Source organism: Thermobia domestica, chromosome 18 (assembly GCF_964235325.1).
Source record: "Thermobia domestica chromosome 18, izTheDome1.hap1.1, whole genome shotgun sequence".
NCBI lineage: Eukaryota > Metazoa > Arthropoda > Insecta > Zygentoma > Lepismatidae > Thermobia > Thermobia domestica.
Genome location: NC_137471.1, coordinates 87,849,131 through 87,921,219, shown reverse-complemented (window position 1 = coordinate 87,921,219; position 72,089 = coordinate 87,849,131). Strand labels below are relative to the sequence as shown.

The 72,089-nt window shown below is 38.4% G+C and overlaps 3 protein-coding genes across 3 annotated transcripts; all 3 read left to right on the top strand.

Moving 5' to 3' along the window:
- The first annotated feature begins 44,651 nt into the window (after positions 1 to 44,651).
- Positions 44,652 to 48,059, top strand: LOC145675154 (uncharacterized). The gene has a single exon (XM_081745525.1). It carries the CDS (start codon positions 44,652 to 44,654, stop codon positions 48,057 to 48,059), a length of 3,408 nt encoding a protein of 1,135 aa, XP_081601651.1.
- Positions 48,060 to 48,196: 137 nt separating this feature from the next.
- Positions 48,197 to 48,682, top strand: LOC145675153 (uncharacterized). Its single transcript, XM_081745524.1, has one exon. It carries the CDS (start codon positions 48,197 to 48,199, stop codon positions 48,680 to 48,682), a length of 486 nt encoding a protein of 161 aa, XP_081601650.1.
- A 62-nt stretch (positions 48,683 to 48,744) lies between these two features.
- On the top strand, positions 48,745 to 49,707 carry LOC145675152 (uncharacterized). The gene has a single exon (XM_081745523.1). The coding sequence runs from the start codon at positions 48,745 to 48,747 to the stop codon at positions 49,705 to 49,707; it is 963 nt and encodes a 320-aa protein (XP_081601649.1).
- The last annotated feature ends 22,382 nt before the right edge of the window (positions 49,708 to 72,089 follow it).

Here is a 72,089-nt window from a genome sequence, read left to right as displayed (position 1 = left end):
GGACATTCCTTAGTGTGTTGCGGGTCACTACACTTTACACACCTGGCTGTGGCGTTGCACGTTGTTTGGGAGTGTCCCGTTCGTTGGCAACGGTAACACTGGAGCAGTTCTGTCCCTCTTTTTTATTTTATTTTTTTTTAAATGCAAAACCCGTAGAAGGGAATACGTTCTCTTGGTAATACAGGGAAACTAAGGGTAAAGTGGAAGGACAAAGAGGTTTTATTTCATTTATTTGATATCTTTATTTATTCATTATATGGGGATCTTTATTCATCAATTGATTAAGAATCGTCAGTCAACGTATGTTCATTATTTGCCATTGTGTATGAATGATGGGATGAAAGATGCAGTGCAAATCAGACGCCACAACACAGTGATATTGGTTAGTTAGACAGATGAAGGGTTACCTTCTTGTGCCGGGGCGACTCGGCACATAATGAGAGACAGTATGATGCCCTTGTTATTGCGAATTAAGGTGCAAAAGATGGATAGATGTTGGGTGATAAATCTGGTGGTTGATATGCTAGTAGAAAGTCGTCTATGTGTTCATCAGGATGTGTAAGAACATACATTGTAATTAAGTGCTGAAGTGGCGTAGGTTGTAGACGAGGTGGAACGTCTTGTTCAGCATCGATACGTATACTACTGCGAAGGATGGGATGGCCTTGCCTCCAACGGGTAGTGATGTACCTGGTACGCAATTTTTCTAAATGAAGAAGGAGATGTGGAAATGGAATACGATCATAGAGTAGCCGGGTAGGACTAGGCAGTTTGATGCGATATGCCAGACGTAATGCATGTCTTTCAATTATCTGGAGAAGGGCGTAGAATTTGTTATTGGCATTAAGCCATGCGATGTGTCCATGGAGTATAGATGGTCGTAAGAAGACTTTGTAAGTATTTAACACCGTATCTTGATGAAGGCCCCATGAAGTGCCGACTAATCTCTTTAGAAGATTTAGTTTATTTTGCGCCAGAGTTATGAGATGTTGAAGGTGTCCACGCCATAAAAGATGGTCATCAAAGATACCCAAATATCTCGCTGTACGTGTGACAGAAATGCGTGTGCCAGCTATAGTTAGATGTAAAAGAGATCTATTTCGTCGAACCCGACTGGTATGTCCAGATGGTATGATGACAAGTTCCTGTGTTTTAGTGGAGTTGATTCGGAGTCGCCAAGTATTACACCAGTCACAGAACTTATTTATTGCCTCTTGAAGTATAAAATTGATATGCTGAATAGATTTCCCACAGGCAAGGTAAGCAGTATCATCTGCAAAGGTAAAGGTGTGGACAGGGTCAGGAGGAACAGGCAAATCTCGAACATATAGTATATATAAGAGTGGCGATAACGCTGACCCTTGGGGTACACCACTAAGTGGGAAAATAGGAAAAGATAAAGATGAATTAATGCAGACATATGCTATGCGATTGGTGAGGTAGTGATAAATTAATCTGATATATACGAATGGTAGTCGTAGAAGATGAAGTTTGTAAAGTAACCCATCGTTCCAAACTGAGTTGAAAGCCTTTTCCTAATCACATAATAATAAACAGGAAGGTAGGATGCTATTGATGTGGTTGATAAGAATAGTGGTAAGTTTGAGTAGACTATCATTGAGACTGTAGTTAGGACGAAAACCAGTTTGGTGTAGAGGAATTTGATTGTGGAAGAAGTGAGTATGTAGACGCCGAACTAAGATACGTTCGAGTATCTTTCCCAGTGTAGACGTAAGTTGTATTGGACGGTAAGACTGCCTTGGTGTTATCTTTATGCGGTTTCAGAAACATTAAGACTTTTGAAGTTTTCCAAGAAGCCGGATAGTCACCAGTTCGAAGTATAAGATTATAAATAGCAGAGAGTAAGAGCAGAACCACCAGTGGAGCCTCTTTTATATGGCGGTAAGTTACACCATCAAACCCAGGAGCTGTATTCTTCTTGTTGGCTAAGACTGCGGTGATCTCCAAAGGTGTAATTGGACTAGTAAGAGGATGATCCAAATCTAAGTCGTGACTAGAACTAATACGAAGATGTGATTGATGAGGATCTGTTACGTTGCTTATTCTAGTGCGTAAACGTTCAGGAGTGTAGGTGATGACTGGTGGCATAAAAATGCTTTGAAGTGATTGAGCAAACACATTAGCCTTCTCTGTATCAGTTTCTACTGAGATCTGGTTGACGATGAGAGGATAAGAGAGAGAAGAGCGTGTTCCACAGAGCCTGTGAAAGGCTTTCCAGAATTTGGTAGGATTATGTTCTTGATCATGGTGGTTAACTGTTTGGACCCACTTACGTCTTTTATAGGCAATGATATAATTATGAACTTGCCGTAAATATTGGCGCTGTAGTTGTAAAAGCCCTGGATCACGTGTGCGAAGATATTCATGGTATGCCTGCCGTGCAAGAGCAACTAGAGTGCGATATTGTGGAGGAAATGCGGGTCGAGTATAATTAGACTTAATCGTGGGTATATGTTGATGGCTACTATGTTGTATAGCAGTAGTAAGTGCATCAAGCGTGTTATGTAAGTCAGAGTGATGTAATGGATTAGGCACGTTAGATAAGGTAGTAGTCAAATCTTCTCGATATTTGTTCCAGTCTGCACGGTCATAACAGAGAGGGGTACGTGGTGGCGTGAACTAATGAAGACAAAGGCAGCGCTGTTAGTGGATGATTTACTGTGCATGAGGTGGATAGATGAGCGGTGAAACTGTGCCAGGATGATAAATGTCGAAAACTTCCGGATCGACGTTCTCGCGGCCGATGTTCAAATGATACAGGGTCATCAGATGTTGTAAAGGTGTCGGATAATAAACAGCAGGGGTATCAAAGTCTCTATCATAGCGGAGAATGTTCAGGAATACTGGATGAGCAGTTTCAATACGTTTCTTAATGTATTTTAAGCGGAGAGCCTCAAGATGGGATAATAGCGGTGGAAAATTAATAGGTCGTAGAGTAGACGGGTTGGGTGGGGGAGCTGGATACGAAAGGCTAAACGAAATGTATGGCGTTCGAGTATTGATAGTTTTCGATAGTACTTAGGAGGAGCTGGCAACCAAGCTGTGTGACCATAAGTTAAGACCGGGCGGATGAAAACTTTGTAAGTGTTTAGGAGGAGATTTGAATGTAGACCCCACGTGGTACTAACTAGTCGTTTCAGTAAGTTAAGTCTGTTTTTGGCTTTCTCGATGACAGTCAGAAGGTGCGGTGTCCAAGTAAGCTTGGAATCGAACACAATGCCTAGATACTTAAGAGTGTTATGGATGGTGACTGGTGAGTTATTAACGTGAAGTCGTAATAAATGAGCATTTCGGTGTACTCGAAATCGACGACCAGATGGTAAGAAGACGATAGCTTGCGTTTTAGTAGCATTGATTGCCAAACACCAAACGTTGCTCCAGTCAACAAAAGTGTCAATTGCCTGTTGAAGGCGTTGTTGGATACCAGTAATAGTCCGTCCGACAGCGAGAAATGCAGTATCGTCAGCGAATTGGAAAAGTTGTATACCAGAAGTGGTTGGTAAGTCGGAGACATATAACAAATACAACAGAGGAGAGAGAGAGAAGATCCTTGAGGAACGCCAGAATTCAGGAATATTGGAAACGACAGAGCATCATTGATCGATAGGTAAGCAAGTCGGGCTGTGAGAAAGGAGTGTATAGTTCGTATGTAAGAGAGAGGAAGTTGGAAAGAGTATAACTTGTATATAGACCCTGGTCCCAAACTTTATCGAATGCTTTTTCAAGATCGAATGTAACCAGACATGATGGTTGACCCAGATTGAATTGATTGTATATAGAGGTACTGAGACGTAACAGGGGCCCAGAATGCTGAAATTGGGGCGAAATCCAGCTTGATGCAATGGTAGAAGAGCGTTAGTCTGTAAGTGATCGTGGAGACGACGCAGTAATATACGTTCAAATATTTTGCTGAACGTGGACGTCAGTTGTATAGGTCGATAAGAGGTAACGTCAGAGGGTGGTTTATTAGGTTTAGGAAAGATTAATACGTTTGAGTACTTCCAAGTGATGGGGAAAAACCAGTACGGAGTATAAATGTATAAATAAAGCTTAGGATGGTGAAGAGAACAGGAGGAGCGTTTTTAATGAGGGTATAGGTAAGCCTATGAAAGTCTGGTGCTGTATTTCGTTTCTTAAGGAGAGTAGACTGGATGTCTGGCGGTTGGATGGGTACTGTGGAGGCATTATTTAGTTCCAGAGCGCGATTATGATGTGGTTGCAAATGTGTTAAGTTAGGATCAGAAAACCGATCGATTTCTGTAAGTAAACGTTGTGGAGTATGCCAGCCAGGTAAGGGAGTAAATTTATTTTGGAAGTGTGCGGCAAAGGTATTGGCCTTGTCCTGATCAGAAGAGAGTGCTTCTTGGCTTACAACTAGTGGGTATGGTGTCCTTTGAAATTTGCGAACGAGTCTATTGAAGTGTCGCCAATATTTGGTAGGATGGGATGTTTCGTTTACTTTATTACAAGTTCTGGTCCAGTGAAGGCGTTTGTATGCGATTATGTAGTTATGAGTGATGCGAAGATATTGTCTATGGAGGCGAAGTGCTTCTAAATTACGGCTGCGGTTGTATTCTCTGTAGGCACGTCGAGCTGCAGTTATGAGAGAATGGTATCGTGGAGGAAGTTTCGGTTTGTGCGGGGAAATATATACAGTTGGAATGTGGTGATCAGCAGCCGTATGTAAGGTCTGAGTGAGATGCTGAACGGCAGTGTCTAGGTCATGTTGTGATGTTAGCTCTAAAGTATCAGAAAGTGCTGAGGTGATGGCCGCTTGCTACGCTGGCCAGTTGGCCTGATGATACACATACACTTTTCTCTTCGGTATGGTATGGTGTGGAGAAGTGTTGGTAGCAAGAGACAGCTTGATAGGAGTGTGATCGCTCCCCAAAGAATCCAAAACGTCAATATTGATGTGAGAGTTGAGTGTTGTAGAGGATATAACGATATTAGGTGTGGTATTGCTAGAGGGGCGAGTTGGCCGAGGAAGTACATGGAAGTGGCCGGTCGTATTAAGCGTGAGGAAATTTTAAAATCGATGTTTTTTGTGTTGAGGCCGGCTGTGAAAATTGATGTCTTCCGTAATAATGAATTTACGATAGGTGTCAGAGTGGCATTGAAAAAACTGATATGTTATATCCAGTCTCGGGCTGACATGGATGGTTGCAAAAGCTATAGTATGATTCCTGAGATACAATGTTGTACTCTTATATAACATTGTATTCGGGCAACCGAAAAGCAGGAGGTAGGATAATAGACCGATGGGGAATGCGAGATTGCAAGCCAATAGCTGTACCTCCATGGACGCGAGCGCCCTTCGGTCCATCAAGTCTGTGAAGAACGTATTTAGGAATATAGCAGGGTATATAGGGAGCCAGGAACGTTTCGTTGAGAGCAAAAGCGGTGATGCTTTCCTCCAGAAGAAGTTGTTGAAACAGTACTTGATGCGTGATAAGAGATCGTATGTTCAAAAATAACAAATTGTAAGCCATAATGATGTGGACCAGAAGTATGGAAATAGCACTGATACTACGGAACATGTTCAAACAGCTGTTTCAATTGGTTGAATTTGGAAATGGACTTTGGATCCACTGTATGTGGCGTGTAATGTGAGATTGTAAAGAAGTTTAGTGGAGTGAATGATTTGATTCAAGACGTGCTAGCGCTGAAATGGCAGGATGTTCTGTAAAGTAAGAGTTATGAATCGTAAAAGATCTTCTACTGTGACAGGATGTGTCAGTGAGTTTGCAGGTGGGGTGCTGCCATCAGAAGTTTTGATTGGTGCTACTAATTCTGGCTTAACAGGTGCAGGTGTGGACTTGGCACGGCAGCGATAACTGTATGTAGGGTGCTTTTCAGGGCAAGTGGTGCGTTGAGGAAGTGCCCTTGAATTGGGACAATTTCGGGTCAGATGATTGCAACTACAGTACCCGCATTTGACGGTGTTTGTACAATTATGGGTGTAATGATCGTTGTAAGTTTGGCATTTATCGCATCGTATTGGGAGAGGTGGAGGCGTGCGAGAAGGCTCTACCTTGTACCGACGGCAATATACGTAAGCACCGTGAGCCAAAAGATGATCAATTATTTGCTCCTGGTCGGTCAGAACACGCACAAGGTAGGTAGGGCCACTATTGTTACGAATTCTAATACATTTTTTGATTTCCAGGCCCTCGTATCGCAGCTCATCAAAGATCTCATCGTCAGTGAGTTCGGGTTCAATGCCTCGGATAACTACTGATACAAGTGGTGGACGACGAGGTGGCGGAGGTGTTTTCCGTTGGCTCGGATTGAGAGGTGTCAACACAGCCTGCGGCCCAAAACTTTTATAGATAGCTTTGTTTCTAACATGAATATGGAAGTTAGGGTTAGGAAATTTCAATATGATTCCATCCCTAGTAGGTATGATTTGGTGGACATCAGCGCGCGGAACATACTTGTTGATTTGCATGAAGATGGCGCGTGCAGTCCGGTACTTGGTATCGAAGTTCTTTAGGATGAAATTGTACATGGTTTCTCTGTTAGCTGGCAAAGTAGGAGAGGATGGCGCATTAGCCCAGTCCATCTCGGTATTTCTCGCAGTCACTGAGTCACTGGAACATACTCCATCAGAGCTATAGTGCCTTGGTTTCTTAGCGTTTGATTCCTTGGAGTGCCTAATTGGAGATCGTGAGCGAGATCGAGATTCAGTCTGCTTAGAGGTATCTGCTTTACTAGTCTTCGTACCTGCAGAGTGACCTGTTTTCGTGGCTTACCCTTCGCTCCCGTCTAGAGGGGGGCATGATGATGATTTAAGCTAGCAGAGTATGCTGCTCAGATGAAAATGTTTCGAGGCAATAGTATGAAGGAGGTGCTAGAGGAAGCCCAGTGTGGCTCTCACTTGAGGCAGCAATACGTCCTCGCTGAGATGTCGGTCAGTGCAAGCACTGACCTCCACAAAAGTAGATGAAGAAACGATTAGATGATGGTACACAAAGAATTTTTTTTTACTGTAACAGGGTTAGGGATTTGGTAGGTGGTACTTTATTCATCAATTTGTAATTCCAAAAGAATAAATGTTTTTGCAGTATGTCTCCTAACCCTAGCCATTAGAGGGCTACGCCCTCTCTTTGGCACAGTATTTACGACATTGATGGATTAAATTATGTAGGATGGTCTAAGAGTAGTTTTATAAACAAACAGTACTGAAAAATTACAATAAACAAAATATTAGATAATTGAATAAAGAGAAATGTGCATACAAAAAAGCAACAAACATCTAAATGGTGCAGGTATAAACAGGAAAAAAAACTTTGGTATAGTAACATTGAGTAGTGCTTTTATGAAATAAAGATGATGATGTAAAATAAAATGCAGTGCATACACGCCATAGTCACAAACACAGTGTTAGGTATACGAATGCATGTTAGTTCTTCTGTCTCGGGGCGACTCGAGACTGATGGAAACAAGAGGGCAGCCCAAGGTTAATATTGAAGTCAGACATTATGCTACAATGGAAACAAATGAGGAAGATGATCGGGCATATTATATATATTAAAGATGTCGTGTTCTTCGGCTGTAGGATGTGTGGTTTTTAGATATAACGTGAGAAGAATGTTTAACGCTGAATGTAAATATTTATACGGCGCGTCAGTTTCCGCATCAGCTTGTAGAGTATCAAGAAGTAATGGATGGGAGGCTGATAGGCGGGATAGTATGTATTTCAAACGAAGGTCGGCAATATGTTGAATAAGGTGAGGGAAATTGATATGTTCATATGTCAGGAAGTTCGGATATGGTAACTTTATACGATATGCAAGTCGGATGACATGGCGTTCCAATATCGATAAACGGTCGTAGAACTTTGTTGGAGCATTGCACCAAGCAATGTGACCAAACGTTAAGATAGGCCTAAGGAACATTTTATATGTATTTAGTAGCAATGGGGCGTTTAATCCCCAAGTAGTTCCAGTTAGCCGACGTAGAAGATTGAGCCATATATTAGCCTTTTGTGATTTTTTTCAAGATGAGCCTTCCAGTTGAGTTTTGTGTCGAATACAACCCCGAGATATGTTGTCGTAGATGTTGTTGCAGAGAATGTTCATTAAGCGTGACTTTGAGGTTTCGCGGATTGCGATGAACCTTGGAGCGGCGTTTCGGAGGTAAAAAGACTAACGCTTATGTTTTATCGCTATTGATAGTAAGTTTCCAGGTTTTACACCATTGCATAAATTCACTGAGAGTGGATTGTAATCTCATGCTAATCTGATGCATAGTTTTGCCAAGAGCCAGAAAGGCCGTGTCATCGGCATATTGAAATAAGTACACGTTTTGCATAGGTTTAGGTATATCAGAGGCATACAGTATATATAAGAGTGGACTGAGGGCAGAGCCCTGTGGAACGCCACAATACGGAAAAATGGGATGTGAGATGGCAGATCCTATGTATACATATCCTATTCGATTAATTAAAAATGAATATATGAAACGTAAGTAGCAGATAGGGAGGTTTAGTTTCTGTAATTTTTGTATAAGCCCATAATGCCATACTTTATCGAAAGCCTTTTCAAGGTCCATTAATACAAGGCAAGATGGAAAGGCCTTGTTATATTGGTTTGTTATTAGTGTAGACAGCCGAAGTAACTGGTCGTTAATGGAAAAAGCTGGTCGAAAACCTGCTTGGTGTATGGGCAGTAAGTTATGTTCTTGAATATGTAAATGGAGCCGATGGACAAGAATTTTCTCAAACAGTTTACTGAACACTGTTCTCAGTTGTATAGGGCGATAAGAAGACACAGCGTGCGCTGGTTTATGAGGCTTAAGAAACATGCAACTCTTGGATACCTTCCAATCCATTGGGTAAAAGCCGGTGCGCAAAATGAAGTTGTAGAGAGCAACAAGTAGTGTAAGTAAAGTGAGTGGAGCTTCTTTTAGGAGTCGATAGGAAACTTGATCGATGCCTGGTGCAGTGTTTCGTTTCTTACGAAGTGCGCGTTGAAGTTCTTGAGTACTGATTGGTGCTGTAAGAGGATGGTCGTTGTCTATGACGTGTGAGAGTGATGGTTGAAGAGCTGGGATAGTACACAAATCTGTGCGGTTATGAGAAATATATGACATTGCAGGCATAAAGACCGTTTGTAATTTTGTTGCGAATGCGTTAGCCTTATTTTGGTCGGTAAAAAGAGGGACATCATTGTCCAGCAGCGGGTACGATTGTAATGCTCTATTTTATAAAATGCTATGTTCATATATATATACCATAAAATTTACATGTTTTCTTTCAATTCATTTTCTGCATTGGCATAATCCAAATGTTATTGTATCAATCTTGTATAACGATGTTGAAGTTATTTGGTGCAGTTCTCCTGAAATCCACGAAGAACTGAACCTGTGGCCCAGTTAAACGTCGCCATCTCGACTTGCGGAATCGAGAAGAAAATACGTTCGGTTGGTTCGTGACAAAACATGCAAGATCACACGAAACAGAATATTTACAATGCCATGTAAAAATTGCTGAAAAGAAGACATGACATAATGAATTTATGGACTAAGTTAATAGTAAAATCAACAGAATTATACACACAAATAGTGATGTTTTCCAAAATAATATATTATTGACTTTACCAACATATGCCATTAATCTATTGTTTCACAAATGTTTACACAATAGTGTTCGAATACTCAGATGAACTTCCAAATTTTATATTCTACAGTTCCGTGAATGAGTGTTGTTACAATAATTATTATTGGCCTACAGAATTTAGGTAAGGTTCAGGTAAGTATTATCAATTTCAAGTAGCAGTAGGTTAGGTTTGATTTTAAAAGGGTAAGTTCAGATAGAAAGTAATGAAGTAAGTTCCAGTCGAATTTCAAGTAGACTAAGGTTGACTTCCATAAGGTAAGTATTTAGCATAAATCCAGGTAAGGAATTTCCAAAAGGTAAGTATCCAGTAGGTTTGCAGATAAACATTAAAAGAGTAAATATTAATTCCCAAATAAGTTTGTTAGTATTGATGCTATATATATATATATGTGATTTCTATTTATACTTTTTATCATTCTAATGTATTTTAATTGGCCTTTTGAGCAATTGTTCCATAGTTTGGTTTTCTAAATATCCAGTAAGTTACAGAGCTGGCTGTTTTCTGATCTTTCAGGTTCACAGATGTATTAGACGTGGCAGACGTATCAACAGTAACGAAGTGATCCCGGTACTTGCTAAAATCTTATCCCTATGTCCAAAACATCATTCAATTTGTTTTCTTTTATTTGTATATACTTATATTTTCTTAATTCTTAACACATTTTCTTTATTATTTTATTTTACTTTTACTAACTTTTTATCACGTAGCTTCATTTTATATACATTAATTATCAAATTATTTTTTTTTTTTTAGGGAATCGAAATCAACATTCTAGTACCAGGCATCTTCCTGCTGATGAATTTCTAAAGGATATATTTCCAAACCATTACTACATCTATGAACACATTGCTCCATTACAAGAATATGCAGCCAATTTATGAATAGCCTATATAAATTTAAGTACCATATGCATATTCAATAATGATAGGAAATTTTGAATTGTGAGGCCAATCATTGATTACTAGAATTTTGTCATTATCTTAGTATATAAATCAAGAGTACATATTATCAGGTGGAACATGAAACTTCGGGAAGATTAGCTTCCCGTGCAAAGATTACTTAGCTCATAGCCATTATTAATTTTCCTTTCCACCTTCAAAATAAATAATAATTTTTTAGTAATTTGATAATCAAATTACCTGTTAGCTTCTTCAGAACTATTTTATTATAGTTTTCCACACTTTTATAATATAAACTTCAAGAATAATTTTAAATTATCTTCAGCAAGATTTCCTCTTTTCTTTCAGACGTTCAAAAAAACTTTTCAGATCAAGAAAACAGATAATCATTAATTTAAAACATTTTCTTCTTCTTTTAATCTTTGTTTCTAAAGATGATACGGTCCACAAAACTAATTGCCCACATCTAAATATTTAACACTAAACATAATTAAAATTTTAAATGGAACTTTTTAGAAATTCAAATAAACAAAATTTAACTACAAAACACAAATGAAAAATATATGTAATGCACGGTATAGATTCAAAATACCGGGGCATTACAGTCTCCCTCTCGTCACAAATAAAATTTTACAAAGTAAAATTTTATAGTTTGTCAGCATTCATGATTTTTTCAGTTCAATTATTCTTAATAAGTTCTTACTTTTTTTTCTCATTTAGTGACTTCTTTGACAGTGGATTTATCCGGCGGATAACGACTCAGTATATCAGCTACAAAATTATTCCTTCCACTTATGTGTTCGAAACGTAAATCATACCGTTGTAGTTTCAGGATAATTCGAGTTGTTCGAGAGTCCAAATTCTTCAATGAAAACGCATGAGTTGCGGCATGATTATCACAATGAACGACTGTCGGTCTTCCCAGGATATAATTTGAAAATCTGTCACATAAAAATAGTATTGCTAACAATTCAATCTGAAATATTGACATAGATAACTCGTGTAACTTGAGTCGTCTACTAGCATAAGAGATAACCGTTATATCTTCTGAATTGTTTTGATATTGTGCTAGATATCCTGCCAGGTTCTCCGAACATCCATCACTAAAAATGTGGAATGGCAAGTCGAAATTAGGCATTCCCAATGCTGGTGGTTCACTCGCTAATTTTCTTAATTTGTCAAAGCTTTCGAACATCTCTTCAGTGAACTTAAATGTTACTTCCTTTTTTAGTAGTCGATATAAAGGTGCCGTTATTTCAGAGTAGTTAGGTATGTGGCGATGACGCCAGCCGACAATACCAAGAAACGATTTGAGATGTTTCTTTGTTGTTGGAACAGGAAAACATCTTATGGCCTCGTTAGATTTCGGGTCAACTTTAATCTCATTTCCATTAACCACATGTCCTAAAAATTTAATCTCGTTTTGTACAAATTTGCACTTTTTGAAATTTAATGAGAATTTGGCAGTATCAAAGATTTTCATCACCGTGTTAAGATGTTCAAAGTGACTCTCCATGTTTGGAGAAAAACATAATATATCATCCAAATATACTGTAACGAATGATCGGGTGTTCATACCGAAAAATTTGTTCATCGTAGCCTGGAATATAGATGGAGATGATCGAAGACCCATCGGTAAAACCTTCATACAGAATTGTCTACCTAGGTACACAAAACTGGTACATTCATAGGAATCCGGATGAAGAGCAAGACCATAATATCCGGCAGTACAATCAAACGAGGAGAACACTTTTGCACCCGATAATCTCGACAAAATATCCACAATAGGTTCAACTTGAACTTTTGGGGCTATTACTTTTTTGTTTAGACCTCTTAGGTCTAACACTGGACGGACTCCACCCGACGCCTTTCTCACGCAATGCATGGGATTGCGATAAGGTGAAGGACGTTCTTCTACAATACCATACTTGATCCACTTTCCTAGCTCTTCCTCGAATTCCTTCCTCATTGCCTGAGGTACACTGTATAAGCTTCCCACAACTGGCTCCTGGTCCGTGAGAAGAATTCGATATGGTTCTGTTTCTATCTTCCTTGGATATTCGGTGAAAAGATGTCTATACGTCTCCAATAATGTTAGCAGCCGACTTTTGTCATAATCACTCAAGTCCTCTCTATTATACACTAAGTTTCTCAATTCTTCGGAAGTTACGTTTGGTTCAGGATATTTTTCTTGATTACTATCATTTAAATTTTGAAATTTAGATAACATTTGATATGCTATGTTAACATCCGGTATAGACAATTTTAGAAAATTTGGTTTCTCTATGTTAATGCTGATTGGATTCCCGGTTTGATCAGTTAAAGTTATTTCTTTTCGACTAATATCAATAATACATTTATATTGGTTCATAAATGGACTTCCTAATAACAGATCTGGCTTCATATTCCGTACAATGAACAGAGGTACTTCGAAAAGATGTCCTTGCAACCTTAAGTTTAAGACTTGTAAGCCCTTTACTTGACAGTTTTCGGAGCCAGATAGGGTTCCTAGTGAGACATTTCTATGCGGACGTAATTTTGCTGTTGGGAAAACCTTGATTAATTTTTTCCACACATTCTCCGATAATAAATTTATTTCCGCTCCAGAGTCAAATATGCATGTTAATGGTATATTTCCAATAGATCCTCGTATAACCGGAGATGGATAATAGAATGTTTCATCTGTACACTTCTGTCTTTCATCTTCTTCGATTACAAAGGCAACTTGCAAATGTATATCTGTAGGAGAAGTCGTTTGCATTACAGTTTCCTCAGATTTGGAAGGAGAGTTAAAAGCAGCATTAATATTTTCGTTTTCACCTTTATATTTATCGGTAAGTCTTTGCCTTTCCTCTTCAGTGCAATTATATATCTTGAGATTTCTGATGTTGTGTGTCCCAGCAGGTTCTCGCTTCAGATTTTCCAGCACAGCACAATTTCTTAATACTTCTATTACTCGATAAGGCCCAACGTAGCAATGTAGATATTTTGCTGACTCACTTTTCAAAGCAGACGAAAGATAATGCGTTCGTTTCATTACCAAATCCCCAGGTTGTAGTTGAATGGTTCGTCCTTTGCTTCCCACATTAGGTTTCAATACAGGTAATACTGGATTCTGTAATTCCAAGATCCTATCATGATAATCAATTGGGTAGAGTTCAGTTGGCCAGCGGTATACTCTTTTAAATTGATCGACAGTAGAGTGGGATAGGAATTTCTCGGCTGGAATTTGTTTAGTAACTGTATTCTGCGAGTTGTTTAGTAGGTCTTGTATAGATTTTAACATCGTACTCCATTTCCCTTGATTATCTGAACAGTATGATCTAATAAGTCGATTCAGATCCCGATGCTTCCTTTCCACAATGCCATTACCTCTGGGGTTGTAAGGGGTTGTGGTGCGATGTTTAATGTTATGTTCCCTACAATATTTTTTCCACATGGCCGAGAGGAACTGTGGTCCTTGGTCGGTGACTATTTCTGTCGGATACGGAAATGTATAAAAATAGAATTTCTCCAGTGTCCTTATGATCTCAGCAGTATTTGCATTTCTCAAAGGATAGAAACAAACAAACCTGGAAAAAATGTCTACCACTGATAAAATGTAGTTATAGACACCACTACGAGGTAATTTACCCTCTAGATCAATGCATATCTTTTCATGATTGTGATTGGCTACAAGATGGTATTCTCCTTGTGCTAGTTTTCGATTGGGATATTTAGTAGAGGCACACTGCAAACAGTTTCGAATACAATTTATCATGTCTGACTTTAATGTTCGCCAGTGGAAAACAGAGCGACAGAAAGCCAAACATTTTTTCTGTCCAAAATGTCCCTTCTCATGAATTCTCTTAACTAATGTAGCCGCCATCTCCTTCGGTATCACTAACAACCAAGTACCATGTTTTACATTCTTCACAAACAATACTGAATTTTGCAACTTTATGTACGAGGAATTCTGATTTGTATTTAATTTGTTTAATAGCATCTGACAATAGGGGTCCTTTTCCTGTTTTCGTCTAACTTCTTCATATTCAAAAAGATTGGGGTCTTCTTTAAAAATGAAAAGCCCGTAATACTGGAAAATATCTTTAACTGGGTAGCTCGAAGTTTCTCCTACATTAGGGGACTTCTTATATTCGCAACCAATTACCCCTTCCTTAGGCTGCGCTGTTAGTTTCCCTGATTTGGTACAACTTCTTGCACCGTAGTTGATCCTACGATGATTTCCCCGCTCTGTGTCTGTGTTGTTTGTTCTCTCAGTTGTCCTGCTGATTCTGAGGGTGCATTCCAGAAGTAATTCCTTCTATTTCTGTACCATGGTGGTGATGGTCCGTAATTTGATTGTTTCCACCGTCTTCCTCTTTGTCCATATGTATTGTTTTGCTCGTACATTACTGGACCATTAATATTTCTCGTAGGGGTATTCATGTTTGACCATCGAGAAACAGGAGATGTATTTGGTGGTGCTATCCTATCCGTCTGTGCAGCTGAATCGGTTTTAAATCGTTTGACATAATTTATGCGTGGTACGCGTTGTACATTGTTTCGACCGGTATCTCTTGGTTCATTTCGATAGTTATTACGATTGAATCCTTGTATGTTTGCTAACTTCAAAAGCATCTCATCCACATTTTTATACGAATGAGCTCCCAAGATTTTTGCGTCTTCCGTGGGTATACTGTTTAATACAATATCCATTAATTCCTCATCATCCACCTTATTCGAAATACTTTGGTACCGTTCCACTAGGTCCCATACAAAATCATACAAGGATTGATGTTTACTCTGATCGTATTTCATGCCCTGTAATAGTCGTTTTTGTGCGCGTTCGACATTAGGGGACAAGTATTGACGATGGAAAAGTCGAACAAAATCAGCGTAACTCTTCACTTCCGATTGAATATTTCTGTACCAAGCTCCAGCGGCTCTATTCAGACATTTAGATACAATAGTCAACTTCTGAGTTTCAGTTAGGTTAAATAATCCCAGAGTTTTCGTCAATTCCTCAATGAAAGTTTTCGCCGTGCCATTCAATTTCCCATTGAACTTAGGAAAATGCGCTAAATCGCTAACATTGATGTAATGACTAGCAGCGAGTTGACTATTTCCTCCTGTTATATTATGTATCATAGCCAAATTAGATTCACTCTCTTGTGTTGTACCTATTGCTGTAAGACCACTACACGTCACATTATTATTCAGTATCCCAGCCGGAGTTTTCAACCGCAAGTTGTTGTTAGGTATTACACTTGACATAGTTTGCATTTGATGGTTATATAACTGACCGACCGAATTACTAGTAGTGGTAGTTACTGTATTGCTACACATTGTCGAACTACTGGCAATCGGTATTCTCAATATTTCTTTCACTCTTCTCGTTTCATCATCCTCCGAGTCAGAAGAGTCTTTGTTCGACATCTTCAATTCTTGCATTTCCTTTTCTACTTTATTCATTCGCCGAAGATTCCTCCAGTTTCTTCAACCTTACCGTATTGGTGTTTACCTTTTCCGTGCAGTGATTCTCTGACATACTGACGGCTTCGATTTTAGTGTCCAAGTTATCGCATTTCTTCAAAACTTCATCAAGTGTTTCTTCCACTCCCTCGATGCGTTTCTCATTAGATTCCTCTTTCTTCTTTACTTCAAATATTTCTTTCTTTACCATTTCAAAATCTTCTGCTATTTCTTCCCGAAGACTTTTCTTAAAGTCAACGACGTCCTGTTCAAATTTGGCTATAGAAGTATTCAGACGTTTATCAAAAGCAGAAAATTTCTTTGTGATGTCAACTTGGGTCTTTCTCCATTCTTGAAACATCATCTTCATCATGTCAGTTGCGGATAAATTTTCTATTCCTTCCATCACATCCAAATCATTACCATCATTCTTTGAATCCACAGTATTATTGTCACCAAAGATCTTCTCCGGAATACCTTTTCCTTCTTGAGTGTCATTAATTTTTCCTATTTTCTGTTTTGTATTCTTTCCTTTTCTTTTTCTTTCTCCTTCGTATTTATTTTTCTCTTCTATGTCTGGATTAAGTATTGATTTATCTTCGATACTGTTCTCATGTTCTTTCTTTCTTCCTTCTAGATTCGTTATAGTTCTCTTTTGTATTTTCGCTTTCTCTTTTTCTTCATTCGTATTGGATTTTCCAATTTTTACTACAGAAATGTCCTCTTCCAATCCACTACTTTCGGAATCTGACATCTTCTTCTTGCAAAACTCACATATCCATTCCACTTCTGGTCTACTTAGGTAATCGAATTGTGTCTCATCAATATTTAAACATTTGAAGTGATACCAGTGATTACAGACGTCACATGCTATAACCTTATCACCGTTCCTGTCAGTACCATTAGCATCGTCCGTGTCGCCCAACACTAAATTGCAACACTTATAAACAGTCGCACTCACTACACTGTCCTGTTCAACACTACACGACATTTATTTATTTATCTTTTTTAGCTGCTGGGAAGCTTCTCTTCTCCTTCGTTTCGTTTTGTTCCACCTCACTTTCATAAACACAATAATACTCTAAAATGAATTGCATAATTCAATTTCAAGAACGACTTTATTTTAGTTTTGACAATGTCCACTTTCGTGCAATCTTACTTTGTCATGTCATAGATGGTGAAATTGTGAATAAATGTACTCCCATTTTAATAATTGTAAATTTGCCAAAAATTAATTATCTTTAAATTCCATTGTATCATGGTTGTTATAGCAAACTCAAGTAACACAGAAACTCATCATATTTGAATTATTCTAAAATTGTAGTAATCATTACCATCATCATCCTGGCTTTTGGGGAGCCAAAAGAAAATTTTCCTGTAATGCTCTATTTTATAAAATGCTATGTTCATATATATATACCATAAAATTTACATGTTTTCTTTCAATTCATTTTCTGCATTGGCATAATCCAAATGTTATTGTATCAATCTTGTATAACGATGTTGAAGTTATTTGGTGCAGTTCTCCTGAAATCCACGAAGAACTGAACCTGTGGCCCAGTTAAACGTCGCCATCTCGACTTGCGGAATCGAGAAGAAAATACGTTCGGTTGGTTCGTGACAAAACATGCAAGATCACACGAAACAGAATATTTACAATGCCATGTAAAAATTGCTGAAAAGAAGACATGACATAATGAATTTATGGACTAAGTTAATAGTAAAATCAACAGAATTATACACACAAATAGTGATGTTTTCCAAAATAATATATTATTGACTTTACCAACATATGCCATTAATCTATTGTTTCACAAATGTTTACACAATAGTGTTCGAATACTCAGATGAACTTCCAAATTTTATATTCTACAGTTCCGTGAATGAGTGTTGTTACAATAATTATTATTGGCCTACAGAATTTAGGTAAGGTTCAGGTAAGTATTATCAATTTCAAGTAGCAGTAGGTTAGGTTTGATTTTAAAAGGGTAAGTTCAGATAGAAAGTAATGAAGTAAGTTCCAGTCGAATTTCAAGTAGACTAAGGTTGACTTCCATAAGGTAAGTATTTAGCATAAATCCAGGTAAGGAATTTCCAAAAGGTAAGTATCCAGTAGGTTTGCAGATAAACATTAAAAGAGTAAATATTAATTCCCAAATAAGTTTGTTAGTATTGATGCTATATATATATATATGTGATTTCTATTTATACTTTTTATCATTCTAATGTATTTTAATTGGCCTTTTGAGCAATTGTTCCATAGTTTGGTTTTCTAAATATCCAGTAAGTTACAGAGCTGGCTGTTTTCTGATCTTTCAGGTTCACAGATGTATTAGACGTGGCAGACGTATCAACAGTAACGAAGTGATCCCGGTACTTGCTAAAATCTTATCCCTATGTCCAAAACATCATTCAATTTGTTTTCTTTTATTTGTATATACTTATATTTTCTTAATTCTTAACACATTTTCTTTATTATTTTATTTTACTTTTACTAACTTTTTATCACGTAGCTTCATTTTATATACATTAATTATCAAATTATTTTTTTTTTTTTAGGGAATCGAAATCAACATTCTAGTACCAGGCATCTTCCTGCTGATGAATTTCTAAAGGATATATTTCCAAACCATTACTACATCTATGAACACATTGCTCCATTACAAGAATATGCAGCCAATTTATGAATAGCCTATATAAATTTAAGTACCATATGCATATTCAATAATGATAGGAAATTTTGAATTGTGAGGCCAATCATTGATTACTAGAATTTTGTCATTATCTTAGTATATAAATCAAGAGTACATATTATCAGGTGGAACATGAAACTTCGGGAAGATTAGCTTCCCGTGCAAAGATTACTTAGCTCATAGCCATTATTAATTTTCCTTTCCACCTTCAAAATAAATAATAATTTTTTAGTAATTTGATAATCAAATTACCTGTTAGCTTCTTCAGAACTATTTTATTATAGTTTTCCACACTTTTATAATATAAACTTCAAGAATAATTTTAAATTATCTTCAGCAAGATTTCCTCTTTTCTTTCAGACGTTCAAAAAAACTTTTCAGATCAAGAAAACAGATAATCATTAATTTAAAACATTTTCTTCTTCTTTTAATCTTTGTTTCTAAAGATGATACGGTCCACAAAACTAATTGCCCACATCTAAATATTTAACACTAAACATAATTAAAATTTTAAATGGAACTTTTTAGAAATTCAAATAAACAAAATTTAACTACAAAACACAAATGAAAAATATATGTAATGCACGGTATAGATTCAAAATACCGGGGCATTACACGATAGTTTAGTGCTTTTTCCTGTGAGTCTATGAAAGGTTTTCCAATATCGGTTTGGTGAGGCTTCATCGGTTAGTTTATTACATGCGCTGATCCAGTTGCGACGTTTATATGCTATGAGATAATTTGTAACTGTTCTTTGCCATTGTCTGTGTTGACGGAGACATTCTTGGTTGACTGTTCGTTTATATTCTCGAAATTCTTGGCGTGATTTTTGTATTAGAGAAAGATATTGTGGAGGCAATTTTGGCTTAGATGGATAAATTTTCTCCACAGGAATAGCTTGTTGAGCACCAGTATGTAAAGCATCTGTGATGATATTTACAACATTATACATTTCAGTTTCTGAAGTTGGTGGTTGAAAAGTGGAAACACGGTTATTTACGGTCTGGCGAAATTGAGGCAAATCAGCTTTATCATAACGGTGGATAAGTTGTGGTTCTAGCTTTTGTAAAGATGGCCGAGTCTTCTTGATGGTTAGTTTGATTGGGCAGAGATCGCTTCCAATCGTATCAAGAACCTTCAACTCGCAGTCATTTATAAGTGCGAGAGACGTAATCACTACATCCGGGGTTGTTTGGCTGGCTGGTCGAGTAAGACCAGGGAGATTATGAATGTGAAGTTGTAGTGTAGTTGAAACAAAGTCTATAAACCGTTGTTTCTCCCTTGCACTTCTGCTTTGAATATTTATATCAGCCATGATGATTATGTTTTTAAAGTTATGGGCTATATAATCGAAAAAGGTGAAAGGTATTGGGTGGCCAGGCCGTATATATATGGTAGCTACATTAACAGTAAAAGAAGGGTAGTATATAAAGAATAAGAGATGTTCAGGAAGTTTTGCAAATGCAGTAGGATTGTATTGTCTATAAGGACATTTGGGAGAAAAGCCAATCAACACTCCTCCTTGAGCGCGTGCTCGTACATCGTGGTAGTCGCAGCGTTGAAGTTGGTAACCAGAAAGTCGTGCAGAAGACGCTGGCTTTAAAGCTGTTTCGTTGAGAGGTACGATATCAATTTTTTCTTCTAACAGAAGAGGTTCTAGAAGTACTTTGTGTTGTTGAAATGATCTGATGTTAACGAATAGTAAAGTAAGAGCCATAATGTATACTGCCATATTGGTTTTAGACTTCTGTCTCTAGAGGTGCGATATGAAAGTGAACGAAAGATCCTGAATATGTAGCAGTAAAGTTAAGATTGAACAAAGATTTAGCTGTTGATATGGCTACACGGAGAATGTGCTCCCGTTGGAAAGGAAAAACATTTTGTAGTACAATGGTGATATAATGAAGAAGATCTTCGACAGTGAGAGGTTAAGCAACAGATTGTGAGGGTGGTGTGGTTTTGTCAAAACTTTGTACTGGCACTGTCAGTTCTGGACGTTCCGGTTGTGCCTGTGGTTTTCCCTTACAGCGGTAGCTGTATGTTGGATGATTTTCTTTGCAAGTAGAGCAATGTGGTTGTTGCTGCTGATTTTTGGAAGCTTTTGTGTCGTGAGATTCACCACAATAGCCACATTTAGATGGATTTGGGCACTGGCGAGTAAAGTGTGAGTTATAAGTTTGGCATTTCTCACATCGAATTGGCAAAGGTCCTGGTGTCTTGGACGGCTCAACTCTATGGAGTTTCTTATAGATAGGAGCTCCATGTGCTAACAAATAGTCAAGTGTTGTCTGATCTTGGGACAAAACGCGTACCATGTAAGTAGGACCATTGTTATTTTTAATACGAATGCATTTGTTGACCTCAATGCCTTCTAGTTTGAGTTCTTCAAGAACTTCTTCATCGCTGATTTCAGGTATTACTCCACGGATAACAACGGAAAACATGGGTGGTTTTCGTGGAGGAGGCGGTTGTTTTGTCTTCCGATCAGCTTGTTTGGTTAATTTAGCCTTTTTGCCAAAGATCTCGTATGACGCTTTGTTCCGAAGTGTGATACCAAAATTCGGGTCTTTTGAGCGGATGATAAAGCCATTTCTAGTTTTAACAATATTCTCTATACTGGCTCTAGGTAGATACTTGTTTATTTGTAGGAATATCATTTTAGGATGAGTATATTTGGTGTTAAAATCGGTGAGCAAAAAAGAAAAGATTGGTTCTTTAGCTGCATAGAAATTTGAACCTGAGCCAGAAGCAGTGTCCATTGCCGAGTTCATGTTAGTTGCTACAGGAGACCGAGATCTGTCACGAGGTCGTTTGCTTGAATGAGCGGAGTCACCAGAATCAGCTCGATCTCTGGGTCTAGTTGCTCGCGAACTGGTTTGACTGCCCCATGAAAGGTGCCTGGTACTACCGGAACGAGACAAAGTTTCACGGTCTAGTGGAGAGGAACCAGGAGCCGGTGGCCCCACGTACGGGGGTAGGTTCTTGTGCATCGGTCCAAAGACCAGCACAACCTATCCGTGTGATGAAGCGATGATAAAATGATGATAATGATACAAAGATGATAATGATGATAATAATATTCCAAAAATATAAGCGACCCTCCGAAAGTGTCAACTTTCATCAGTCCTCTAAATAGCGTATGTCTGTGATGCTCACAAGTGCGTATGCTACACCTGGTCCTAGCTAACAGATTAACTGCTATAAGAGAGGCTGGGTTCTGCTCAAAGGTAAAGATGTGACCTGCACAAAGATTTTTTTTACAAGGTTAAACCGGTCAAGGGGTACACCCTTTCTTCGGGAAGGGCATGAAGGGAAAGCTAAGGGATAGGTGAGAGAAGTTGAGGGCTAAGTGATTTATTTTTATTTATTTATTTATTTTAATTTTCTTTTCTTTTTTTCAGTGCATTTTTGGGGGGGTTTGCATTGATTAATGTAGTGGGGTTTTCACATTCTTTATTTCTTTATTTCTTTATTTATTCAGGACATCCATTGCATATATCGGACTCTTCAAATATGGAGGGCATCATTTAGGTATCTATAAGCGGCGAGAAAATGAAGCTAGGAGTTCATCCACGGGATAATGAGATGATAGATGAATGCAGTGCAATTGGACAAGACAAACACAGGGAAGATGATTAGTAGAGACAAACGCAGGGTTAGCTTCTGTTCTGTGGCAACTCAGAACTAATGAGCACAGATGAGCCTCTGGAACCACAATGATGAGTACTAGTGCAAAGATGGATAGATGTGCCGTGATAAATGGTCAGGGTGGTAGATGACAAAATCTGGTTTAGTAGGATTGTTGTCATCAAGGGTATTGGAGTACATTGTGAGAAGATGTTGAAGAGGGGTATTAAGATATTGAGAAGGTGTGTCTAGCAGGATGTCTAGATGAATGGCGTCAAGAATAAGGGGATTACCTGATTGAATGCCTTTGGTGATGTACTTGGAGCGGGTTTGTTCGAGATGTTGAAGAATGGTAGGAAAAGTAATTCTCTCGTAGAGTAGTGCGGTAGGGGACGGAAGGCGAATGCGAAAAGCTAGTCGAAAAGCGTGGCGTTCAATGATTTCTAGTCGCTGATACAGTTGTGGTGGGGCAGATATCCATGCAGTATGACCATGAGTGAGTGCCGGCCGGAGAAACGATTTGTATGTTGTAAGAACAGTTTGTGTATGGAGGCCCCATGAGGTACCTACTAAGCTTTTCAGTAAAGCTAGTCGTTTAGTGGCTTGAGTTTGGATCTTCTGCAAATGGGGCTTCCAAGTCAATTTACTATCGAAGATCACTCCGAGATATTTAACATGGGAAGTTGGTAATAGGGGAGTGCCTTGAACTGAAAGACGTAGCAAGTTAGGATTTCGACGGATTTTGGAGGGACGTTTTTGAATAATGAGGGTTTGGGTTTTTGAGGCATTGACGGAGAGTTTCCATATGTCACACCAGTTGATAAAAGCATTTATGGTTGGTTGTAGAGTGCGATTAATATGTTGAATAGATTTTCCAAGAGTCAAAAAAGCAGTATCGTCCGCATATTGAAATAAGTGAATATTCGCCGGTAGGGGTGGCATATCTGTTACGTAAAGTATATACAGTAACGGGGAGAGAACAGAGCCTTGAGGTACTCCAGTGTGTAGGAATATAAGATGAGATATGGTAGAATTTATGAGGATATATGCGAGTCGATTGGCAAGGAAGGAATGTATAAGGCGGACATAGCTAGTGGGTAAGTGAAATTTGTGAAGTTTATAAAGCAACCTTTGATGCCATACTCTATCAAACGCTTTTTCTAGGTCGAACAGTAGAAGACAAGATGGGTGAGAAGAATTATAATGATTGGTGATGGTGTTACTGAGGCGAAGTAATTGGTCATTCAAACTATTGCCAGGGCGAAAGCCTGCTTGGTGAGTAGGAATAAGATTACGATCTGTGAGATGAGCATGGAGACGTGTAACAAGAATTTTTTCAAAAATTTTACTAAGGCAAGAGGTCAGTTGGATGGGCCTATATGAGGAAACATCATGAATTGGTTTGTCGCTCTTAATGAAGAGAAGGACCTTGGAGACTTTCCAATCAGGTGGATAGAAACCTGTGCGTAATATGAAGGTGTAGATAGATGCTAGGAGCTGTAGAAGTACTGGGGGAGCCGCCTTGATGAGCTTATACGAGATAGAGTCAAAGCCTGGAGCTGTTGAGCGTTTTCGATGAATGATAGCTTGGATATCTGCCGGAAGAATTTCAGAGGTTAGGTTATTATCAGGTTCCAAAATATGTGTACAGTCAGGTTGGAGAAATCGGTTTTGTGGGTCACAAAATCGTGCTACGCGACGATAAATTGGTCTATTAACCAGTTGAGGTGGTGGAGTGAATATTTGCTGAAAATAAGTTGCGAAAGCATTTGCCTTCTCGAGACCGGTGTGAAGAGGATGGGTATTGACCATGATAGGGTAAGTAGGTCTTTGGAATTTTCCAGTAAGTAATTTGAATTTTTGCCAATATTGAGTAGGGTTGGATTTAATGGAAAGAGAATTACAGGCTCGCGTCCACTGTCGGCGCTTATAGGCAGAGAGATAATTAGAGACCATTCTGTTCCATTGACGATGGAGGCGAAGTGCGTCAGGATTTCGAGTTCGTTGATAGTCCCTAAAGATTTGTCGTGATGCAGTGATGATTTGACGATATTGAGGTGGTACAGGCGGTTTATGAGGGAAACGCATCTTAACAGGTATATGATCGTGAGCTGCTTGTAAGATTGTCTCTTGAATTTTGTCGGTAAGATGGTAAAGATCCTGTTCAGAAGTAGGAGCAGGTACGGAATGCAGTACTCTGGTAATATCTGATTGGTAAGCGTTCCAGTCAGCATGCTGATAGTCATAGTATTTGATAGGCTCAGGCTGTCGTGTGGGTTGTATAGGTGATTTGATATAGATCAAAATTGGAGCGTGATCACTGCCAAAAGGCGGGAGAACACGAATGTTTGCGACATTGAGCGTGGTAGAGGTTATGATGACATCAGGGGTTGTATCGCTGATTGGTCTTGACGCAGAAGGAATATCTTTGATTTCAGCTGTCAGGAGATTTTGGACATAGGTTTTGAAGTGTGTACGTTCTCGATTCGACCGGCTATGGAAGTTGATATCTGACATAATGATATAATGGCGAAAGTGATTGTTGATGTAATGAAAGAAGTCATAGGGAATTGGATGTCCTGGACGAACATAGATAGTAGCTACTGTTATGGTTAGGGATTTAAAGTAGATTGTATTAAGATTATGTTCTGGTAGAGGCTGGAGGAGATTGTGGGGTAAAGTATGAGTGCGGAAGGAAGATGTCGGTAGCAACCTATTGCTGTTCCGCCTTGCGCTCTGAGGACATTTCTGGTACAGTCATAACGAAATAACTGATATCCAGGAATTTTGAATGGTGAACTGGGTGTAAGAAATGTTTCATTGAGCGCAAAGGCACATACTTGTTCTTCACGTAGGAGTTGTTCGAAAACAAGTTTGTGTTTTAAGACGGATCGAATATTTAAGAACAAGAAAGTGAAAACCATAAATCTAAGAGTCCAAGTCATGTTGAGGTTCAATTGGGTGGAAAGTGAAGTGTACGTGAGGTCCTGAGTAGGTGGCTTGAAGCTGGACTTTAAAAAGAGACTTGGCAGTGTTTGTGATTTGTAGTAGGATATGGTCTCTAAAAAATGGATGAACATTTTGAAGAACGATGGTAGTAAATCGTATCATGTCTTCTATGGTGATTGGGTCTCTGATGGAGTTATTGGTAGGAGTTGATTCGTCGTTTGTACGGACAGAAACAGTTAGATTTGGTTTATCTGGTAGAGGTTGCGGTTTAGCCTTACATTTGTAGGAATAGGTAGCATGAGTTTCAGAGCAGGTATTGCATTTAGGAGCGGCTTGTAGATTGGGGCAGGATTTGGTATTGTGATTGCCAGTGCAGTATCCACAGATAGGAGTTTTGGTGCATTGAGCAGTGGTATGTTGATTGTATTCTTGGCAACGTGCACAGAGTACTGATAAAGGAGCTGGAGTTTTAGAAGGTTCTACGCGATGTCTTTTACAATAGATGGAAGCACCGTAAAGAAGGAGGTCATCGATGGTATCTTTAGAATTGGTGAGCACTCGTACCATATAGGTAGGTCCATTTTGGCCGATGATTCGTATACATTTTGTGATTTCATGTCCTGCATAGCGTAGTTCGTCTTCGATTTCTGCGTCAGTGTAGTCTGGAGGTACACCTCGAATGACGACTGATAGTTGTGGAGGTCGCCGAGGAATAGGCGGTTGTTTTTTGGAGGAAGGTGAAAGGCGTTGCATAGTAGCCTGTGGGCCAAAAATTTCAAAAGATGCCTTATTTCGAAGTTTTGTAGCGAAGTTGACGTCCGGAGATTTGAGAATAATCCCATTCCGGGTGAAGATTATGTCAGCAATATCTGCTCTCGGCATATATTTTTGAAGTTGAAAATAGACAAGTTTTGGTGTTCTAAATTTAGTATCATATTTCGTGAGCAGGAAATTATGGATGGTAGGTTTGGTAGAAGCAGATCCGGATGGTCCAGTAGGAACATGTTCCAAGTCCATATCAGTTAGTTGGTCTGTAGTAGAAGATTGGTTTGGCACCTGATAAGTGTAAACTGGAGATCTTGAGCGTGCTCGTTTTTCGGAACTTGTTGATTTGTCAGAAGATCCTGATAAGGTTCGTGTTTTGCGGGAGAGGTCGGTGAAATGAGGTTTTTCTTTAGGTTCAGGTTTTGAAGAAGGTGGTCGACACACTCCTGGTAGTTTATGCATGATGCAAACAAGAGAAGACAGTTATAATAGCAAAAACGGGGCACTCAAGGAGTGTTGCCCGTGTATTAAGTTGAGCAAACTGAGTGTTTCGAGGCGATCGTACGAAGTAGATGCGGAGAGGAAGCCCACTGTGGCTCTCACTTGAGTCAGCAATACGTCCTCGCGGAGATGTCGGTCAGTGCAAGCACTGGCCCTCCACAAAAAGGTGAGGAGATGAGATGACTATGTGATGATGGCCACGGGCTCCCACTTGAGTCAACAATACGGACTACAAGGGGATGCCGATTGTCTGTAATAGAACAATCCTCCCTAAGTGATCAAAAATCCTAGAGAATGCTCGCAGAGCGTTACTAATCGTTCCCAGACCTTGAATCGATAATCTATCCTGAATTCTGAGTCGAGTTCTGCACAAAGACATTTTTTTTATTATTTTTTTACAATGCTAGCCAAAGCTAGCTACCTTTTACAGGGTTATGCCCTGTTTGAGGGAAGTGCTGTGAGGAGACTGAGGTTTAAAGGTCGGGAGGTGGTCTAAGTGCTTTATTACATCTTTATTCGTTGAAATGCTGGACTTAAGGAACTTTGCGTTCCTTAACATTTGGCTTGGAGAAATAACGTTTACAGTTTACATATATTGATACAGTGATGAATACATTCCAGGAATGAAAGACATACAGACATTCATTAGTTGTTAGGAATTACAAAATAACAAATTATTTATTACAAACATTATGATTGTTAGTTTGTAATAATAATAATAATAATAATAATAATAATAATAATAATAATAATAATAATAATAATGAAATGGAAAGTGAGATTGTCAGCACTGAGAAAGTGATGGAAATAGCATACATAATAAGAGAGAAATATAACATGGATGAAAAGAGGCTTATTGTGAAATTAGGAAATATAGAAACGATGTAGTGTAAGATACGATTCTTTAGTTAGGTGATGATGGAGATGAAGGATGAAGTGAAGTGCAATGCACAAAACAACACAACGGTGAGATGTTAACAGACGCATGAGGTTATCTTCTTGCCTAGGGGGACTCTAGGCTATGATGTAAGACGGTGGGAACCCAAGTTAGTATACAAAGGAAATCACTGTGCGTGAAATGATGGGAAAATGAGGGGAAGATGAGTATGAATGGTGTAATCATCTAGAAGCATAAGCATGGGATCATCGGGAGGAAGTGTGTAGTGATATAACGTGAAAAGAAGGGATAAGGGAGTGTGTACATGGCGTGAAGGCGTAGTATGTAGTGCTAAATAATGCATTGTGTCAAACAGAAGAGGATGGTGAGCTTGAAAACGGCTACGGATGTAAGAGTGTCGGAGGGTTTCGAGGTGATATTGCAACGTTGGAAAAGAAATACGGCTATAAAGGTCACGTGTTGGGCTAGGAATTGTATACGAAAGGCTATACGGAAAGCGTGGCGTTCAAGGACAAGTAGCTTATGGTAGAATTTGTCGGAAGCGGCTATCCATGCTGTAAACCCATAGGTTAAAGTAGGGCGAAGAAAGACCTTGTAAGTGTTTAGAATAGTGTGCGGTGATAGACCCCAAGTTGTACCGGCGAGACGTTTAAGTAAATTAAGTCTATTATAAGCTTTTGTCGTAATTGCTTTAAGATGTTGCATCCATGTAAGATGAGTATCAAAAGTGATGCCTAAGTAAGTTACTGTCCTGGTAGCTTGCAACGAAACCTGATCCACATGGAGAGAAAGACAACGTCTATTTCTGCGTACTTTAGATATTTTCCGCTTCGGGAGAAAGATGATGGCCTGTGTCTTGGTAGCATTTATTGTAAGTTTCCAGTGTCTACACCAGCGGCAGAAGTCGTCTATAGCGATTTGCAAGATACGGTTGATATGTTGAATAGATGTGCCAAGAGCAAGAAAAGCAGTGTCGTCTGCGTACTGAAAGGCGTGGACGTGATCTGGGAGGCGTGGCATGTCAGCTACAAATAGAATGTATAGGAGAGGGGAAAGAGCGGAACCTTGCGGAACTCCTGATAATAAGAAAATCGGATGAGACAGGCTATTGCGAATGGCAACATATGTAAGGCGGCCGGAGAGAAAGTTAAAAATGAGACGTATGTATTCGGTAGGTAGCTGAAGTCTAATGAGTTTGTGAATTAGTCCGAGATGCCACACTTTGTCAAAAGCTTTTTCCAAATCAAAGAGAACCAAACATGATGGATTCACTGAATTATAATGCGTGCTGATTAGGCTGGTGAGGCGTAAAACCTGATCATTTATAGAAAACATAGGGCGGAATCCTGCTTGGGTGAGAGGTAGGATGTTTCTGCGAGTGAGGTAGCTATGGAGGCGTTTTACGAGAATACGTTCAAGTATCTTGCTGAATGTTGCTGTTAGTTGAATCGGTCTGTAGGAGGAGAGTTCGTGAGGTGGTTTATGCGGTTTTGGGAACATAAGAATTTTTGAGGTTTTCCAAGACATAGGAAAGTATCCAGTACGCAGGATGAAGGTGAAAATATTTGCAAGAAGAAGTAGCAAGGTAGAAGGACACTCTCGGATTTGGCGATATGTGATGTTATCTAACCCTGGTGCTGTATTTCGTTTGTGCCGTATGGTATCGCTGAGCTCTGTTACTGTTATGGGTGCGGTGATGGGTTGATTTTGGTTGAGTACATGTAGATGACTAGGCTGTAAAAAGGGGGTAGATGGGTTTATTCGATCAGCTATGTGTGGCCTGCCCTCAGAGGGTGGGGGTGTGAAGATTGTCTGGAGGTGATCGGCAAAAGCATTTGCTGTATCTGTATCTGTGGGAGGAGCAGAGTTCCCAATCAGTATGGGGTATGGAGTGTTGCTGGACTTGCCGCATAAAGCGTTGAATCTTTTCCAGTATCTTGTTGGATGATTGGTGGTCGCTAGGTTGTTGCAGGTTTTGACCCAGCATCGTAATTTGTATGCTTTAATGTAATTGTGCACTGTGCGCTGTAATTGTTTATGATGATGTAATGATTCGGGGTTTCTGGTGCAAAGGTAATCTCTGAAAAGTTGACGTGAACGGGTTATCATATTCAGATATTGTGGTGGTAGGCGTGGCTGATATGGAGTGCATTTACTAGTTGGAATATAAAGTTGACTGGCTTCCTGGATGGAAGTGGTAATAGAATCAATAGTAGAATAGAGTTCCTCTTCGGTAGTGGGTGATGTGAGATGAGATGTATGTTGCGTCAAGTAACTGTGATAATGGGTCCAGTTTGCTTTATCGAAGCGATAACAAGTACGGGAAGGCATCTGCGGTCGAGGTGATGCAGTAGGGTGTAGTTGAAGCGTAAACTGGACAGGAGCGTGATCGCTACCGATTGTATCAAGAACATTAAGGACGCTATGGGTGGAGAGATTTGCAGAGGTGATGACAATGTCGGGCGTTGTGTTGGAGATGGGTCGAGTAGGCTTTGGGAGAGGATGTATGATTCCAGTTGTACTTGTGGTTATAAAAGCTTCAAAAGTGACACGATCCAGATGTGAGCGACTATGGAGATTGAAATCGGCCATTATGATATAGTGACGGTATGTGTTTGAGATATACTGAACAAACTGAGTCGGTAGAGGGTGACCAGGACGTACGTAAATGTTTGCAAACGTGATGTTGAGAGATTTGAAATATATAGTGGTGATGAGATGTTCAGGTAACAGATTAATGGCACAATGATGCTGACGATATGGGAGATGCGGAGAGAAACCAATTGCCACGCCCCCATTTGCGCGTTGTGCTGGGATCTGATTGTCTGCCCTGAGTATAGTGTAGCCTGGTATGCGACATGGAGTTGCTTTTGTCAAGAATGTTTCATTTAGCAGGAAAACTGAGATACGTTCCTCCCGAAGGAGAGTCTCAAACAGGAGTTTGTTTGTGGTGAATGATCTGATATTCAAATACAGAAAGTTCAAAGCCATGATGTAGGAGTGATTAACTGATGTGAGTGGTTGGAGATGCATGAAAATGTACTGTATTACCAGAATACGTAGCTGTGAAATTGATATGAAATGTGGTTTTGCCTGCCAGAGTAATTTGCTGTAAAATGTGTGGCCGTATGAAGGGGTGAATATTCTGGAGTGCCAGAGTGAAGAAGGTTAGCAATTGATTTAATGTGACAGGGGTGTCAGTGGATGGCGGAGTGGAAGGGGCGACGGATGCCGTACGTAGTGGAACAACAAGTTCGGGATGGGCTGGTGTTGGTTCCGGCTTGGCTTTACACTTATAACTATAAGTGGGATGGTTGTCAGGACACGTCGAGCACTTCGCTGGCTGGTTTAAATTGGTGCAGAGCCGTGTTGAGTGGGGTCCGGCACAGTATTCGCACTTGTAGTTGTTTTTACATTCAGATGTGGTATGAGTATTGTATTCCTGACAGCGCTCGCAGCGTATGGGCAATGGTGCTAGTGAACGGGATGGTTCAACTCTGTGTTTGCGATTATAAACATATGCCCCATGAGCGAGTAGATCGTCAATCGTCTCTTGATGCGGAGTAAGAATACGGACCATGAAGGTGGGCCCACGGTCGTTACGGATCCTAAGTACTTTAGTTATAGAGTAGCCATCGAGTTTTAATTCCTCATGGATTTCATCATCTGTGTATGATGGATCTACCCCGCGGATAACCACAGAGAGTAGTGACGGCCGCCGTGGTGGAGGTGGTTGTTTCCGAATTGAATCTGACAGTCGAGTGATTTCGGCGTTTGCCCCGAAAGTATTTATTGGGACCTTGTTGCGAATTGTGGTATAAAGATCAGGGTCTGCTGTTTTGAGAATGTACCCATTTTGGGTATGAACTATTTCTTTGAGAGCAGCACGTAGTAGGTACTTTCGAAGTTGGAGTGAGACAAACTTCTCATTGGAAAACTTGCTGTCATAATTACGGAATAATATTGAAAAAATTGGAACACGTGAAGTTGGCGTTTCGGAAGCTCCTATTTCCATATTGTCAGTACCAGAGTCTTCGTGATGATGTTTTTTCTTTGGAGGTGAATCCTGAACACGTGCAGCATAGCTGTCTTTAGACTGAGGTGACCTGGAGCGGACGGATGTTGTAGATTCAATAGATGCAACTGAAGTATGAGAGTCTCTTCGTGTGCGAGCGGTTGTAGCGTTTGTCTGCGCCTTTGACGATCCCTTCCGTGGCCTCACCTTCGTGGGACACACAGGAGGTTCGTCGACGACAGAAGGAAGAGAGGTATGCCGACTGCTCGTGCGTTTGCCTGAGGTGGTGCGTGAATCCGCCATCTTTAAGGACCGTCCGATGGGCAACTGCCCAGATGCAAAAGCTAGTGAGACTAGTGTATGATGAAATATGTGAGTGTTCTCAAGGTATGACTACCCGTTTGGATAGTAGTCCAGGTAAGACAGTTCCCCTATTAATGCAGTGACACTGTACACCCTTGGCTGAGATAAGTCTGATGAACAGTGTCCTGTAAAAACGCGGAGAAAAGTCCAGGATCAGGAGTAGGAAGGTTTCTACAAAAATCGTCACCGTTAGATAGGTGGCGCTTTGGAGGCAAAACCTCTGGAAAAGTATGCACATTTTTTTTTTTAATTTGGCTAGCCAGAGGCTAGCATCCTCTTAGAGGGCTACACACTCTTCTAGGTTGGGGAGTTTATGGGATAGGGCTTAAGGATTAGCAGGTTGATGGGCTAAGTGATTTTTGTATATTTATTATTATTTATTTATTTATTATCACAAACCTGGACATTATGATCTTTGCGATCATAATCATAAAATTGTGGTAAGGCAAACATTTACATATGAAGTAAATGATCAGTTGTTACGTTAAGAATGAAAGGAACCTAAATAAAGAGATGAAAATATGAAGTAAGTAACAACAAAAATAGATAAATAAAGAAATATAAATATATCGAAAGTAACATGGAGAAATATAGATATTTGCATACACATAAAACAAACCTCGAAATATAAATATAAAATATTGATGGTGTAGAGATTAGTATATGTTCAGCTATGGTTTAGAATATAATGAATGTGAGTGATGGAGTGAGGTGCGATACACAGGTCAACACAGGAGATGTTAGCAAGACAGATGAAGTTATCTTCTGCCTAGGGGCTGCTCTAGGCTGATGAGGACATAAGGAGCCCTGTTAGAGACAGAAGGACTTACTGTGCTGAAAATGATGGAAATAAGTGAGGTAGATGGGCATGAATTTGATAGTCGTCGAGTAACAGTAAATCTGGGTGCGCAGGTGGCAGTGTATAGCAGTAGAGAGTGAATAGCAGACTGAGTGGGGAGTAGGCATAGCGAGGACGAACAGGATGAAGAGCATGATAGTGCATTGTATCGAGGAGTAATGGCTGGTGAGAATTATATCGGACTGTGATGAACTTCTGACGAAGGGATTCGAGATGAAACGTGATGTCGAGGAATGTGATGAGATTATATAAGTCGCGGGTTGGACTGGGTAACTGGATACGGTGTGCGATGCGGAATGCGTGACGCTCAAGGACACGTAACTTTTCGTAGTATGTAGGAAGAGCAGAAACCCAGGCGGTAAAACCGTAGGTAAGGACTGGGCGCATGAAGGCTTTGTATGTGTTAAGAACTGTTTTAGCTTGTAGGCCCCAGGTAGTGCCAGTTATGCGCTTTAGGAGGTTCAGGCGCTGATAAGCTTTGGCAGCTACTTTCTTCAGGTGAGGTTTCCATGTGAGGTGTGAATCGTAAAGAATGCCCAAATAGGTAACGGTTCGAGTTGGAACAATTGGAGTGTCATTAACTGTGAGGGAGAGCAGTGACGGGTTGCGGTGAACCCTAGAGCGTTTTTGGGGTGGTATGAAAGTAATGGCCTGTGTTTTTGCGGCATTTATTGTAAGACTCCAGTTCCGACACCAACTAGTGAACCGATTTATGGCTTCCTGGAGAGCGTGATTGATCTGGTGGATAGGATTTCCTAAGGCCAAAAAAGCAGTGTCATCTGCATATCGAAATAAATATACATCAGGAGGAAGTACGGGGAAATCGGTCACAAAGATGATATATAACAACGGTGAAAGAGCAGAACCTTGGGGTACTCCTGACAGAAGGAAGATAGAATGAGAAAGTTGATTATTGATGCTGACGTAGGAGAGACGACATACAAGAAAGTGATAGATGAAGCGAATATAAGTAATGGGAAACTTGAAATGTAGAAGCTTATGAAGAAGTGCCAGATGCCAGACTTTATCAAAGGCTTTTTCAAGGTCGAACAGAAGTAGGCAGGATGGTTTAACGGAGTTATAATGAGTTGTGATGAGACTGGTGAGGCGAAGGAGTTGATCATTGATAGAGTAAGATGGGCGAAAACCTGCTTGGTGAATAGGAAGGATATTTTTTGATTCTAGGTACGGGTGCAATCTTTTAACGATGATGCGTTCTAGAATTTTGCTAAAAGTAGATGTCAGTTGAATAGGTCTATAGGAAGATGTGGCAGTGGGTGGCTTGTTTGGCTTCAAGAACATGAGTGTTTTAGAGGTTTTCCAGTCCATTGGAAAGAATCCGGTACGGAGAATAAAAGTATAAATGAGGGCAAGAAGTGTCAGGAGTATAGGAGGACTTTCTGTAATGTGTCGGTAGGTTATATTGTCAAAACCTGGAGCAGAGTTTCGTTTGCGATTAACAGCAGTAATGATTTCAGCTGTGGAAATGGGTGTTGTAAGTGGATGATTTGGAAGCGTATGTGATATACTGGGCTGTAACTGAGGAGAGTTCAGAGGTAGGTGAGAAACAGGATGCTGAGCGGGGATGTCGGAAAGCGGTGTGGGTGTGAAAATTTCCTGCAAGTAGTCTGCAAAGGCGTTGGCTTTTTCCTGACCACTCTGAAGTGGTGTGTCATTATGGAGTAGAGGATAGTGAGGTTTAGTGTATTTACCGCACAGAGCGTTAAAGCGTTTCCAGAATTTGGAAGGGTGACTAGTGTCATTGAGGTTGTTACAAGTTTTCACCCAGTTTCTCAGTTTGTATGCCTTGAGATAATTTCGAACAGTGCGTTGCAGTTGATGATGGTGATGAAGGGTTTCTGGGTTACGAGTACGAACATATTCGCGATAGAGCTGCCGAGAGCGGCGAATCATAGTTAAGTATTGAGGTGGTAGTTGTGGTTTGTATGGAATAGAAGCTGAACAGGGAATATAGAGTTCTGATGCTTGAGAAATGGTAGAACTGATTGTGGTAATGCTCTCGTACAGCTGCTCTTCCGTAGCTGGTGGGTTTTGATTAGCAAGCGATTGGGAAATATGATCACGATATTTGTTCCAGTCGGCTTTGTCGAACGAAGTGTTAAGCGAGGAAGTGGAGTGTTGGCAATTTGAGGGGCGTGCGTGTTTTGATAAGTAAGTTTGAGAGGTGCGTGATCGCTGCCTATTAGATCGAGGACTTCAACTGTGCAGTGGGAGGTTATAGAGTTAGAAGAAATGACCACGTCAGGCGTTGTCTGAGAGACAGGACGAGACGGCTTTTGTAGATAATGAAAATTTCCTGTTGTATTCGAAGTAAGAAACTGTAAGAACGTAGTACGTTCATTATCTGTGCGACTATGGAAATTAATATCTGCCATGATGAGATAATGTTTATAAGTATTTGAGATGTGTTGAAAAAAAGCAAGAGGGATCTGATGTCCAGGTCGGATATAAACTGTGATGAGAGTGATTGCGATATTTGGGAAATACAAAGTTGTGATAACATGTTCTGGAAGGTTGGGAAGCGGACAGGTATGGCGCCGAAAGGGCAAAGTATGGTAGAAGCCAATGGCTGCTCCGCCGTTAGCTCGTTGAGCAAGAATCTGGCTATCACAGCGAAGGATGTTGTAACGGGGAAAGCGGATGGTATCAGTAGGTTTTAAGAAAGTTTCGTTGAGAAGGAAGGCATTCACATTTTCTTCCAACAGGAGCGTGTCAAAGAGCAGTTTGTGTTTGGATAATGATCGAATGTTCAGGAACAGAAATACAATACCCATGATAAGAGGTAGTATGTGGAAGTAGTTATTGGTTGGACGAAAGATTTGTGGTATGAAAATAGACATCAGTGTTTGAATAGGTCGCATTGAAGGAGGCGTGGAAGATGATGCGGGCAGCATGAGTAATTTGTTGTAAGATATGTGGACGGATAAAGGGATGAATGTTTTGTAATGCTAGAGTTGTAAAAGCTAGAAGTTTATCAATAGTGACGGGGGTCGATTCTACGGGAAAGTCAGTATTGGGGGATGAATCATGTGTTCGCAGTGGAGCTACTAGTTCTGGATGGGATGTTTCTGGCGCAGGTTTACCCTTGCATTTGTAACTGTAAGTGGGATGCTGTTCGTTGCAAGTAGCGCACCGAGGTGGCTGAGTTAGATTCGTACATGAGCGAGTAGGATGTGTGCCAGTACAGTAGCCACATACGACAGTATTACGGCAATTGGCAGTAGTATGTTGGTTATATGCTGGGCACTTCTCACAACGAATGGGTAACGGGGGTGAGGACCGAGAGGGTTCCACACGATGTCGTTGCTTATAGATGTAAGCTCCATTAGCAAGTAAGATATCAATGGTCTCTTGATAGGCACTAAGGATCCGCACCATATATGTGGGTCCTTGATCGTTGCGAATGCGAAGGGATTTTGTGATGGTAAGACCCTCTGCCCTTAACTCTTCTGAAATTTCGTCGTCGGTGTACGACGGATCGACACCCCTTATAACCACAGAAAGGAGAGGAGGTTTCTTAGGTGGTGGAGGTTGTTTGCGCCGAGATGAACTAAGAGTTTCTATGGTGGCGTTCTTACCGAAAATTTCAAAGGAGGCCTTATTACGGACAGTGATGGCAAATTTTGGATCATGCGAGTGCAGTATAATTCCGTTACGGGTTTTAACGACTCTAATGAGATTGATGCTTGGAAGATATTTGCGTAACTGCAGAACTACAAACTTGACATTTTCGAATTTTGGGTCAAACTTTTGGAGTAAGAATGAATGAAGCTGATGATCGGATATTGAGGGAGTGCTGAGAGATGATTCTGAAGATATATTCGCAGTTCCCAGGTCCATGGCGTTAGCAGTTGACGGTGATGGTTCAGTTACATGCAGTCTCTTTGCTGGCGGTGAATTTCTGACACGGTCAGCGTAGTTCTCCGTGCGAATGGGCGATCGTGATCGGCTGGAGGCGTTAGAGACGGTGGAAGCATTGGAGCGCTCTGAGGCTCTACGATGTCTGCCGCCCTCCTTCCGCTTTTCCACCTTTGTGGCATGTGCCGGTGGAGCGAGAAAGACTGGGGGTAATCCTCCGTGACGACCATCCATCGAAGCCCCAGTGATCGGAAGAGGATCCGCCATGGAGATGAACAGGTGGGCCGAAGCCCGAACTTAAAGCACCAAAGCAGTGTTCAATGATGTGATGAGAGATGTTGAAGGTGAGGTGACTCGTTTGGATAGCCACCAAGGTAGGAGGAAGTTTCCGGACAGACCCGTAGCTCTGCACACCCTTGGCTTCATCAGTCTGGAGGGCAGAGCTCGTAGGAATGACGCAGAAAAGTCTCCGGGATATGGAAAAGGAAGGTTTCCAAAAGCACAATAGCCACGCTATTGCGGTTGTCGCTACCAGAAAATCGCTTGCGACCGAAAGTCTATGCACAAAGACATCGCCTTCCGAGCATATCAAAAATAACTAGTTACTACCTGGGAGAATTTGCATTGGTATTTATCGTTTAATATGAGCAAAGCTTTACAAAATATCTTTGGCACTTCTGCCAAGTAATGCATAATCAATAATGTTCTATGTTTTCAGTAATCGGTCACAATAATATTGTTGTAAACCTGTGAATCGTCTGACAACAGTAACACAGGCAACAGTTCTGCCATCTTATGTTCATATATGCTAAGACACAAGAATAACAGAGAAAGAAAACTGATGGAAGCACATCTACCTGTGTAATTGTTGTCAGATGATTCAAAGGTTTACAACAATACACAGCAACTCAACAATATATATATATATATATATATATATATATATATATATATATATATATATATATATATATATATATATATATATATATATTATCCCAACCTGCAACACTATCGAAACCGGATGTGGTTCAATTTATAGTACTTCGGGTTTCAATACTGATTTTCATAGAGGAAGAACTGGAAAGATATTGAGGAGCACTTCTTTTACAATCTATTCAGCGTCCTAAGAATAGATTCTGTACCCTCTCTTAATCCTGTATTCAAACTGGAAATGATCCAAATTAACGATTTTTGGTTTCAACATTTCGCCACAGAATACAAAAACAGTAAGGAATAGCAAGAAATGTTTTATATATATGGACTCAGGAACAGATTCTTTCTTTGATTTTATTCCTCTATTACATCCAGTAGTTGTAGATGTAGCCGACTACTTCGAAGTTTTAAGTATTGTATTCGGATGGTTTGGAAGTATTACATAGATTCGACTTTGAAACAACACTCACTCTTAATTTCATCTAGAGGTTACCAGAATCCTTCAGCGTAACGAGAGGTGCATGAAAGGAATGATATAACACTCAAACCATATTTATCATTGGAGTAGACTATATGGCGTAAGACTTGCCTATCTTTTGCTACGTGTGATGATTTATCACACTATATATATATATATATATATATATATATATATATATATATATATATATATGTATGTATGTAAAAAAGGTAATCTGGTCATTCTTATCCTAGAAGGTTATGCTATCAGTTCCTGAACCATAGGGTACTCGAGCGCCTCTAGTGGAAGTTTCTGAACCTCATACGTTCGAATGAGCTACCGGTAGTCTTAGCAGCCATTCGAAACGATATGTCGAACTGGGCAAGGTTAATCTCTACTTAATTGTGAATCTATAACGGTATTCATGGAAGTTGTATAGTTAGAAAAAATATAGTGTTCAAAATTCGAGAATAATGTGAATTTGATAATAGTTATTAAAATATCGACCAATATATTTGTGTGAGTATTCGAAATTTCTACATTTGGTGCAGTGCTTAAAGTGACATCAGATGAAGTGACGGTATGGAACAAATATGTCCACTTAGAGCAGTAATTAAGGATAGGCACGAGCGAGTTCGAGCTAGTTTTCTTCGAAACTCGACTCGATTCGAAACAGACATTTTTCAGCTCGACTCGAGAACTCGACTCGAAAAATTTCCTTTAACTCGACTCGAGTTTTGAGTCGAGTCGAGCCAAAACGAGCCAAATTGGGCCAAATCCTGTGTGTAGTTTTAAGTACTCTCTTCAAGTATCCTACATAGACAATATAATTATTCTATTGTTAATGATACAATTTACTATTATTATTATTATTATTATTATTATTATTATTATTATTATTATTATTATTATTATTATTATTATTATTATTATTATTATTATTATTATTACAACACCGTGTATAAACATGAAAGTTAGGTGTTTTGTATCTGAATACTAAAAACGAGTTGACTGCCGACATCGGTAGTCCTGAAGTCTAGGAGACAAGGACATCATTCTGGATTTGACTGGACAAGGACATCATTCTGGACGAGTTTCTGGATTTGACTTCCGGAGGAGCAAGTATTCAGGATCGAGCCTGACATTATTAAAAGTTATAGGGCCCAGGCCAAACATGTTCAAAACTGCTTGGCTTGCACTGAGAAAAAAAATTGTAGGTGGCGTACTTAAAAAGATAGGTTACATGCGTAATTTTTGAACTTAACGTAGAGCAGGCGTATAACTGAAAACGCATGTTTTATAATACTTTCTGTATAAGTGTTCCATCTATACGTACTTTCTGTATGAAACAATGTAGGCGGTCAGGATCTCACATACAAATCGGCGTATATAACATATAGCTGACGAAGGTAACGTAAGTATATGCATGTGATATACGGAAAACTGTTAGATGTCAGACATCCTGCAACGGCATGATGAAACATTTAAGGGCAGTGCCTATGTAGCATACGGATAACGTATGCTCCGTACTGACTTCTATAGTAAGCAAGAGGATACCGTATATTTATACAATATACCGCTGTCCGGAGAACGGATTTTTCTCTGTGTGGGTTTAGGGTTGTCAACGGCTCGGCTCACAGCTCATTCAGTATCGAGCCGAACTGAAAAGTGAGCTGATCTAACAACTCACCCAATAGAAGCGACTCGAGCAGATGCCTTATTCCAACCGAGCCGGCTCGAACTCATGGCCTACCTGAGCAGAATTCAACCGAGCTGATGGTTCACACCAACCGAGCCTACTCGCGCTATGGGGTCAGTTAAGCCGAGTTGAATCGAGCCGATGGACTCATTTCAAACGAACCGGTTCGAGCCAAGTCGAAGCGAGTTGGTGGCGCATCCCAACCGAGCTTGCTCAAACCATCTGCTCAATTGAGCCGAGCCGATGGCTTATCCAAACTGAGCTGGCTCGAGCTGTTTGCTCAATTGAATCAAGCGAGCCGGTTGACATCACTACCCGGTTGAGTTCGGCTTGGGCTCAAAATTCGACCGTGCAGGTCTCAGCTTTGATGATAAGAACTACAGTATATACTTATATGGTGCTCACAACATTTGAGGCTGTCTCATTATAAAAAGCTATTGTCGTCTCGTTATCGGCAATGTCCCCTGTCGTGAGCAACACTAAAAGTATTCCACATTACTGCTTAAATTTCTCATGGCTGTCGCTTTCCAGTCTAATCAGGCCATGATTTCGAAACGAGTTAAAACGAGCTGAACGAGCGAGCCATATATCAAACTCGACTCGACTCGAAACTTGACCTCAAAAGCAATGACTCGTCTCGGAAATCGACTCGAGAAAATTACATTTGATCCGACTCGAATTTGAGTCGAGTTATGAGACGAGTCGAGTTTTAGCTCGACTCGTGCCCATCCCTAGCAATAATTTTGACACAACCCTAAACAGCATCTCTACTCCTAACATTTTTGCACCATTTTCGAATTAAAAAAATCTATAGAAAGAGAGACAGAGAGTGAGTATGGACTTATATGTAAATGTTTATGTTCCCGCTATCATCAGCCTAATAGAAATAAATATTTATAAATCAATGAATATTGTTTTCCGTTGTATTTCATTGTATTGTATTGTATTCCATTCAATAATATAAAATCTTTAAATTATGCTAATCATGATAATATTCGATAAATAATTACCAGCACATAATACAAATCTAGTGAACAGAAAAATGTTTTGTGCAGCCGGTTTACGATATGAAAAACGAATTTTCTGTCAGCTCAAAGTGTAAAATTCTTAAACATTCTACGTAAGTGTGGACCTCTAAAAATATACAAAACACATTGTACATAGGCCTACTTTAGAACACGGTTAGAACATTAAACTATTTTTACCAATCTGGCTTCTGAACGTTAAGCCACAATATCTGCCACAGTATCTTATAAGGTCCATATTCCTTCTTTTCTCGTTAGGCTCAGGATTAAACATGTGTACAGAGTACATTTTTTCTATACGCAAATTACAATTTAAATAAGTAATTTTTACCGGTATGCCATACCGGCCTATTTTCTAACTTTCGGATGCATAACCGGCTCATACCGGCTCACTTTAAGCACTGATTTGGTGTGAATTTATATTCGGGTTATAAGAGACGGATCGAAAAACTCTTCCCGAAGGTGTAAAATGGTTGATCAATACATAATTCATTGGGTGAGTGTTATTTTTTGGTTATAAAATATTCTCTTTATATTGTCATATTTCCTACAGATCAAATATAGAATTCATATTGGATTGTTAAATTTAGGAGGTCTTATATTTATTAGATTCATTATCGAAATTTGTATTAAGGGGTACTTCTTGTTGCAAAGAATCATAGTACCATTCAACCTAGCTTTATAAGACAAATTAATTTTTGGTAAATATTCTAAATTTTCAATATAGCTATAAATTTGTTATATATGGTTGAAAATATTTCTGTATTGCATATTTATTTTTCCACAAATTTTGTTATAAAATTTATCAAGTTAGAAAATCAGTTATTTTCAATTATCCATATTACCTAGTTTTCATAATATTATTTGGAGGATAACAGCTGTTTTTTTTTTATGTATTTGAGCTAGTTTTAGTTAAAATTTAACTATAAATTTAAAATGAAACCCGATAAATATTTTACGGAAATATTCAAATGCTAACATACAATTATATCCATTATTCATTGAAATTACGAATCCCGCAAACCGATAACTGTCCTGGTTTTTATAACCAGCGACCCAGGACGGAGCACTTAGAAGCACGTTACACTTTATAAAAATGATAAATGTTCTACACTGTGTTCGTATAATCATTCTATCAACTTACGATTTTATGTTATGATTCGCGTATCAATAAATCAAAGTTTGAGAACTAAGACTAGGGTAAACTAGAGTTTCCCGCGAGACTCTTGAAATTTATCGTCTCGTCTACGTTCTAGTCTCGAAAATGAGAGGAGAATGGCCATTTTTCTAAACTCATATCGAATTTAAAAGATATTTCTCATCTCGGGAGCAACACTAGTCTAATATTATACATCCTAACAATAAATTACGCTTAATTAGCCGCGTAGGAAAGACATCGAATTAAAGCACCACTAGGGAAAACTCTAGTAAGTAGTGAAAAAAGTATAAAATATAAAATTTCCAGTAGCATTTGGCTGAAATATAAATTAGAAATGAAGATCTGCGTGAATTCATGTTGTTGTACTTTTGTTATAATTATGAAGGTTTATTTCTTGGTCTGCGCAATCCAAATTCCTTGTTTCTTAAATACATTACGGATTCACTAGGTAATAAAAGAATCATATGTGCTCATTTAAAACCTACTTACGGAATCTGTAGGACAAACGTAATACTTAAATATGGATAATAATGATTATTATCAATCGCTAACCACTTCTCTATATATTAGCAGTTTTGAATCCGTTTCCTTGTATAAAAAACTCTTAGGTATTAGGTTTTAACACGTTCGCTGCTGAGGACACCCATCGGCGTCCAGTACTGAATTTGACATATGCGCCGGACGCCTCTCGGCGCTTGTCCCTGCAGCTGATTCACTTTCCCGCCAGCGCTAGTGCAGGTATTGACGGGAAAGTGAATCAGCTGCAGGAACAAGGCAGGGACAAGCGCCGAACGGCGTCCGGCGCATATGCCAAATTCAGTACTGGACGCCGATGGGCGTCCTCAGCAGCGAACGTGTTAATGTTTTTTTTTTTAAAGAAAAGAACCTCTAGAAATAACACAAAAGGGAAAATGTGGCAACAACAGATCTGTCACCCTCACCGACTTTCCTTCGACCAGGGGGCGCGGTGGCTCAGTGGTAGAGCGTTCACCTCCGGTGCTTCGGGTCCCTGGTTGGATTCCAGCTTGCGCCGTGTAGACTTTGTGGTGGACAAGCACCGTGCTCGTGGGTTTTCTCGGGGTTCTCCCGTTTCCTCCCATTTTCTTCATTCCACCATTTCACTCATCTCTCATCATCACTGTCTCCTTTAGCCTAACCGACATAACCATGGGACGTAAAACCCTCGACAGATTTCACTTTTCATTCGACCAGCCATAAATAAGCCCTCATACTGAATTTGGTGACATCCTCCACCACCCGCGGTGTGTCGGCATCGGATAGCAACTGTATACCAGGATAGCAGACGTAAATAAAATAAAATGAAATCTTTGAGTTTTACGTCCCACGGTTATGCCGGTTAGGATAAAGAAATGAATGAAATGGTGGAATGAAGAAAGTGGGAGGAAACGGGAGAACCCCGAGAAAACACACGGGCACGGAGTTTGTCCACCACAAAGTCCACACGACGCAAGATGGGATCGAACCAGGGAACCCGAGCACCGGAGTTGAACGCTCTACCACTGAGGTGCCTCGCCCCCCGATAGTGGCCGTACTATACCAAAGTAAGCAATAATATAAAACTTACTTGGATTTCTTTTCTACAATTTGTTTTTTTGTAATCAAATCATTGATTTCCTTACTTATTCGCTATCCATCCTTAATATTAGAAAATGTATTACCCAGTGCTTAAAGTGACATCGGATGAGATGAAGGTATGGAACAAATATGACCATTTAGAGTAGTAATTTAGAGTAGTGACCATTTAGAGTAACCCTAAAAAGCATCTCTACTCCTGATATTTTTGCATCATTTTTGACGTGAAAATCTATTGGAAGAGAGGGAGAGAGAGAGAGAGAGCGAGAGAGAAAGAGAGAGAGAGAGAGAGGACTAATATGTCAATGTTTTACACCCCAGTATCATCAGCCTAGTATTCAATGAATAGTGTTTTCCGTTGTATTACATTATATTCCACTAGTATTTAATAATTCTTTCCAATGTTATTTCCATTTTTAAAAGCTTCTTCTGGTCTCGTTTCATCTCCTGATCAAGACTAGTTTTCTTACAACTGTGAGCACAGAAGTCCAGACAATGTGAAAAGAATAATTTTGATTTAAAAAAAAAAAAACTCCTGTCAATGACAGACGCGGATCCTGGTTAAACATCTTAGGTGAGTGGTAAGGTAGTTAGAATTTTTTTAAGTAGGTGGAATTGCTCATCGAAATGTTGAAAAAAAAATAAGAGCACAAATTCTATAATTGAATAGCGTGATAGGGAATTGTTATTTACTATCGAAGCAGCAGCAACGAAATATTTGATAGTACAAACATATTTGTTGACTCAATGCTAACATCGTATTTATTTCTGTGTAAACTGTGTTGTCGTCTGCATGCAAATTACAATTTAAATAAGTTATTTTTACCGGTATGCCATACCGGCCGCTTTTTGAATTTTCGGATGCATAACCGGCACATACCGCTTCACTTTAAGCACTGGTATTTGTTCGGCCGCATTTCATTATTCTTTTGTTTTGTATTTGGCAACACTGGGATGATTGATAGTTCTTTATAAGTGTCAACGTGGCGGTTGTGACTGCATAGTGTGTAGTTGCTTATGCATAGCAATTAGTGTATTTAGTTGTGTGTTTACAATATAATAAATAGTATATTGTACAACGAACTTTGTGTTCAAAATAATACAGTCCACGAACATTAAAGTGGTCCTTACCGACCGGATTTTGTTCCAGTTGTGCATGTGCATGGTTTGCGAACTTGTGGCGCAGTATCTTCATTTTGTAGTGCATTGTCAAAGTGGTGCAGAATTATAACAATGGAAGAACTCATAGGTAAGAAAACTGTCTTGAAACGTGAAGTGACAAGGTTAATACATAAAGTGAACGAGAATAAAGACAAGCCTAACTTCAGTATCAAGCTGTACACTGAACGTGCTACGCAATTACATGGCGATTGCACAGAACTCATTACAAAGTTCATTTCTGTGGGTGGTGAAAGTGAGTTTGCAACATATGACGGAGAATTTAATGAAGTGCAAAATAAGTTGGACTCTGTCTTAGAAATTTTGTACAATATGCAGTCACCTAATACTGAACAGGTAAATACATCTAATAAACAGTGCACAGATGTGAAGTTGCCAGACTTAGAACTTCCTACATTTTGTGGTAGAGTGCAAGATTGGCTATCGTTTCGTGACTTATTTGTTGCTGCTGTTCATAATAACAATCGGTTAGGAAATGCTCAAAAGTTGCAGTATTTGAAGACAGCTGTATTAGGGGAACCTGCTGTATTGTTGCAGTCTATTTCCATATCTGATGATAACTATAAAGTAGCATGGGAGTTACTTAAATCAAGATATGAAGACGTGAGGGAGCTAGCAAATCATATTTTGAGCAAGTTGATTACTCAACCAGCTGTGAAGAATGAGTCATCAGGTGTGTTACGAAGATTGGTTGACAATAGTGTTCAGTGTGTGTGTGAACTTAAATCCTTGGGCCTTCCAGTGGAACATTGGGATGTGATTTTAATTTACCATGTGGGTGAGAAGCTAGATAAGAATACCAGAAAACAATGGGAGCTTTCATTGAAGAAAAACGAACAACCAACTTTCGACCAGCTGAAAGAGTTCATATTACAACGTGCCAAAGCGTTAGCTGCAGTGAGTGCAAGGTCACCGGCAGACACGTCTGCTTTAAAAACAAACAAAAAAGGCAACACGTTAGTGCATCATTCAAGTCCAATTGTGTCGTGTATCATGTGTAAAAATAACCACAAGCTATATAAGTGTCAAGAGTTCATAAATATGTCAGTGAATGATAGGCATAGTTTTGTGAAAAAGAATTCGCTTTGTTTCAATTGTTTGACCTTAAATTGTTCCGTGAATAAGTGTAGTGTGAAGCAATGTTGCCACACTTGCAACAAAAAACATCATACTTTATTGCATTTTGAAAAGAAGGATAAAGTAGATCAAGTAAATTGTTCTCATTCTATAAATCAAAAACTAATTCCTCAGGTGTTGTTGTCCACCGCTGTCATAAATATCAAAGACGAAGCAAATAAGTTGATACAGTTTCGTGCTCTTATCGACTGTGGTAGTGAATTATCGTTTGTAACTGAACGTTGCGTCCAGAAGTTACGCATAAACAAAGATAAAATAAATATGAGCATATCAGGTGTTACTGGTTCTAACGTTGGAAATTCTCATGCAATAGTTGATTTGTGTTTTCAGTCATTGTACAGTAATAATAATATTCATACTAAAGTAATAGTAGTCCCAAGAATCACAAGTAACTTACCCAGAGTAACTATTCAAAATATAGGTAATTGGGAAATTGTGAAACAAGTAAACTTAGCTGATCCACAGTTTAATAAAAGCGGCCCTATTGATGTGTTGTTAGGTGCTGATGTTTTCCCATTATTGTTGCTCAGTGGGAGACACGTAGGTACGAATGGAGCTCCGTCTGCCATTGAAACGGTGTTAGGTTGGGTATTGTGTGGTCAGATTAACTTAACGAATAACACATCAAGTGTTCAGTCATATTTTGTTTCTGTTGATCTCAATAAAACATTGCAAAGATTCTGGGAAGTAGAGGAGTTGCCAACTGTACAACATTTATCCGTTGAAGAGCAAAAATGTGAGCAGTATTTTGCTGAAACTTACAAACGTGATGTTGATGGCAAATATATAGTAAAATTGCCTTTTAAAGAAAATGTTGAGCCTCTAGGTGTATCACGGGACACAGCAGCAAAGCGATTATGCCAGATGGAACGTAAGTTACAGAAAGATCCTGATTTATGTAAACAATATTGTGATTTCATGAAGGAGTACTTAGACTTAGGTCACATGGAAAAAATTCCTGATGTAGAACTTGATAAGCTTGTATCTGAATCTTATTATCTGCCGCATCATTGTGTCTTAAATGAAAGTAGTTCTACCACTAAATTGCGAGTTGTATTTGATGGTAGTGCTAAAACTAGCAATGGAATATCTCTCAATGACAACTTAATGGTAGGTCCAAAATTACAAGATGATATTATCCCATTAATATTAAGGTTCAGAACTCATCCAATTGCATTGTGTGCTGATATAGCAAAAATGTACAGACAAGTTAAGGTAGATCAAACTGATTCTGATTACCAGAGAATAGTGTGGAGAGAAACAGTTGACCAACCTATTACTGATTTTAGATTGTTAACTGTTACTTATGGAACCAGTTCGGCTCCATATCTGGCTGTAAAGTGTTTGCAACAGTTAGCTGTAGATGAAAGTTATTGTTATCCCAGAGCTGCAGAATTAGTCATGAATGATTTCTTTGTTGATAATTTAGTTTCAGGTGCAGCTGATAGTAGTGAGGCAATAGTATTGTACTCAGAATTAACAGCATTATTACAAAAAGGTGGTTTCGAATTAAGAAAATGGTCTACTAACGACAGGAATGTGTTAAATAGTATACCTTCTCACTTAAGAGAAACTCAATCGTTAATTTGTTTTAATGAAGATGAGAATGTAAAAGCTTTAGGTATACAGTGGAATCCATCAAGTGATTCATTTTCATTTTCTATCGTTGTTCCCACTTCTAAGTCAGTAATGACAAAACGAATGTTACTATCTGATATTGCAAAATTGTATGATCCGCTTGGTTGGTTATCTCCAGTATCCATTGTTGCAAAATTGTTGCTACAATCATTATGGAATTTAAAAAATGAATGGGATGACGTACTTCCGAATGATGGTACTCGCTCTTGGGAAGTATATTGTCAAGAATTGCCATTGTTGAGACAGATTAAGATCAAAAGGTGTATTTCTTCTAAAAATATTGTGAAATATGATCTAATTGGGTTCTCAGATGCTAGTGAAAAGGCGTATGGTGTAGTAGCATATGTACGTTGTATAGATACATCTGGAAATGTGCAAGTATGCCTGATTGCTGCAAAGACCAAAGTTGCCCCTATAAAGCAAATATCAATACCTAGGTTAGAATTGTGTGCTGCAGTATTGTTATGTAGATTAGTCAATACGGTCATAAAGGCAATGTTAATCAAATTTGAACAGGTTGTCTGTTACACAGATTCTACTATTGTGTTAGCATGGCTTTCTTCATGTCCGAGTAAATGGAAAACATTTGTGGCTAACCGAGTATCTGAGATTCAACAATCAATTTTATTAAATGGGCGCACACATCGAGCAAAGACAACCCAGCTGATTGTAGTTCTCGTGGTTTGAATCCGTCACAATTAGAGTCTTATTCACTATGGTGGAATGGGCCAAAGTGGTTGATGGAATCAGAGTTACCTATTGTAAATATTAATTGCAAAAATCTAGATTCTGTTCAATGTGAGCAAAAGTCTTCAATTGTTAACATGCACATTAAGGTTGACTGTACAATAGTAGATAAATTTTCATCATTATCTAGGTTACTTCGTGTTACTGCTTGGTGTAAAAAATTTATTAGGAATAGTAAAGGTAAACAGGAGTTAAAATGTAGTGGACCATTAACTACAAAGGAGTTGTCAAATGCATTAATGCATTGGATAAAACAAGCTCAAGAATCTGAATATCCACTTGAGATAAAATACCTACGTATGAAAAAACCTTTGCCTTATAATAGCAAACTATTGTGTTTAAATCCATTTCTTGATGAAAATGATGTCATGAGAGTTGGAGGTCGTTTGCAAAATGCTAATGTAACATATGATTTCAAATATCCTATCTTACTTCCAAAACATGCTAGAATTACAGAACTTCTTGTAAAATCTGAACATATAAAGCATCTTCATGCAGGTTCACAGTTACTTTTATCTGTTTTGCAACAAAAGTTTGGATTATTGGTGGTCGTGACTTTGTAAGAAAGATTGCAAAAAGTTGTGTAACATGTCACAAACAGTCAGGTGTAACAGCCTCCCAATTAATGGGTCAACTTCCTGTTGGTAGAGTAACACCAACTCGTCCATTTTTGCATTGCGGTTTATATTATGCAGGTCCACTAAGGTTAAAAAATATGAAAAGTCGAAATTCAAAATTGTTCAAAGGTTATGTAGCACTCTTCATTTGTTTCAGTGTCAAGGCAATCCACTTAGAATTGGTAAGTGATGCTTCAACAGAGTCATTTATTGCAGCTTTGAAACGTTTTATAGCTAGAAGGGGAAAACTTACTGATATTTACAGTGATTGTGGTTCAAATTTCATAGGTGCAAACAGAGAATTAAAATCCTTACTGAAACTTGTAACGAATGGTGATTCAAAAGAGTCTGTATGTAATTACCTCAGTGTGCAATCTATAAATTGGCATTTTAATCCACCATCCTCACCTCACTTTGGAGGCATATGGGAAGCTGGTGTAAAGTCTGTCAAGTACAACTTGAGACGTGTAGTTGGTAACACTATACTCACATTTGAAGAAATGTATACAGTTTTGTGTCAGATTGAAGCCTGTTTAAATTCTAGATCATTAACTGCTCTATCTTCTGATCCTAATGACTATCAGGTATTAACTCCTGGTCATTTTTTAATTCACGATTCACTAGTAGCAATACCTGAACCAAATTTGTGTGAATTAAAAATCAATCATTTGTCACGCTGGCAATTAACTCAAAGGTTGGTCCAACATTTTTGGAACCGTTGGCAAACAGAATATTTGTCTCGGCTGCAACAAAGGCCAAAATGGTGGTGTAAACATGCTAATATCAAGGTCAATGATTTAGTGTTAGTGAAGGAAGATAAGACATCTCCTCAGCATTGGAATTTAGCAAGAGTAGTTGCTGTTCATCCTGGTGTAGATAATATTGTTAGAACTGTTACTATTAAAACGAGCAAAGGTGTCTTCAAACGACCAATTGTAAAAATTTCTCCTCTTCCATTTAATGAAGAATAATATGTAGAATGTGTAGTGTAGAGTAATGTGTAGAATAATATGTAGTGTTGAAATGATATTTCAAGGTGGGCGGTATGTTCGGCCGCATTTCATTATTCTTTTGTTTTGTATTTGGCAACACTGGGATGATTGATAGTTCTTTATAAGTGTCAACGTGGCGGTTGTGACTGCATAGTGTGTAGTTGCTTATGGATAGCAATTAGTGTATTTAGTTGTGTGTTTACAATATAATAAATAGTATATTGTACAACGAACTTTGTGTTCAAAATAATACAGTCCACGAACAGTATTACCGCATATTTCTAACTGGAATTTTTCAATCCCAACTACTAGATGAATTTCCACTTTTAAAATAACATAAATAAGGATAAAAGATGGCAGCATGTTGTTCATTGATCAAGACATTACAGAAGTGCAAATAATGAATGAGGCCACTTTAAACGAGAATTAAGAGTAATTCAGGCAGAAATAAAGGTCCCATAAAATTTTTATCGAAGGTATCATTTATTGCTTTTATTTCACATACGGAAAGAAATATTGAAAGCAGCAATTAAAAGATCATAAACATACTAAGATTTGTATGACAAAGGGGGAGGTATGTAGCGAACTGGCCACCTGGAATCTCTAACCAGGTAAAAAAAATAGGGTATCCGTAGCTGGCGGAGAGAAATAAGCAAGTCACTAGTATTTCCATCCCATTGAATCGTGAACTTCTAAATACGGTTGGATTACTTGCCTCCTTGAGGTTCAAGGAAACAACTGTCGATTTGATTTTAAGTCTCCACGGAGGCTAACACACCTAACTGGTCTTACCTATTGACGACTTTGCTATTCCTCTTGGTTTTACGGTTTATTTGGCATCATCTCATACTCGGGCTTAGCCCACCAGACGGTTTTCACTATGGCGGACAATGGCATCGATCAAGGCAAACGCACAATGAGCAAACATACTTTACCAAGTATCATCCCTGGTCCTCCTGGTTGCTCCACTAAGGTGGAAAAACGCAAGGTGCAGTCACGAACTATTTCTGGTCGTACCAGAAGCTCATCTCAAAGCTCTGTTACGTCTGTGGCTTCCCGCTCTTCCATCAAGCAAAGTTATTCTAACCGCTTGCAATTTTCACCACCTGCAAAGAAAGCACACACTGCATCAGATAGAATGGAGAACACTACGGATATGGAAACAGATTCTACTGCGGCTCCAGCTTTACCTCGCTCTTCATCACCATCAATTTACTCGTTTCTGTTGACTAATTTTGATTCACGTTTCTCCACTGAGAAACAAGTTGCTATACAACTGCGCAAGTACCTTCCTCGTGCTTCACTCAAAGAAATAGTCAAGACTAGGAACGGCTTCATTTTCAAAACAGAAGATGCAAACTTGCTTAGCACTATAAAGAACAAAGTACCTATAGATACCTTCGGCAAAGATGCTAAACTTACCAACCTTAATGCATCTCAACGCAAGCAAATACCACCACCTCGCCGTCCTCCGCTCCTTTCCGTGGTGATTCGCGGTGTTGATCCTTCTTATAGCGATGACGAGATTCAGGAGGAACTTACCTACGAAGGACACACACTCCAGAAGGTTATGCGAATTAGAAACGCTGCAGGCCCCACGTACATGGTTCGAGTACTAACTCCTTCTAAAACCACCATTGATTCTCTTCTGACTAATGGAGCATACATTTATAACAGAAGACACAGAGTTGAACCTTCACGGTCACCAGCACCACTACCACTTCGATGCGAGAAATGTCAGACATATAATCAACATTCTACCGCAACATGCCCAAATACTACTGTTTGCGGCTACTGTTCTGGTGAACACTCCACTCGTACATGTCCAAATCTACAACAACCACCGAATTGTCACACTTGCCACGAACAACATCCGACATATAGTTACAAGTGCAAGGGTAAACCTGCCCCTACCGAAGCTCACCCTGAGTACGTGGCACCATTACATACATATAACTATTCTGCAGACGTTCCACAATCACTGGACTCTTCTATAACAGTGCGCAATATGCTTGCTTTTCTAACGCTCACTCTTCAAAATATCCAGCCATTTCATCGTTCGCATGTCTTAAAACAAATCACCCACGCAGCCAGAGAAATATTCCGTTACATTTCATGCTACTTATTCTGGTCAAAATGTCTATTTTCACACATCACCTTTGGAAACTACTGTCTAACCTACTCATCATGGATATAGTCTTTCTATTTCTCAATATTAGATCCATTTGGCAGAATAAATCTTTATTCGAAGCGTTGTTACTGGAGGAAAGAGCTGCAGTGTTTATCCTTAACGAAACCTTTCTCACTCCCTCTATGACTTGTCACTTTTCTGGATATACACTAATTCGACAAGATAATACTCTTCCTAGGAGGCGTGCAAATGGTGGAATAGCCGTGGGATTTTCTCCACGTATCCCATCACGACGACACTTTTGTAGGCTGCCAGATCTGCCTGAATATCTTATAATTACTTTATACTTCCGTAATATAGCCATAACTGTTGCCACTGTTTATATCAGACCTGGAAAGCCACTACCTACTGCATTCGTGCAATACATTTCCGATAATTATAAGAGATTCATAATTATGGCCGATTTCAACATGCACAGCAGATCACAAAGAGACAGAACTAACTTTCAAACCTTTGTCACAACTCACACAACTGGTATCATTCATGATCTTCCAAAACCCACTAGGCCTGAATCACAAAGCACACCAGATATTGTCATTACTTCTGCTAATCTCGTTTCGCAAATCCATATTGATGTTCTCGATCCATTAGGAAGTGACCATGTTCCGATCAAACTGCTCCTCCGTACTCAACATACGTCTCCCTCTCCAGAATTTCAGAGAACTAGCGTCCGTTTTGAAAAAGCCAACTGGGAACAATACCGAACATATCTATCGGCAGCAATAGAGCCATTAAAACCTCCTACATCAGAAGTCGAACTGTATCATGACATTCATACCATCACAACTTCAATCCAAGAAGCAAGTTCACTTTACATACCAGTAACTACATCAACGCCTTATCGACCAACATTGCCACCAGAATATCTTAACATTTATCACTCGCTCTCGACAGTTTTATCGAGACTATCAACGTACAAAAAATCCAGAATCACTCCGTCATCACCGGCAACTTCAGAGGATGGTCAAGAATTACATTTGTGCTTACAAGCTAAGGTGTTGGGTTAAAACCTGTAATTCACTCTCTGACGTCACTCATCCTAGCAAGTACTGGAAACGTTTTAATGCTCTTTGCGGAAAACATGCTAAAACACCATATCCATTATTAAATGGTGACTTACCTATACAAACAGATTCCGCCAAAGCTGACGCTTTCGCTGATTTCCTCCAAGACATCTTCACACCACTCAGTTCCACATCTTCATGTAGACATCCAGCTGACACAGTCAATCCATCTTCTCCTTCATTACAACCTCATGCCCTTCATACTCTTCCGCAAAATGAACCTCTAACCGAGCCAATCACAGTTCAAGATATCAGTACAGTTGTTCGCAACAAAAGAAATAGTGCACCTGGCTTTGATACAATAACCTATCGCCATATAAAAGAAAGCCCGCTTATATTGCTTACTCTGTTAGCCACGATTTTTACTTTCATTCTGCGAACTGGCTATTTTCCTGTCACCTGGAAAACTTCTAAGACGTTAATGTTTCCAAAACCAAAGAAACCTCCTGCCAACTTATCATCCTACCGCCCAATTCAATTAACGTCTACTTTTAGTAAAATCCTAGAACGTATTCTCGTAAGACGTCTTCATGTATACATAGAAAGACGCCAGTTACTTCCCATACATCAAGCAGGATTTCGCCCAGGTTATTCGATCAACGATCAACTACTTCGCTTAACAACCATGGTTACACAACACTATAACTCGGTCAAACCATCATGTCTTGTATTATTTGACCTCGAGAAAGCATTTGACAGGGTATGGCACATCGCACTTATATACAAATTAGCTCATCTTCGATTTCCTGTTCCATATATACGACTGATATACAACTTTTTATTCGGCCGTCTGTCATATGTTTCAATAAATAACTGCCTCTCACATCCTATTTTCCTTCACTGTGGAGTACCTCAAGGATCGGCTCTGTCGCCACTTCTCTATCTTCTCTATGTTGCCGATATGCCTCCACTTCCTCATAAAATACACCTATTTCAATATGCCGACGACACTGCGTTTCTTGCCTTAGGACCTACTATCCAATCCATCAACACTGCTCTACAGTTAGCAATTAACAATTTTCTTCGCTGGTGCGACAAATGGCAGCTAACGATCAACGCCACAAAAACGCAGGCCATTGTCTTCATTCCTCCGAAACGAACATCGAGAGTCAGAAGAAATCCTAACTGCCTTTCACTACAAGTAGACCAAACTCCCATCCAGGCACGATCAACTGTAACTTACTTGGGGCTCACATTCGATAAACATCTCACTTGGAAACAACATCTTCAAACAGTCACAACTAAAGCATACAATAGACTTAACTTATTAAAAAGGCTCACCGGAACGTCCTGGGGACTAAAAGCGAACACAATTCTGAACACATACAAGGCCTTTTTACGGCCTGTACTGACTTACGGAAACGTTGCATGGATTGCGGCCACCCGCAAAATTTATGAAAAGTTATTAGTATTAGAACGACATGCTTTCCGCATTGCATATCGAGTCAAATTGCCTAGTCCCACAGCAGACTTGTACAACCGAATTCAGTTTCCTACCCTTCAGTTTCATCTTGAAACTTTACGTCTCACATACATATGTTCTCGTTATAACACCCAACACCCTTTACTTCTGAATACTATGCACCACTTAGCTCTCCATCCTTCTCCATCTCGATATTGCCCTACACCGCTATCGTTACTCTATACTCTCTACTGCTACACTCTACCTCCTGACTCCTTAGACCAGGAACTCCTCATAGACTATCAAGTTCATGACCATCTTCCACTCATATTTCCATCATTTGCACGCTGAATCCATCTGCTACTAACAGAACTCCCATTGTCTACTTTGAAGCCTAGAGCAGCCCCTAGGCAAGAAGATGATTTCATCTGTCGAACTAACACTTTTAGTGTTGTGATGTGATAGCACGCCTCGCCTCACCCTTCATGCTCATTTCACAATCTATCTATCTATGGTATGCCTTCTCACCAGGTACTCATATTACTTTGATATATCAGTTGCTCCAGTTCAGGTTCGGAAAGATCCTTAAGACCTTAGCAATTATTATAATAAAGAACTTCTCTGAGACCGTCACAAAATCCCTTAAATCTTCTATTTACGCAACACTCTTCCCTAAGAGAGGGCGTAACCCTCTAAAAGGGTGCTAGTCATTATGACTAGCTATAAACAGACTGACTGACTGACTGAGGTATGTAGCAATTAAAACAGATTAATCACATTAATGAACTAGACTGTTAGGTTATTTTTGAAGAAGTGTTAATGGGTAATTTATGCTCACACTTCAAATGATAACTCGTGAGGAAAATTCCATTTTATGTTTTTTTTATTTCGAATTTTGGAATGGAGGTAAAGGGAATTTGTGTCAAATTTGGCAATGGGATTTTTCATATTTATTTATTTATCAACTCCAACAAAATTCTCTATGATCAGAAAGGATCTTGCATCGTTTGGCCTAATCCTCGTTTTGCCTAACCAATTATCTCACACTTTTATGACAGATAAAAGATAAGCTTTATGTCCGCCATTTTAGGCGAAATAAGGATACTCGTTTGGCCTAATCCTCGTTTTGCCTAAAATGGTGGACTACAAAAAAATCGCGGATATAAAACTGGAGGGAAATTTTTCGAAAAAAAAATATCCCCTACTATGTGAAGAACTGAGAAATACAAATTAGTTTTCCCATAACTAATTTGTAATAGGACTATTTGCTTTCGGAAAAATGTTTCGACAATTGTACAGTTACTTTTCCGTTCAATTTTGAAAATATTAATGCCCCCACAGGGTGTATAGTAACTATATTTAAGATGAGAGAAACACAAATTGTTACACCTGTTATTAATTTTGTTTAAAGGTGAGTGCTATTCAAAAGTAACTTTTAGTTTGCAGTTTGTTTCCAAATATCTGATATTGTCAAATGGTACTGCTAATCGGTACGTTAAAGGAAATATAGTTTATGTGTTTCTTCTTATGTAGGTGCAAAAGCTATTTTACTGTAGGTTTTGCTTATCTTTTAGACGATTTCATTCCAGTTTCAACGCTTTTTTGAAACTGTTAATGCATTATAAGAGATCCGATTGTGATTCTATTGTAATTACAATTCGTATGAAATTTGTAACTATTTCGAGCTAGATCTGACAAAAGATCCCGAAATTTGCTCATAACTTAGCAATGGATAATTGTGATCGCAATGAGTGATTTGTGACAAATCGCTCCGCTGACAAATTGCTCTTTGGATAATTCCACAATTCAAACATCTCAATGTGTTACTGACAAAGAAAAGAAAAATATATTTCATTTCTTATTATTACTTTTGAAATTACAACTTTTGAGTTGAATTTCCACTCGTTTCACTTACTACCGGCAATGTCCATAGCATAAGTCTCTGAGATGCACAATGAGATTGAAATCCGGGCTTCTCGGTGTTTTTTTCAGCAGGAAGAAGTTGAATGCTCCTCCAAACAGATGGTGGCCAACCGGGATCTGTTACGAGAGTGGTTGTCCTGCTGGTACACTCCATTTCCACTCGTATGACAGAAATAAAGATATAGTTAACTCTGGTGATCTTCGTACTTCGATACAATACGGGTGAATAGTAGGTACAAAAGGTCCAAAACATTGCTTACAGAAAAACACTATAAATCAACATGGTCTCCGTTATCTTGTACAATTCCAACCTGACATGATTTCGTTGGGCTGGCACCAAATTATAGATCACTATCGGCGTGATGAGATTGAAATCGAGACTCATCGCACCAGGGTTTGCTGGTTTAAACAAATGTAAAAAAAAAAAAAAAAAAAAAAAAATGTTCGTAAAAGTGTAAGTGTTCGTAAAATCTTGATGGACACACATTTATGGGTTATCACGTTTCACTCCCGCATATTATTCGTATTATATTCAGACCTAAATTCCCCATTCATTACTCAAAAATATTATACTACAGAAGCAACGTTTGTATTTTTTTATAAGTTTATGAATGCTTCTTCTGTGATTTTTTAAAATAGTTTGTTATTATTGTTATGCAATTTCATTCAAGGAAAAATTCTAAATATTGTTTCGTTTTAATAATGTTTACTCTTGATAAAATACATCGAAATGCTGTAGTTTTTTGGGGAGAGGAGGGTTCATACAAATCCCACGAGAGGCATTTATTGAAATCAGAAGTATCTTTGGTATTTATTTATGTATAAATGGGTCAGAGCCAAAGTGGACTCAAATAATTCTTATCTTTATTCACTTTTCTTACAGATATGCAAATTAAGTCTATTTCTTCTTCTTCTCGTTGTATTTCTCTATCTTGGACTAATAAAAGTCGTAATGAACTAACTTGGACTAAATTAGTTCTTCTGTACTCTGCAGCATTTTGAAATTTTCCATATGTAATTCTGTATAATGTTTACACTTGTGCAACTGGTTATCTTTTTGTCCTTCTGAAATGACTCTTGACAGTTACATTAACAAGTACCTAAAGATCAGCACAACGTATTTTTACCAGGAGTCCTTCATGGCAGACATATCGCATTTGGGGTCAATGAGTCCCGGTTTGGAGTTCAAATGGAGGACAATTTCTCTCGGATGTAAGCCGAGAAGTGGTTTGATTCCGCTTTAAGCTTATGTGACCCGGTTGTTGCATAATAACACCAAGATGAAACAAACTTATTTCTCTCCATATGTGATATAAATACATACAGCAAATTATTTAACCCCTTTTATCCCCGTGATGCCATATGGCAACGGAAAACAACCTTCAGAAAGCCAACAGATATATTTCTATCTACTCATTTTCCTTGTTCATTTACTAGTAAAATCTAATTCCTTAACTAGTAAATGAAGAAGGTAACAAACGAAAAACATTATTTGTTATGTTCTATGTTGTTAGGAAAGTACGTAAAACAATTCACACACACACACAAAAAAAAAATTAAAAAATAATTCGGGATAATAAGGGTTAAACAAAAAAAACCTGGTTTAAACTCAAAAAATACCGGGTTTAAACAACAACAAAAAATTGTTTATTGTTTTTTTTTTTTTTTTTTTTTTGAAACACGGTTTTTGCCAACCCTGCATCGCACCATGCTACTCGTTTTTATGGTCCAGTCACGGCATTCTTTTCCAGTGTAAAACATTAACCGTAGTGACATATAATGACAAGTAGTAACCTCGTGGGTTATCGGCTTCTGAAGTCCATACGATGAAGCGAACGTTGTCTACGAACTATCCGGCTGAACCCCTTATTCAGTTGGGTGTACGTCTTGGCTGAGGTATACTGGTGTTCGGTGCAGTGAGTAAAGTTATGAAAACATTTATACCTTGTTCTCGTACATGTGAGTTTCTTTTTACATTGTTAAATTACTGTAGATTTCCAAATTATGCAGATTCAATATTGAAACCGGAAATATATCTATAACTTACGGCAGGAATAGAGTGATAATGTGAGACATGCAACCTGTTTATCGGAAACTGAATTCTCATCGAAAACGATTTCTCATTATCTCTTACGATTTTTAATATTTAGGAATCAATATTGAAACCGAAAGTTGTACTAGTTCTTACTTTAATAGAAGACTCAAGCTGAGATGAAATCTATTTTTTTAAGATTTGGAATCTATACCATAAATCGTTTGGATCGTTAGAGAACGTGTCGATATATATACGACATATGGGTAGGCCAATGACAAAACACGTTAAATTCACTTTAAAAAAAAAATGAGATTGTGGTTGCTCTGGAAACCTTAGATGGAAAGCTATTATTTCCAAATAGTATTCAGTAGAAAAAGCCATTTTAACTAGTTGAAAATTGAGATTGAAATATGTACCAATTACCAAAATTTGTTAAATCCATCATGGCAGCAGATGCAAAACCCGTTAAATCCCTCTTCCATATTCAGTTTCATAAACTGTTAAATCCCAAACCTGCAAATAACCTAATGAGAAAAGCAGAATCACACCCGGTTGATTCCATATTTCAAACAATTTAAGGTTTCGTACTGTATAGGATTAGTTTAGTAATCTGAATATTTATTGCAACTCTTCGTAAATCATTCAAAATTTTATTTGGCAGAATTTGAAGTGTGCGCTTTCATTATTTTTTATTTTTGGACTGAAAATTGAAAAAAAAGAAAATGAAATCTTTAGTTTTACGCCCCACGGTTATGCCGGTTAGGCTAAAGGAGACGGTGATGATGAGAAATGAATGAAATGGTGGAATGAAGAAAGTGGGAGGAAACGGGAGAACCCCGAGAAAACCCACGAGCACGGTGTTTGTCCATCACAAAGTCCACATGGCGCGAGCTGGGATCGAACCAGGGACCCCAAGCACCGGAGGTGAACGCTCTACTACTGAGCCACCACGCAGCATGGACTGAAAATGGAGACACTATACGTCTTAACCTAACTGTTCCTGAAACTTTTCTGTGCTTATTTGCATTTCTTTAATAATTACTAGACAAATGCACGCAAAATCGAAAGAAAACGATACTCTAAGCAGCGATGATCATAATTTTGTTATCAGACAACACCAAAATTGTCTAGAAAACGTACAAGACACATGAAAAACTGGAAACAAAATGTAGCCAAAAAGACAAGGTGAGTAGACTATCTATGGTTAAAAGTCGTTTGGTTTGTATTTCAGGGTAACTCTTTACTTTGAACAGAACATTGTTGGATTAGGTTCTTCTCTAAACGGTCTCTTCAGCTTCAGCAGAACCTCTTTCTTAAAATGTCTCGTGTCAATTATCATTCAAAATTATAACATGCTTCTGGTACAACATGTTAAAAAATTTTGCCACTTATTTACCATTTCTGATTCTCTTTCTGCCATTGTTTTGCTCAAACTCAACATTTGTACATTTTGTTTTGCTATATTTCAAATTCATATATTGGGATAATTGGCAAATTAATATTCACCCTATGTTAGTCCATAAAAGGTTACAAACCCTTCCAAAATATAGTCATTCAGTTTAGAAATGTATACGGATAGATATAATTAACTCCGCTGGTAGTTACGAAGGGTTTGACGATTGAAAGCAGCTCAAAGCTCAAGTTTTACAAAGAGGTTTTTGAGGAATAGAAAAGCGAGAAAATGGTGATGCACAAGAGGACGACGACGATATGGATTTCCATTTAGTAGATTATGATAGGGAGGAGGTTACATAATTCATTTTTTTGCACATTTGGATCCATTATTTCCAATTTAGAACAAAATTAATGTAGCATTTATGTATCCATATTCTTTTGTGCTAATCTTGTGCAATGTATAGTTGATAATACATCCCCCCCCCATATTTTAGTAGCTATAATACTGATTTCTGACTCTGACTCCCTTTCTTTTTCATGGGTTTTGTATCTTGAGCCTCAACAAAAATGACCGCTCGTCCAAATGCAAAAGCTGTTATTTCCATTTACATACGCAAAACTTGTTAAATCCAAACTATTTTCTTCAATAACGCAATTCACAGACTAGTGTGATTATACAGCTTTCGCACTGAGAAAAAAAAATGTAGGTGGCATACTTAAAAAGATAGGTTACATGCGTAATTCCTGTAGTTTTTGGACTTAACGTACACTAGACGTATAACTGAAAACGCATGTTTTATAATACTTTCTGTATAAGTGTTCCATCTATACGTACTTTCCGTATGAAACAATATAGGCGGTCAGGATCTCACATACAAGTGGACGTATATAACATATAGCTGACGAAGGAAACATAAGTATATGCATGTGATATACGGAAAACTGTTAGATGTCAGACATCCTGCAATGGCATGATGTAACATCTAAGGGCAGTGCCTATGTAGCATACGGATAACTTATGCTCCGTACTTATTTCTATAGTGAGCAAGAGGATACCGTATATTTGTACAATATACCGCTGTCCGGAGAACGGATTTTTCTCTGTGCGACAGACCAACACTCACATTATTCGTAATTTTTTAATGTTCTCTAGTTTCTAATGTTATTTTACAATTATGACGTGTTTAAATAGTTTTTCTCGATTTGTCACAAATTTTAAAATGTGAATTTAACGGGTTTTGCTATTTGCCTACTCATATATATTGGTATATATCCATGGTCCTAGTAAATACATAAAGGAGTTTTGGTAATCCGAACTCCTCAAAAATAGTTAATATAATATTAATCTATATATTTTGCATTTCTTAATTCTTTATATACTAGGGAATTTTCTCTTATATAATTTCCCTCTAGTTGAAATTCCACGATTTTTTCTTATTGTCCGCCATTTTAGGCGTAACGAGGATTAGGCCAAACGAGGATACATTTTTCGCCTAAAATGGCGGACACAGATCTTATCATTTATCTGTCATAAAAGTGTCAGATAATTGGTTAGGCGAAACGAGGATTAGGCCAAACGTGGCGACACGATCAGAAAGTAGGCTAATGACGCTTGAATAAACGTAAAATCAATGCAAATTGTCAAACTCTGTTATTATAAAGTGTATGTTAGTATGGAACGGATTTATGCATTAACTTGACAATTTCCAGAAACAAGCACTAAGAAATATAAATTGCACACTGAAATTATATAATAATAATGAACGGAAGAAAGTTAATTACTAAAGAAATAACAAATTTTGTAAACCTTCCCTCAAATTTTGTAAACGTGTAACTGGAGAATAACATAATGCTCGTGTAGTTTCATTGCATTCAGTTGAGTACTATGGCACAAAAGTATAATGAAAATGCTGAATTCTGAGAACAAAATATACTTTAAAAAATAAATTTCTCTTTTGACTAAGAGAAATACTCATTCGTTAAATATTTGATAAATGTCGAAGATCGAAATTTACAAATAATTCAATTAAATATTGAAGAAAGTAAATGGCGTAGGGGAAAGGTGGGCAATGGCGATCACCTAAGAAAAATGGGTTATTACCAGTAGCGGCTCTATACCATAATCTGAGGTAGTTCTGCACAGTTTGTTTTTTGTATATTAAATTTCCCGTTTGCAGTAATTAATTATAAAATGTACACAAACCGTATATCTTTTAGCACTCTAATCGTTATACGTAAATGACAATTATAGTTGAAATTAACAAATATATATACAACTGTACTGTATCGCAACCAAAACACTATTGTTTTGCTTATTGGGTGTCAGTGGCGTATTTAGGATTTGTTTCGGGAGGAGCTATACTCAGCATATGAATAAACACTAAATTTTTCCTTTGGGATGCCTACAAGTTTAAATGAATTTCGGGGTTCTTGAGCCCGATAACTCCATCCTAAATACGCCACCGGTGCGTGTAACAAACTTTAAAAATACCATATCCATATCGTAAGAAACACTGTTTTCAGATATCATAAAAATTTCGGATTTACGTAATGTCTACAGGTAGAAATTTTATTAATACTACTGAATTATAAATATTTTATTGTTTGTAAATAGTCTATCCGACGTGTCTTCTGCTGTACAAAATGTCCTATTAATCTATCATTAAAGTTCGGCATGATGGATATGAAATCACGCTCGATTGATAAGGCAGCCAAAGCATTGATTCTTTCCTGACATATTGTGCTTCTCGAAAATGTTTTAACTATTTTAAAATTAGAGAAGTAACGTTCTGCTTCAGTTATTGTCGTTGGGGTAATTAGAAGAATTTCCAAAAGGTTTATGCTTTCCTTAAAAGTGTCACACAAATTGTGTTTGTTCAGAAAATTTGCACAAACTTGAACAAGGAATACTATTACTTTCAAAGCGCATAACAATTATAGTGAACACCGTTATCAAAAACAAGAGAAGGGAGCCTCATGTACGTCACGTCGTGTGTCATCGGCTTCTTCGGAAGTATTCGTGAGTTCTGAGCTGCTGGGAGTGCTTACAGTGTTGCCAACGGCAGCGGTTTCCCGCTAAATCTAGTGGTTTTACGATCGTGTCTAGCGGTGAAAATTGGCTGGCAGCGGAGCAGCGGGAAACCTAGCTTTTTAAAAAAATATTTTCAACGTATTTCAAAACATGCTACTTTTTGATATAATGTGTTACTGTTGTATTTTTCTTATCTAGGTATTGAACGAGTGTATTGCAGATGCTTGCAAATTATCTGTGTATTATAGAATTGGTATGTGGGAATGTTGCTCTCGGGACGTAGTATGTGGCAACGTTGTCTTTTTTCGAAATCAACGGGACAATCCCGTTTAATCGACTCGTATGTTCATCCCTTTCGTTCATTCACTGGATATGATCGTTCCGAATTAAGCATTCGAGACTGCCTAATTTTGTTCGAATATGGACTCTGTTCCCGCTACCACTTCCCGTCAATTAATAGTTGTTAGTTGATAGTTCTGTGGTCGGTCGTTTCTTTTTTCGGTTTATGCGGACTTGTGATACTTTTAGTGTTTCTTCGCTATAATTACCATTGTGTAGTGTAACAATGGGACGAACAAGAGCAGGTTATTCTCAAAAATTTAGAAAAGACTTGCTAATTGATTCAAACTTGAAAAGACTGGCTGTTGGAAGTTGAGGAAGATCGTACGGTAGCTCGGTGCAAATACTGCAAGTGCAATTTGAAAGCAAAATTTTGTGATCTTATAGCACATAGAAAAACTAAAAAACACGTAAGTGCACCTGAACCTTTTAGTTCAAATAGACAAAAAAAAAATCCCGGTGACAAACGTTTCTTTTGACACTGCTCGAGTCGAGGTAGGGTTGGTTTATTTACCTCGTGTCATTGTTCTATTAGAAGCATTGACCATCTTAGTGATTTGTGCAAACGCTATTTCCAAGTGAAAGAGGTACACTTACATCGTAGTAAGTGTAGTGCTATGATCAAGAATATTTTATCTCCATACTTTAAGGAGAACCTTCGGAAAGACATTGGTGACAGTGACTATAGCATTCTTCTTGATGAATCAACGTATCATTTACTATTCCGATGCACGTTCTACTGTCGTGTCTACTTATTTAGGAATGTGCAAGTTACAATCGGCTGATGCTAATTCAATTGTGAAGGTACTAAAAGTAGCTTTGAAAGATTTTGAGCTTGATTTGAAGAAACTACGCGGTTTAGGGACTGATAACGCTAATGTCATGGTGGGAGTTAACAATGGTGTGTAACAAATTGTAAAAAAAGAAATCAATTATCTCGTGTTAGTTTGTTATGTTTGTCATTCTGTGCAACTAGCTGTGTCCACGGCGGCCTTCGAATCACTCCCGAGGAATTTGGAATTTATGATTTCCGAAACTTATAATTGGTTTGATCGATCACCTATCCGGCAACAGGTGTACACAGAACTGTATAGAGCTATAAATGAAGGGTCTAATCCACTTAAAATTGTACAGGTGTCCCATACTAGGTGGTTATCAATAGAGATAACAGTGAAACGGATTCTTGCGCAATGGCTGGAGTTAAAAACGCATTTTCAAATTGTGCGGAACAGTGAAAAGTGCTACACATCTGAATTGCTTTTCCAAATGTACAGTGATCCGAATAATGAAGTGTATTTTTTTATTTTTGAATTTTATCTTAGCAGAAACCCAACACGTAAATCAATCTTTTCAATCGAACTGTGTTGACTCAAGTAAGCTACTGCAAGACCTTGTCTTGCTTATTGAAGGACTGGCAAAAAGAATAGTTGTACCAAATTGTCCAGTTAATTTGTTAACTGAGAATATTAAAAACTATGTGAGTTCCAAACCTTATCTGGGTTATGATGTTGAGAAAAGAATAGAACAACTAAAAACGGCTGGTGAGCTTACGATTGAAAATGAAAGCACAATTAGGGAAAGATGTACGAACTTTATTGTTAAGCTGATATCACAGCTTCAACAGCGTTTACCTGCAAATGTTGAAATATTGAAAAATATTTCAATGTTCGCACCAGAAAACTGTTTGAAAGTGTTAAAGGATCCGATTATTCTTTTGGCGGAACTCATGGGCTTTCCTAAGGAAACCATAACAAAAATTGACTTTCAATGGCAAAAACTCACGCTAGTTGAGTGGAAAAGAACAGAAAATTCTACAGCGTTTTGGAGTGAAGTTCAAAAATATAAGGATGCAGCAGGAGAAAACCCTTTTCGTGAACTTTCTAATCTCGCTTTGTATCTCCTTGTTTTACCATGGTCAAATGCAGAAATAGAGAGAGCTTTTAGCCAGCTCAATCTCGTGAAGACGAAACTTAGAAATCGAATGGGAAGAGAGATGGTTGACGCTATTCTTACTACTCGTACAGGGTTTAGACGACTCGGGAATTGCTGCCATGATTTCGATTTACCTATTTCCATATTACAAAACATTCATACTATGACAAGAGCAACGTTCTCCAATGTATAAGTTGAAGAAAACGAATCAGAGGAGGAATTAGCTCCATTAATGAATTAGCGGTAAGTACTTCTGTGCTTTAATATTTTAGTGCATAGATTGGGATTAATTAAAATATGCAGCTTTTTCAGATGTAGCGGAATTTTTAGCTATATTTGTAGATCGCGATATTTTTTTGGTGGAATTCTGGCGGTTTCGGTTTTCAATTTAGAGGGATTTTGTGCAAACTCGTTGGCAACACTGGGAGTGCAGCCCTGGTAAGTCCTACCCAAGAATCAAGGAAAACGTAATACAGTGCGGATGGTGAAGATTTTGGTTTCAATGCTAAAGCATAGGGCAATCCGTGCACAGCTCTTGCAATATTATTAAGCTTCAGAAGGTGTTTCCAGTAATACTACGATATGTAGCATATCCAGCAGTACAATTTCAGGACACCGTTAGAGCAAATATCATCATTACATGTTATTACCTTGATTAAATTAAACACAATTTAACTCAATTGAAAATACATTTATGCCACTAAAATAGATGGTAGTTTTGCAGTTCTGCAGCACTTATAGGCAAGCCGCCCCTGGTTATTACGCAGTTTCATTTGCAAAATATATTGAAACAAATTTGTAAATACATACTCCAATCCTTCTACAATAAGTGTGTAAAATAAAAAGAGGATCATTCTTTCAGTTTGGGAACACGATGGAAAAAACCCAAATTGCTACTTTGGTCGCCATTCCCATCACATGTTGGTGATCCGATCACAGTACAAGCTTAATAAACACACATAGTTCGATAGGCATTTCTTTTCTTTTTTTCTTTTTGCTAAACTGCGCCTTCGAAAGACTGAGAAACGTCAACTGAATGTTTTATTGACGTTTTTTCAAAGACACATCACAGATATATCCACGTGGTGAGTCAACAGCAGTACAGTCAGCATGCATTCACGATCCACAAAGGTTACACCGATACCAAAGTTTCAGTGTTTGACTAAAGTAAGCGTATTACCTATCTTAGGTCTAGCCTCTTTTATATTTTTTGACTGGAGAAGTACTCCAAAAGTTTGTTGGGAATGGTGATCACCATGGCAGTAAACCGATCACGTTGATCGGCATTCCCAACATTGCGCCAGTTTGAAAATTGAGCTGGTTATACTGTAAAACGTTTTTTGAAATATAACTATGTGTCGTGCATTAGACGTAAATATAACTTTTTATGAATTTTAGTAACTTCTAGATCTTACAACCTAAATTGTACCTATCGTAAGTTGAAATATGTAGATTCTTATAAGAAAATCAACGAAAACAAGTTTCAGTACGCTGTAGATTTCAATTTACTCTGACAACTTCAACAACATACAAGAAACCTTGCTACAAGAGACAGATGACAGCACCAGTTTGACTTTTCCTCGGATCATGCAAGAGGGCAAAGTGAGCTGATCGCCATTCCCAACAGATTGCCATTCCCTCCTCTCCCCTACAGTAGTTTTAATTTTCACATTTTATAAATTTTGAAAATTTTGTAATTAGTACAGAACGTGGGGAAATTAAGAGCAAAATGGAAGTTTCTATCTTTCGAGATGGGATTTTATAAAGTTCCTGGTAGGCACAATTGATTGTCAATAATTACCCGTCGTTCAATGCCATTCCTAGCGTAATAGTGTTAGATCTAGCACATTTTTGGACATACTAGTACCCAACTAGTATCTTGGTGTTTGCATTATCGTGAAATGTAGCATATTTTTTTTTAAATCCATAATGTTTTCTTCCGTGAGTTTGAGCATGGATAGTTAAATGACCCAAGGGGAATAAGCTTGAAAATTTTTTTAAAAATAATGGCAAAGCAATAAAAAAAATACACACGTTTTTCTTATGTCAACTTGAAGTGTTCCAACCGCACTCCGAAAATGTCAAGGGTCTTCGGTCACTTCTCTGACACCTCCAAATTGTACTTTTACAAAAGAGATTGTATTCTATTTTCATTTGTCATTTACAAGAAACTCAAATGTTTGTCTAAAAAAAGAAAAAAAAATGTTACTTTTTTATTATGTAACCCTGAAATCTGTCAGCCTGTGCGTACTGACTCTTTCCGTTTCTAGGACAAAATTTTCGAGAAACAAAAAAAAAAGAAAAGAAAAGAAAAAAACATAGAATAGAATAAATTATATTCAGACTCGTATCTTAAAACAAAATAAGTAATGTCTAGGGTAATTAACTTAATAAACAGGTTTATAACCCAGAATCTTATCTACATATGAAATCATAACACATGAGTTACCTCTATTAAAAGTTTATTTAGAAAAAGTTGATAATTCTACGAAATATCTTTCTTTAAAAGTGTATGAGATATAACTGTTGGGTATTCTCTTCTCTAATTCCTTAATTTTTGTCTAGTTTTAGTAAACTTTATTAAGCTAAGGTTTCTCTAATTATGTGCCTGTGGCAGACAGAAGGGTTAGCCCTCACTAAAAGCGTCCTCTGTCAACCTTAACTTATAAAGGGCATTGACTCACTACATCAAAAGCCCTGGCCTACGACCCTATTTCGTGTACTCCCTTAAATAGGAGATGCACTAGAAAGATATCTATCAGAATACTGATTATAGGGATAGGTAGGTAAGGAGAATGAGTTCGCCTTATAGTAGCGAAAGATCCCTAAATAGATCTGGCAGGTAAAGGTTAGATAAAAACCATACTCCCTGAAATAGGATGTGTGATTCAAAAAAAAAAAAATTTAAAAACTCTATCAGTAGCCTCTCACGAGTCTACTTTGAGGGATCGAACCCAGGAATCTGTGTTCAGAGTATTCATAAAAACCTAATGTGTCCTACAAGAGGAACAAAATACTTTATAACCGACCAAAGCCGTATACAGCTTCAGTTTTGAACACGTACTCAAAATTCTAATATCAGGGAATTGTTAATCTAAATGCCATATCCACCTAAATATGGAATGTAGCATTTCAAGGATCAAATCCTGTCCCTATTCTACAGAGCTTAATTCCCTAGCAAAAATCTGTTTCTTGAATTAGTATAAGAATTATTCTATATCTCTTCTTCTCACAGGACCTCATTTTAGTCCAAGAAAGAAGTCCCTTAAAAATGAAAACCTACTAGAAGGTAGAACCTAATATAGCTCATGCCTTCTGCCCTATTTAAGACTCGGAGGACCTAAAGAGTCTAAGCAAGACCTCCGTAATACTCCCCTTCCATTTACTTACGGGGAGAAAGAGATCCCACTCGGCTCACCGAGACGAGTAAGTCCTATAGACTACATTTTGGATACTGTTCGAAGTCTCCCCAAGACTAACGGTCAACTGACCTCTTCCCTGTAAAAATTTTCCGTATATATAAGAAAGCTATTATATCATAAGCTATGTAGAAAAAACGAGTGGAAGGGAGGAGGGTTCTCCCACCAACAAGAAGCTTTCTCTGAATGCATTGAAACTGACTGTTATTCTCTGAAACAGAGTTGCTATCTAACTATTCTTTTCACTAGAGGTATTTTTATATAATAGCTGAAAATATAAATAATATAAACATACATAGTAAATACAACAATTACATTTACATACAATTAATAATAACAATAATTAATTACCCAATGACCAGATCTGGATTTCTTAACCTAATAATAATAATAACTTAAACTATATAAATCGATACCAATATACAGATATAAAACAATATTTAAATTTAAAGCATTATTTAAACATAAAAACCAGCAAGTGATCCAAAAGTGTCACTTGCACAAAATACGTGCTTACAACCTTATAGTTGGGTAACATTCAATCAGTGGTTTAAACAGTTCGAGCCCTAATTCACGACTTTATTATTATTATTTTTTAATTAAGAACATATTTTAATATCCCTGTTGAAATGAATAAACATTATTCATTTTGTATTTTGTATTTCGAGTGTTACATTTCAGCCCAGAGTTCGCATAATTATAATCTAGTCTACTACCTTTTTCTGAAATTCACTTAAACACACCACCTTGATATTACCTTTTTATTACAATAAGTAAAGAATTAAACGTTTACACCTTTTAAATATTGTACATGTTCATTATAAAAGATGGATCTTCCGTTATATATTATGTTTCTCGTTTCTATGACGACTAATAACACATATCGTCAGATTACCATGTTAACAAAATATCAATAATAATAATATCAGAAAATAATTAATTTTATTTCTTTTCATATTTTCTTCTTCTAACTAGCTTGTGCATATTTCAATAGCACATATTGCCCGTAAATACAAGAAATGATATTTGAAATTACATGTAAAATACACAATATCATTATAAAGTCTTCGTTTGTTTCCATCTCTTTTTATTGTTATTTAAAAGGTGAAGCAGGCAGATATTTAATTTCACATTGCTTGTGTAGTGCTTCGAAGAAATCTTTGAGTTTTACGTCCGACGCTTATGCCGGCTAGGCTAAAGGAGACGGTGATGATGAGAAATGAATGAAATGGTGGAATGAAGAAAGTGATAGGAAACGGGAGAACCCCGAGAAAAGCCACGCACACAGTGTTTGTCCACCGCCCCTGCGCGTAGAAGAGATTCGTGTGTATCTGAGCATATGAATTGGATATCGAATTTGCATTCCTTTCCGAAGGTTCGTTCCGCTTATTCTTAATTTCATATTTTGTGCACTGACATTTAAGGTTGGTGCAAAGGGACAAGTTTTGCCGATAGATGTCACTACAGTCTTCGTATCCCTCTCATGTATTTTTTACCTTTCAAGAAAATTCATGATTTCTCTTACAAATTTCAACCTAGAAACTCCAAATTTTTAGAGAAGGAACTTCATAACATATCGAAGGCAAGAATCCGTGCCGACTTTTTATTTAGAATTTTCCTCATTGTTGAAATGGCTTTTTTTTTTTTTTTTACAAAAGTGTCATTCCGATCCAATGGATGGCGGGTCGTAGAAGGCAGCACCTTCTCTGTGGTCAGAGATATTTTTAACTTTTTGATTTCAGGCTATATAATAATGTGGATTGAAGTAGGGAACTAATAGCAAAATCAAGCTGACTAGAATGTGTCAGAGTTGGCTATTGTTTTAAAATGCTTCTTGAGTACATGTACGGAGGTTATGGGCAATAGATACGGCGGCCAGGATTACACTGATCTATGGCTTCCGTGCAACCGTATATGATGATCCAGTGGTGGGTAGGCATAGCGTAGTAAAGCAGGAACTTGGTCCAACAGCTCATGGACGATGGGTTGTGCCAATTGGATTCGTGTGGCTATGTAGCGTTGGCGTAGATGGTAGAGACGTGGCAAAATTGTTGGAAATTACGTACGACGATATATTGCAGCAGTGGGAGTATCGAAAGCGACAGAGTAGGCCAGACGTAAGGCGTGTCTTTCGAGAACTTTCAAACGCTCATATAAATTTGGTGCTGCTGATAACCAGGCAAGATGTCCATACGTGATGGTGGGCGTACAAAGACTTTATATGTTAGCAGTAGAATTTTTGTATTTAGACCCCACGTGGTACCTTTAAGGTTTCGTAAAAGGTTCAAACGGCGCCGGGTATTAGCTTCCAATTGTTTCAGATGAGGCTTCCAAGTAAGATGTTTGTCGAATATTTCACCTAGATATTTGAGACTCTTTTAAATTGGGATTGGAGAGTCAAAAAGTTAAATGTAGACGTTCCGGATTGCGACTGTTACAGTATTTATTGCGTTTGAGCTCAAAGAGAGTCATTTGAGTCTCAGTTGAATTCAGCTTGAGCTTCCATTTCAGGCACCATGTAACTAATTTGTCCAAAGCTGGTTGTAGGAGTTGATTAATGCGATCAACAGAAGATCCCAATGCTATATAAGCGGTATCATCAGCAAATTGTAAGGCATATAGTGGGGGCGGAGGTTGAGGCATGTTCGTTACATAAATAATATATAATAAAGGAGGTAAAACAGATCCTTGGGGCACACCGGCGCGGAGTTGAAAGATGTGTGACTTTGCCATGTTGATCTGAACTAAAGCTGGCGCTGATGTAGAAACTTGGCTATTAATCGGACATAGCTGTGAGGAAGCAGACGTTTGAGTTTATAAATTAACCTCTCATGCCAAACACTATCGAACGCATGTTCAATATTAAAGGAGATCAAAACAGATGGTAAACGCTTATTAAAATGGTTGACAAGTAGTGTAGAAAGTTTGAATAATTAGTCAGCAGTGCTATAGAGTGGACGAATCCAGCTTGAATAATTGGTAGTTTGTTCGTGATATTGGCTACTCCTCCATTGACTCGTAGTGCCGGAACAGTGTTTTCCACATGGATCATTGTATAGTGTGGCAATCGGCAGGAATGGGACGAAGTAAGAAAGGTTTCATTTAGTAAGAATGCTGTGACGTGCTGTTCAAGAATAAGATGCTCTAATAGAAGTTTGTTTTTTGGAAGGTAACGTATATTGAGAAACAAAAAGACTAGAGCCATAACACGAAGGAATTTAATCGACGGATTAAACATGTGATTTATGAAAGTGCGCAGTATTTCCTGAATAAGTAGCAGTGAAAGAAACATGGAAGGTAGTTTTGGCTGGGAGTATAATTTGTTGAAATATATGAGGTCTAAAAAGTAGGTGGATATTTTGTAACGCCAGTGTTAAGAAAGTAAGAAGTTGATCGAGATTGCCGGGAGAGTCGAGCGGATGCGGAGTGTTATGTGGTTGGGCCGGAGGTCTCAGTGGAACAATCAACCCAGGACGTTCCTGAGCAGGTTCTGGCTTTGCTTTACACCTGTAGCTGTATGTTGGATGTTGCTCATTACAGATAGCACATTTGGAAGGTTGATAAAGATTATTCCAAGCGCGCGTAGTGTGAGGTCAGCGAAGTACCCACATTTACTTGTATTTTTGCAGT

Excerpts from the sequence above, each read along its gene's own strand:
- LOC145675152 (XM_081745523.1), top strand. The coding sequence starts at position 48,745 with ATGGGTCAACTTCCTGTTGGTAGAGTAACACCAACTCGTCCATTTTTG.
- LOC145675154 (XM_081745525.1), top strand. The coding sequence starts at position 44,652 with ATGGAAGAACTCATAGGTAAGAAAACTGTCTTGAAACGTGAAGTGACA.
- LOC145675153 (XM_081745524.1), top strand. The coding sequence starts at position 48,197 with ATGCACATTAAGGTTGACTGTACAATAGTAGATAAATTTTCATCATTA.